This window comes from Cnephaeus nilssonii, assembly GCF_951640355.1.
Source record: "Cnephaeus nilssonii genome assembly, chromosome: 7".
Taxonomy (NCBI): Eukaryota; Metazoa; Chordata; class Mammalia; order Chiroptera; family Vespertilionidae; genus Cnephaeus; species Cnephaeus nilssonii.
In genome coordinates, this window is record NC_137078.1 from 37,154,856 (window position 1) to 37,226,944 (window position 72,089).

The 72,089-nt window shown below is 43.7% G+C and overlaps 1 protein-coding gene across 1 annotated transcript; it reads left to right on the forward strand.

Annotated features, from left to right (window-relative positions):
• The first annotated feature begins 19,634 nt into the window (after positions 1-19,634).
• On the forward strand, positions 19,635-47,869 carry LOC307103649 (guanylate-binding protein 7-like). Its single transcript, XM_079778095.1, has 12 exons — positions 19,635-19,724; positions 26,610-26,805; positions 31,189-31,316; positions 36,917-37,026; positions 37,243-37,439; positions 38,828-39,073; positions 39,252-39,532; positions 41,246-41,458; positions 42,968-43,070; positions 43,462-43,637; positions 44,957-45,132; positions 47,371-47,869. The coding sequence occupies exons 2-11, from the start codon at positions 26,616-26,618 to the stop codon at positions 45,101-45,103; spliced, it is 1,791 nt and encodes a 596-aa protein (XP_079634221.1). The 5' UTR covers positions 19,635-19,724; positions 26,610-26,615; the 3' UTR covers positions 45,104-45,132; positions 47,371-47,869.
• Positions 47,870-72,089: the final 24,220 nt, after the last annotated feature.

Sequence of the window (72,089 nt, forward strand, 5' to 3'; positions counted from 1 at the left end):
ACCTGACCACACACTCCTCTTTTATGCCCTCATTCACTCACTCATGCTCTCTCACTCACTGCCGCATTCTTCCTGTCTCTGTAGTTGGGTCTGGGGTGTTATTGACCCATTCGTGGATGGAGTTTCCTCTCCAGGTGTCTGGTTATGTGGCTTGCTGTAAAGCCCCTTGGCCAGACAGGATAAAATTCACCTCAACAAGATACAACACAAAGGGAACTAAGCACAAATGTACTCATGACACCAATAACTTCAATATAAGTGACCACCTGAGAGAAGAGAATTAAGGGAGAGAAAAGAGAGCACAAATGATATAAAAGAGAGAAAAAAAGATAAAAGATAAAAGAGAATATATATATATATATATATATATATATATATATATATATATATATATGTAAGACACTGCAGAACCAATAGATAAACCAAAAAAAATACCAACACCAAACACCCAGCAAAGAGGGTTGAGGCAGAATCTATAGAGGCTGAGCTTATATACTGAAAATAAGATTAAGAATTGGATGAATATGGGGAGGACCTCAATTTAGTATTGAGGAAGTAGAAAGGGAATAAGTGGATAAGAAGAAAGAGAATGAAAAGAAAATAATAATAATAAATTTACAAAAAAATTGATTTCAAAAATGGTATAAAAATTCCAAATAGCAAATAAAAATAAAATATAGTGATGGAAAAATAATGCAAAAAGAAATAGAAAATAAAGCAACAAACAAAAACAGGAAAACAAAAGAAATAAATAAATAAAGAAGAAAAAAATGGATACCAAAATAATAAAAATAATAAAAGTGAAGTGTTGTTCCTTTGGCTGGTTTATGGTCCCAGTCATCTGTACTGTACTGTTTCTCAGTTTCCCATTGTTGGTGCTGAAGGTTTCTTTTTAGACCAGTTCCTGTGGACTCTCAGGGAGTATTCAGATTCCTTTGTATCATTCAGAGTGTAATCTGGGTGAGGCTATATTGGTTACCTGGAGACTGGAGGGAGGGGTTATCTCTCAGGAGAAAATGGCGGCCCAGGACCCGGGCTCAGGTATAACTCAGCACTAGACTTGCTACCACCTCTCCAGGACCCCCTACACTCCCCAGATTCCACAAGCCCACACCTTCTCCCACACCTCAGCCCCGGGTAAGTTTCTGTATCCGAAAGGTCCTATAAACTAGGTTCAGTGAAGAAAGGCACAGGCCCCAGAGCAGAGAAAGACTGTGTCTCTGCAAACTCCTCTCTTGCCAGCACTGTGCGGTCCAGCCAGTCCTTCAGAGCTACCTCTGAACTCAGATCCAAAATCCAGAATCCAAGGTCCAAAATCCCCTAACTCCCACAGTCCCCTGGACCTCTTTTTCACAGTCAGATGCTTTGCCTGTCCTCAGGGACAAGGCTTGGTGCCCTGTGGTTTCCTCTGACCCTCTGAGCACAGAGGTCCAGCAGACTCTACTGCCTAGATCCTTGATTTCACTTTTATCCAGGGGACCTCTGCCCTTCCCTGCTGCAAACTGTCGCACCAGCTGAGTCTCCTTCACCAATTTGGGCTGAATTCTATTAGTTTCAGCTGCTAACTCTGTTTGCTCCCGGACAAGGCTCAGGACACGTCTGTCTATTCCGTCATCATTTTGTCTCCCATCGTGACTATCTTTTAGAATAAAACAAATATTCTAGAGACTGTTACTCCAAGTTCACTGAGAAGAGAGGAAATATGCCTTCTCACACACAGCATTTAAAAGAAAAAATCCCCAGAAAGTTTTTCAAAAGCCTCACCTGAAACCAAAAAGCAGGGAAACTGCACAGAATTCATATTCTAAACAGAAAGGGCTGTTTTTTGTTTGTTTGTTTGTTTTTACATCTAGTCTATTCCTGAGAAACTAAGAGCTTGTTTCTGCTTCCACTTACAAAGAACATGTGTTCAATACAGATACTTTCCATTTGTCCTTAATCGACACACAAAATTCCTCACTCATGAGAAAAAGAAGAGCCAGAGACTTAATTGATAAAAGGGCTGATCAGACTGTCATAGGCAGTGAGGATAAAGGGAGACTCCCTGCAGTGAGTATTTCAGTATTTCAGTCCACATTTGCAAACACAGAGACATGAATGAACCTAATTTGACCTTCATTTTAACACACTGACTCATCATTTTAGGAAATCCCAAATCAATCATTGTGACTCAATGAACTGCTATTAACAAACCACTAGTCCTGTGAAACAAAAGGTTGCAGGTTCAATTTCAGGTCTGGACACTTGCCCAGCTGTGCGCTTCATCCCTGGTATGGGGCATGTGGGAGGCGGTTTGGCTCTCAGGTCGATGTTCCTTTCTCTCTCCCCCTCCCTTCCTCTCTCTCTAAAAATCAAAAACAAACAAGCAAACAAAAACATTAAATATCTTTAAACTCTATTTATTGGTGTGTGGAATGCTAATAATAGCACCTACATTACATGCAGATGCTGAAAAATAAATTGAATTTAGTTAATGACACCTGTAAAGAGTTTAGAACCACACTGGTGTTTGCATTTAGTATGTTTTTAGTGATTGTGAGACCAGCGACCCAGCACACGTGGGGTTTGGACCCACATGCTGCACAGCAAAAGGAAGTGATAGAACATAGATGCATTTTCCTATTTTTTGTCCCTCTCTTCCTTTTTCATTTTACTAAGCTAAATAAAATGAAATTAAATGCTTTTATGCAAGTATTTAAGAAGAAATTGACTAGACATCAAAACAAGACATGCTGATAACAATCTGTGACTAGAATGCACAAGTAGGAAATAAAGCAGAATCAAATGTCATTGGAAAATTTGGACTGGGGGTTAGACACAAAGCATGAAGTTCTGTGAGACAAACAATTTGTCCATCACAAACATGTGCTTCACACAACCAAACAGACAACTGTCTACACGGACATCAGCAGATGGATAATATTGAAGGAAATGGACTATGTAATTGGAAGCAGAAGATGTATTTTCTTTAAAAAATTACTCTTCCATGTAATTTTTTAAAGAAATATACAGTGGATTATTGAGGCATTCTGTCTATAACTAACTCTCAAGTAGTTCAGACATACAAAGAAAATATGTGGTTAAATAACATTAAGGGAATTTTGTATTTTTGGCCAAGTTTGTGAGGAATGGATATTAATTCTTCTTTTAAGGCAGTGATGGGCAACCTTTTGAGCTTGGTGTGTCAAACTTCGCCAAAAAACTGAGCATAACTCGGGTAGTGTATCACTTTGAGGAAAAAACATTATTTCACGATATTTATAGTTTAAATAACATAAATGTATAATTGTTATATATAACTAGGAGACCGTTGCACGAAGTTTCGTGCAATAGACTTTTCCTTCACCTGGCTGCTGGCACCAGTTTTCCGCCAGCAGCAGTTTTCCTCTGGCCACCCGCCTATCAGAGCACCTCCCGCCAGCACGATCGGCCACCCCGAGAGGAACTCCGATCGGGAGGCGCTCCGATCGGGCAGGTGGCCAGAGGAAAACTGCTGCTGGTGGAAAACTGGTGCCAGCAGCCACGCAATCGGTCACCCCGAGTTCCGCCACCAGCATCTTCTGCAGCGCCAGCCTAAGCAGCGCTGGCCGTTTAAGCCGGCTGGAGGAGCGGGGGTCGGGGACTCGCTCCTACCGCCAGCCAATCGGCCACCCTGAGTCCCGCCCCACGTGCCTCCAGCCGGCCCAATCATGGGTGTAGCACAGTGATGGTAATTTGCATATTACCATTTTATTAGGTATGATTGTATTTAATAAACCCAAAACTAAATATTTAACTTACCTGCTTAGTGACTTCTTTGTTCATCCATCAGTCAGTTTCTTTTGTTGGTCTTGATATTATTTAGCTTGTGTGGGGTGCCGTGAACTAAGATAAGTGAGGGGGAGGGGGAATTCTTTAACTAACCTGCCTATTAGTGACTTTTTGGTTGCTGAATTTCATTGGCTAAATCTTCTATTGAAGGTTGGTATTTTGTACACTTCAGGCCCAAGCAAGCCCTACTAACTTCATCTGTCAATCTGTTTCTTTTGTTGGTTTTGATATTATTTAACGCTGAGAATAAGGCCTCACAAAAGTATGTAGAGGGAAAAATTGTGAGTAAAGCCATTGCTATATTTTTCAGGGTGCTAAAAGTGTCTGGTAGTCGTTTCGAGGCACTCCAAATTTCCTGTTCGTAGTGGCACTCCTCTTGCTTCTCCAAGCGGCACCTTTCCAGATTCTCAAGCTTTGACCTCAAGTCGACAAACACCTGAGCCCGATACTGTCTTGAAATTCTGCAAGTTGCAACTCCAAATCATCAATTTGCATCCATTGGAAACCATTTAATTCCAAACTACTGTAGACTACAACATCAGGATACTTAATTATTTTCATGGTCTATTCTAGACTTCTAAATTGACTTAAATCTATCACTAAACTGGTCAAGTAACAAGTCTAAAACATGCTGGTACTTCATATGCAAGAGTTCCATTTCATTTTGTACAGCTGCTCTGGCCTTCTCAAAATACTTTGTTACTCGAGGAAAATACTTATAAGTTTTAGTTTCTACATATCCCTTGAAAATTTTAACTTTACTTTCAAAAGCTTTCATGTATCCAAACATAACGTCAATACTTTTGCCAAAACCTTGTAACTTTAAGTTCAGTTCATTAATATGAACAGAAAGATCTGTAAAAAACATCAGGGTGTTGACCCACTTATCATCATTAAGCTGAGGAAAGTCTCCCAGAACCTTATCGTCAAGAAATACCTTAATTTCTTCAAAGCACTCCACAAAGCGCTCAAGAACTTTGCCTCGGCTCAGCCATCTTACATTATTGTACATCAGCAGTCCACTGTAGGTGGAATCAACCTCCAGTAAAAGTGCCAAAAATTCTCGCTTGTGAAGGGGGCGAGCAGCTATTAAATTAACTATTTTTGTAACTGACATTAAGTCGTTTAAGTCGGTGAATCCTGCCTTGGCACATAAAGCCTCCTGATGGATAATACAATGAAAAGGCACAATCGGATGTCCAATAGCTTCTGTAAACAATTTGACAAATCCAACTTTTTTCCCCACCATATTTGGTGCCCCATCTGTTGTCACTGACACAACTTTAGAGATATCAATGCTTAGGTCACGAAATGTTTGTATAACAACCTTACATAGTTCGCTTCCTGATTTACTTGTTGACACTCATACTAACTTTATCAACTCTTCTCTCATTGTGAGACCATCAGAATATCGACCAATAATGGCCAACTGAGCATGTGATGTGACATCAGTAGTTTCATCAAGAGAGATCGAAAAATATTTACACTTCCTTATGTCTCCCTTTAATTGATATTGTATGCTTGTGTTCAGTCTCATTATTCGGTCTTTCATGATATTTCTACTGAGTGGTAACTCAGATATTCTCTTAATAATTGGATCTTTATTCTGCATATCGTGAAATAGAACTGGTGCACATCTTAGGAGAGTTTCTTTAATAAATTCTCCCTCACTGAGCGCTTTTCCATGCTGAGCTATAGAGTGAGAAATGCTCAGACTTGCAGATGTTAAATTTGTAGAGCCTTTCATAAATTTAAGGGTGGAATTAGATTGGCTCTTATAAAGGTATAGCTGCCTGGAAATGTATTCCTTCCTTTCATCCTCACTTTTTTCCAAGAGCTGGGAATGAGTAGTTTCAAAATGTCTATTTATATTCCATGTTCTGCTTACTACCATTTCAGTACATAGAACGCAAAATGATCTGCCATTTTTTTCTATAAAGCCATACATCTCGGTCCATCTCTTGAAAGGGTTGGCCACTGCTACTACCACTTCCTTTACTTAACCTTAGTTTTTTATTTTTTGGGTTCTCCATCAGGGGGGCAGTGACAGAAGATAGAATTATAGATAGCTTGTTTAGGCCTGCAGGCAATTAGGGATTAACTAGCCTAACTAACCACAAAATGGTGCATATAACTGTCTTTTAGGAAAGGGTAGGATTAATAAGCAGAAATAGGGGTTAATAAGGATGCACAACAGTAATAGTGGTGAAATGGAGTCTGCACTATGGAGCAAGATGGTGTTCCTTATGTGAATTAAAATGGCTGCCGCTATTTCTAATGGCGGGAAACGGCACCCATAGCATGCCACAAACCCTCGCCTCTCCCAGCCTCCCCCTCACTTATCTCAGTAATGATGGATTAGAAATCCATGACACCCCAGAACAGTAGATAATGGTTGCTGTGGTTAACTGTTATTTGGTTACTGCTAATGGCAGGGCCCCCAGAGATGAGTCCCCCTCTGCGTTACGCTGTTCCCTGCTCTGCCGGCGGAAGTGAGGGCAAAGATACCGGCTTAACCGGAAGTCCCAGAACTAGACGCTCTGTGCCGGACTTCTGTTGTTTTGGCCTACAGACCTCCGGCACAGAGTGTCTAATAGGGGAGGATGAAACATTTGCGACTAGAGTCTTGGAGTTAGAGTCTAAGACTCTAGTCGCAAATGTTTCATCCTCAGCATGTGGCCGCCTCAGCGGCTGCGTGTCATCAGAAATGGCTACGTGTGTCAGTGCTGACACGCGTGTTATAGGTTTGCCATCACTGTTTTAAGGTTTAGTAGAAATCACCATTGAAGCCATTTGGGCCTGAGCTTTTCTTGGTGGTAGTTTTCAACCTCTTTACTTGTTACAAGTCTATTCAGATGAGCTATTTCTTCTTGAGACAGTTTCAGTAGTTTCTGTCTTTCTAGGAACTTGTCCATTTTTAATCTAATTTGTTGGCAGGTGGTTGTTCATACTATTGCCCTATAATCTTTTTTTTTCTGTCAATAGTAATGTCCTCTTTTTCGTTCCTAATTTTAGTCTCCTTTCTTTTCTTCATGGCGAGTTTAGCTTAAAGTGTGTCAAAATTGGTGATCTTTTCAAAGGTCCAGCTTTTGCTTTCACTGATTTTTTTCTATATTTCCCCATTATCTATATCATTAAAATCATTTACATAAATCTTTATTTTTCCTTCTGCTTGCTTTAGGTTTAGTTGGCTATTATCTTATAGTGTCCTAAGGTGAAAGGATATTAATTGAGATCTGTTATTTTCTTAGTGGTGCTCCAGGGCATATATAACTGTATACTAGTATATTTCTCAAAATATACTTCAATCTGTTCTCTGTATCTATGAGTATTTCTATTTTATTTGTTAGTTTATTTTGTTGTTTAGATTCCAGATATAAGTAAAATCATATGGTATTTGTCTTCCTCTGACTGGCTTACTTCATTTACCATAATACTCTCCAGGACTTTAGAAGGAAAGAGGGATTGAGAGATTGGGTGGAAAAGGTGAAAAGATTAAGCCAAAAAACAAACAAACAAAAATGCTCACATATATAGACAACAGTATGGTGATTACTAGAAGCAATTGGGGTGGAAATGTAGAGGAGAGAAAAGGGGGGATAAATGGTGACAGTAAGAGACTTGACTTTGGGTGGTAAACATACAACATACAGATGATATATTATAGAATTGAACACTTGAAACCCATATAACTTTACTAATCAATGTCACTCCAATAAATTTAATAAAATTAATAAAAGAATATACCTCAAATTTATGCCAAATTAATTCCAGTGAAATACAGAACAGTTACTCCTAGGTATAACTGTATTCCCTCTTGCCTCCATTTAGTGCTATTAATTTTCCATATATATTATATATTACTAGAAGCCCGGTGCACGAAATTCGTGCACGGCGGGGGGTTGTCCCTCAACTCAGCCTGTACCCTCTCCAATCTGGGACTCCTGGAGGGATGTCCGACTGCCCGTTTAGGCCCGATCCCACCAGGATCGGGCCTAAACAGGCAGTCGGACATCCCTCTCACAATCCAGGACTGCTGGCTCCCAACTGCTTGCCTGCCTGCCTTCCTGATTGCCCCTAACCGCTTCTGCCTGCCTTCCTGATTGCCCCTAACCGCTTCTGCCTGCCAGCCTGATCACCCCCTAACCACTCCGCTGCCAGCCTGATTGATGCTTAACTGTTCCCCTGCCAGCCTGTTTGCCCCCAACTTCCCTCCTCTGCCAGCCTGGTCACCCCTAACTGCCCTCTCCTGCAGGGTTGATCACCTCCAACTGCCCTCCCTTGCAAGCCTGGTCCCTCTCAATTGCCCTCCCTTGCAGGCAGGGTCCCTCTCAACTGCCCTCCCTTGCAGGCCGGGTGCCTCCCAACTGCCCTCCCCTGCTGGCCATCTTGTAGTGGCCATCTTGTGTCCACATGGGGGCAGGATCTTTGACCACATGGGGGCAGCTATATTGTGTGTTGCAGTGATGATCAATCTGTATATTACTCTTTTATTAGATAAGATAGAGGCCTGGTGCATGGGTGGGGGCCAGCTGGTTTGCCCTGAAGGGTGTCCCGGATCAGGGTGGGGTTCCCTTGGGGTGTGGGGCGGCCTGAGCGAGGGGCCTGTGGTGGTTTGCAGGCCGGCCACACCCCCTGGCAACCCAAGCAGAGGCCCTGGTATCTGGGATTTATTTTCCTTCTACAATTGAAACTTTGTAGCCTGGAGCGGAGTCAAGCCTGCTGTTTCCTCAGGGCGGCAGCCATTTCTGTGGCAGTTAATTCACCTTCTACAATTGAAACTTTGTAGCCTTAAGCGGGTGGGCCCGGCCAGGGTGTGCGGAAAGCTTTGCTTCCCCTGTTGCCGCCGGCAACCCTGGCCTGCTCTCTCAAGCTCCATTCTGCCGCCATTTGTTTGAATTTGTTTACCTTCTATAATTGAAACTTTGTAGCTTGAGTGGAGGCTTAGGCCTGCAACGGCTATGGAAAGCTTGGCTTGCTCTGTTACCTGGGAAACCTTGCTCTCTGTGGCTGTAGCCATCTTGGTTTGGGTTAATTTGCATACTCGCCCTGATTGGTTGGTGGGCGTGGCTTGGCTGGTGGGCGTGGCTTATGTAGCAGAGTGATGGTTAATTTGCATATTACCATTTTATTAGAGAAGATATCTATATATATAACAACCCCAACAATAAATTTTGATAGTTATTGATTTGATAGTTAACATCATGTGTCATATCTTTATTTCAATAATCTGTACAACTATTGACCTCCTTTATTCTGCTTTACTAAATATATTACTTTTAAGTATGAAATACTTAATACTTCAATACAATTATATACATATTTCTGTATACAATGGCTTCTTAAAACCAGTTAATAGGAGAAAGGAGAGGAAATCTGTATTTATATTTTTATAATTATACAATTCCCTTACTGGTTCTCTTTGTATTTCTATATGGATTTGTATTACCATCTGAGGTCACTTGCTTCCTCCCTGAAAACCTCCTTTTGTGTTTTTTGTAAAGTCAATTTGCTACCAATACAATTTCTTCAAGTCCCCACACAGTTTCAAATAAAATCAGTTCTTTGGGGGAGAACTTCAGAGATCTCTGTGATTATGCACTGCCTCTCTCCCTGGACAAATATCTCTGAGCCACTGCTCCTCCCCTGGGCAGGGGTGGTAGCCTCTGGTCTTCACCATTTGCCTCTCCCAGCTTCGAAACTCCTTCCTACAAGTGAGCCAGAGGGAGGGTGAGCAGGCCAGGTAATCTCAGCCTGCTATGCATCAGCTAGAGCCTTCACTCTATGAGTGGGGCTGGGTACAGGTTGGGAGCCCCAGCCTCCAGGAATTTAGTCTCTGCAACTCAGTGTTGGTGGGGATGAGAAATACTGATGGCCTGTCTCTCCTAGTGACATACCTTACCCTGCTTGAAAGAGGGAAAAGAGAGCTACATCTTGTTGACCACACCCACCAAAACTGAGCTTTTGTCAAACTGAACTACCATATTTTTCATGTATAAGAGACCCCCATGTAAAAGACACCCCCCAGTTTTCCAACCCCAAATTAAGAAATCAATATTTTAAACATTTTGCTGGTTTTTCTCTTAAGGCCTTCTTCTTTTTTGCCATTTTAAAGAGTTGTTCTTTCTGTTTTCCCCACTCGCTGATCATATACTCAGTGGGAGGAGGTCCAAACTGTCTCTCTGCAGCTCTATTTCCATGCTCTTTTGCATAGCTGATTACATTCAGTTTGAATTTTGCAGAGTAAGACTATAGCTTACTGGTATTTCTCTTTATATTTTTTGTCATCTTTATGGGCTCAGAGTGCTCTGGTCCCTATTGCATCTGCCCACTCTCCACCTCCACCTCCAAATACTGCATCAGCTATCTTCAGTAACAATAAGGCTGGTGGTTGGAAGAAGCCTGTTTGACAAGGTATGGGCAGCGATGCAACCAACCACTTGGCTCCACCTTGGCTGACTTCCATGTATAAGACACCCCTCTATTTTCAGTCTAACAATTTAAAAAAAAATATTCTTATACATGGAAAAATATGGTAACTTTGGCTTAAAGTAATATTTATGTAGCAAATTTCTTTAAAAAGAAAACTATAGTGAATATAATCTCTACCCATTTTATCTGCATGCAGAGCCTTAATTCCAGATGTGGTAATTGTGGAAAATTTGAAAAATGTTATGTCAATGTATCATTTAGATAATAGAGAGTTTTCTTCTAGGTTATTTAATGGAATTTGGTCCTTTTTATTTAAAACTAGTGGCCCGGTGCACGAAATTCGTGCACATGGGATGGGGGAGGGGAGGTGTCTCTCAGCCTGGCCTGCATCCTCTCCAATCTGAGACCCCTGTGGGGTCGGGCCTAAACTGGCAGTTGGACAACCCCCACATAATCTGCGACTGCTGGCTCTAACCGCTCACCTTCCTGACTGCTTGATCACCCCTAACCACTCTGCCTGCTGGCCTGATTGCTCCCAACTGCACCCCCCTTCCAGCCTGCTCACCCCCAACTGTCCCCCCCCCTGCCAGCCTGATCACCCCCAACTTCCCTCCCCTCCTAGCCTGATCACCCCCAACTGCCTTCCCCTCCTGGCCTGATCACCCCTAACTGTCTCTGCCTCGGCCCCACCACCATGGTTTTGTCTGGAAGGACTTCTGGAAGGTCTCATGATCTAATTAGCATATTCCCCTTTTATTAATATAGATAGGATATGACATACTGCCATAACTATAACATATGTACCAGCATTACTCTATGAGAATACATACTTCATGCTATAGGAAGGCATCTAATACATTACATTGTATATGTTGTAAGTAGTAGGAAATACTGTATTCATAACAATAATATATAACCTGTGACTTCCCTTCCTGATTTGGGAATGGTTCCCCAGTTCTTTGAACGTTCCTGGCCCCTAATGTATTTTTTTTGTCATTCAGTGTAACTTTATTTACTGTTTATCACACATGATTTGAGGTCTTTAATTTCTAACCACCAAAGACTCAAAGGACTATTTTTTCCATGAAGTTTAACATTAACATCAGTGAATTCATGTATTCATGTGTTTTTATTGTAAACATCTGAATTATTCACATTATCATAGATCCTGAACTCATAAGCATGGACCATGCACAGGCTGGCAGCAAGCCAGGAAGCCACTCTGCAAGCAAACATACTCTGCATAAAGAGAAAAGTCATAACACAACATTTAATGTCCAACCTGAGTCACCTCAGAATGTTACATATATTGACTTCTTAATTCATATAGTATCGGGAACTCAACTGCTTGGTTGGTGACAGGGTTGACCAGGTTTCAGGAGGACTATCCATAAAATAATTAAGGAAAGGGGGGCTCAATCTTTTCTTGGTTGCTTGCTCCTCCCAAGCACCTTCATCTTTCTTCTCATCCTCAGCTTCTTGGGCATCTTCTCCTTCTTCTTCCTCCTTTGCATCCTCAAATTCTTCCTTGGCACCTTCTTCCTCTCCTCTCTTTCCTCTTCATCAGCTACTTCCTTCTCCTTTTGCAGCCTCAATGGTCTCCTCCACCTCGATCTGCTCCTCCTGGACATGGCTGGTGTATTAAGAAGGGAAGGAGCGAGCGGACATCAAGTAGGAGCTAATCTGTAAACCACCTTAGGCAGATAGACCAAAGATCTGGGGACCCTGGGAGTAGCCACTGGCTATGCTTCCCATGCTGGTGAAACTGAGCTGGGTCTCCTCATCTTCCAAGAGTTTCCTATAAGCTGCAATGTCAATGGCCAAAGCCACATTGAGGAGGTCCTGTTATTCTTTTAAATATCATGCCATTTCAATCTTTGTATTTATCAACTTATTTTCTAATTTGTTGATTGTGTCCTGCATAACACTAACAGATAAGAGATTCTGCTTATCCTCCAGCTCTCACAGCTGCTTTCCCAGAGCTTAGTTCATGCCCCGCATGCTTTGATCTCCAGGGTCTTGGCCTTGAGCAGGCAGCGGCTTTCAGACACCTCCTCCTTAGTGGCGCGCACCCCGTAGGTGTTCTTGGCAGTGCTCTCGGTCAGCATGGTGAAGCAGCTCTTGTACCATTCTTCTGCATTCTGCATGTTCTTGGCAGCCAGTTTCTCGTACTGGGCACGGATGTCCTTGAGCATGGCAGAGAGGTCGGACTTGAAAAACATGTCCATCTCCACGGAGATCTGAGCATAATGGATCTGCGCCTGCAGCTCAGTGATCTCTTCATGCACCTTCTTCAGAAAGGCGATTTAGTTCATCAGGCTGTTGGTGCGCTTTTCAAGCTCAGCCAGCGAGAACCACCTCATCTGCACCTTTGCGTGCCTCCATCAGCCAGCCCTCTGCATCATCATGGTTCAGCACCTATTCCTGGTAGCATGCCTGCAGGTTGCTCTCAGTCCCTTCCAGCCCTGGTGCCTGATAACTGCCCACTACCCTCTCCTCGCCAGGGACTGGCATGGTGGGCCTGGGCACAGGCATCCCGTTTTCATTAAAATTTTCAACCTCGGTATGCTCCACCGGTGTCCACAGGCGGCCCGGGGACAGACAGTGATCCCAGAGACCCAAGCCACCCCAGCCTACCCAGGGTCCAGATGGCTGCCTGGACACCGTGGGCAGCGTCAGGCGCTGTCCCCTCCCCTCTTGCCCGATTACCTAAGGCCTTGACTCAGCAGGCGACATCAGGCTCTGCCCGCATGGCCTGCCCGGTACTCCATGGTAAACTGGACACCATGGGTGGCGTCAGGTGATGCCCGCTAGGCCTGCCTGGTTCCCGATGGCGGCCTGGACACAGCGGGCAGCATCCGGTGCTTCCCCCGCTCTACTGCCTGGGTACCTATCGTGGCCTCGACCCAGCAGGCAACATCAGGCTCTGCCCGCCTGGCCTGCCTGGTCCCTGATGGCAGCCTGGACACCGCGGGCGGAGTCAGGCACTGCTCACCAGGCCTGCCTGGTCCACGATGGAGGCCTGGACACTGCAGGCAGCATCAGGCGCGCCCCCCACCCCCGTCCACTTACCTATCAGCTCGACCCTGCAGACAAAGTCAGGCGCTGCCCGCTTGGCCTGTCCGACCCCAATGGCTGCCTGGACCCCACGGGTGGCTTCAGGTGCTACTCACCAGGCCTGCCCAGTTACCAATGGCTGCCTGGACCCGCAGGCTGCATCAGGTGCTGCCCGCCCGGCCTGCCTTGTCCCTGATGGCAGCCTGGACACCGGGGGCGGAGTCAGGTGCTCCCCTGCCCCCGCCTGCTTACCTATCAGCTCGACCCTGCAGACAATGTCAGGCGCTGCCCACCTGGCCTGCCCAGTCCCGGATGGTGGACTGGACCCCGCGGAAGGAGTCAGTCACTGCCAGCCCGGCCTGCCTGGTGCCCAATGGCGGCCTGGACACTGCGGGCTGTGTCAGTAGCTACCCACCAGGCCTGCCCGGTTACCAATGGCGACCTGGACTCCACAGGCAGAGTTAGGCGCTGCTCACCAGGCCTGCTTGGTCCCCGATGGCTGCCTGGACACCACAGGAAGAGTCAGGTGCTGCCCGCCTGGCCTTCCTTGTCCCCGATGGTGTCCTGGTCCCAGCTGGTGGTGACAGGCGCAGCCCGCACCTCCCGCATATGCAAATTTACCCTCCATCTTTGTTGGCTTAATTTGCATATCAGTCCTGATTGGCTGTGGGTGTAGCGAAGGTATGGTCAATTGGCATTTTTCTCTTTTATTAGTGTAGATGTGGCAATCCTGCCTGGCCGCTGTGGCTCAGTGCATTAGCGTTATCCCATGTGCTGAGAGATCACTAGTTTGATTTCCTGTCAGGGCATATGCCCAGGTTTCCCACTTAATCACCAGTTGAGGGTGTGCAGGCGGCTGCCAATGGATGATTCTCACCAATGTTTCTATCTCTTCCTCTCTCTATAAAAAGCATATTAAAAAAGCAACACAAATTAAATGTGGCATTCCTGTGACATTTTGAAGCTGAATATTGTATGTGAAATAAGAATGAGTTAAAATCGAAAGATGTTTTTCCATATATGTTTTTCCTTATATGACAGCATAAACTTATGCTTCAATTCATTTTAGTAATCACTAAACATGTTTAAAGTTATCAATTTTCAACCTTTTTCATCTTGGGGCACATATAAACTAATTTCAAAAATTCTGTGGCATACATAAAAACATATTTTTTTTGCTGATCTGACAGAAAAATAGGTATGATTTTGATTAATTCATACCAGACAGCTCTTGTTGTGTTGGCTGTTATCATTTTTTTATTTGACAACCTAAGGGAAAAGATGTGAGTGCCCCTGACTGAATAGTCAGGTATTGCATGTTTTAAAAATTCTTAAAGCACATCACTGCTTTAAGTGATTGACTTATATTTCAGGATGTTTAAGATAATTTAAACAGGCATTTTACTACTTGTTTACAGATGTGATTAGTCCTTTGTTGGTCTGTGAATCCTCCTATATAATAAGAGAGGAATATGCAAATTAGGCCAGGACTCTGTAATGGTCATGACCGCTTGTGGGGAGGGGGAAGCAGGGCCTGCAGCTGGGACGTGAGTCTGTGGTGCCTCCTCTGGAGTTGGGGAGCTAATGACCGATGGGTTCCGGTCCTCCTCCAATAGCCTTTCCAGCAGGCATGGGGTTGCTGAGACCCAGGCTGGGCCTCTGGCCACAGATCCACAGCTTCATGGAGACTGACTCCTTCTTGGCCTTGATCCTTTTCTTTTGGACCTGGAGAGAGGGATGGATGAAGGCAGAATGTGGAAGAAAGGAGGTGACCCAGGTGAGGGTGGAAACTTAGCAGAGGCGCAAAGCCCAACTGTAGGGCCACTTGAGCGGTGGCTCCCAGGTGAGCACTGCGTCTTTGGCAAAGCAGCCAGCCAGGAGGCAGTCTTTCCAAGGGGCATAGAACAGCGCTTCACTGTCCCTCTATGAGGACACCCCACACAGGCACTGCCTTCGCCAGCAGTCTCTGGGCGACATCTGCAAATGCTACTGCAACCTCTAACATTCTGGGCAAAGAACTGACCTTGTGCCCCGCTGGGTACCAGGCTTGCTAGGATGTGCTATCATCATTGCCATAGATCAAAGGCAAAAATCTGGAGAGGTGGGTGCACTGGAGGGGTCTCGGGCCGGGGCAGAGGGCGGAGATCTGCCTCGCCTGCAGAAAGCAAGGTTCTGCAGTGGCCCCAAGACATGGGTTTTCCCTGCCAGGGATCAAGGGGCATGGAAGGACACCTGGGTGGAGTGGCGAGGACCCACAGCTCTGAGGCGGGGGTTGAGGGGCGATGCCACCTCAGTGGAGGGGTGCCGCACTACAGGGTACCTGACTGACTGATGGGATTCAGAGAAGCTCCCCGCACTAACCGGGCTTTGCCCGGGTGGCCTTCGCACTTTAGAGGCAGTTACCCCTGCTCCCGCCTTGGCCCAAAAGCAAGCCCGCACCCACCCTGACCTATGGTGGCGCATGCCTGTACAGTGAGTGCAAAGCCTACCACCTGCTCTGGAGAAGAGGGGGCAGTAAAGAATGGGTGGGGGAGAGGCAAGAATGTGGAGCATCTGCGATGAAGAGGTGCTTAGGAAGAGGCTCAGGAGCCTGACGGGAAGGTTTGTTCTGTTTGCCCCACAGCTGCCCCTTATGAAAGGTGGAGAGCACAGCTGTGAGGGCTCCCTGCACACTGAATCAAGTTCCATAGCCAATTGGAATTGGCCTCAGTTTCCTGTCTGTAAAATGGATTAAGCGTGTCCCAGTGCCTTTGCTGAGCTTTGAGGTCCAATTGAGATATTACATAAGGAAATGAGGGAAGAAGAGAGAAAGAAAAGGAAGGAGGAGCAACACAAAAGAAAGATTGGAAGGACCTGTAAACCTATTGTCACTTAAATAGGGAATATAGTCAATAGTGTTGTAATGATGGTATGATGCCAGGTGGGTACTGGAAATATCAGGGAACACTTTGTAAAGTATATGATTATCTAACCACTATTCTGTAACTAAAATAAAACCTGAAGCTAATACAAAATAACATTGAATGTAAAGAAATGAAAATATGAGTGAAATTTTTATAAATTTCAAAGTTTAAATACAGGCTGTAAAAGAAGGAAGAGGGAGAATAAAAATAGTTTTTCATTTTACCACTTTATTGTCTTTTCAGTACATGAAAAAGACACTTGTCTTTATATGGTGCATTTATACTTTTCTAAGTCATTATGTCATTTGATGTTCAGGGCAACTTAAAGAGAAGATAATTATTCCCTCCACTATTTAAAGAAAGGAAATATTGGTGTCTGGTCCCAATGATTCAATCATCAAGCCCTTATATAAAACAGGGTTAATGAAATTTTCTGTAAAGGGTCATATCTATACTAATAAAAGCTTTGGGGTTTATCAGGACAGCAGGGGGGTAAGTTTGGGGCAATCAGGTTGGCAGGGGAATAGTTAGGCAACAATCAGGCTGACAGGGTAGCAGTTAGGGGGTGACCAGGCTAGCAGGAAGAAGCAGTTAGGGGCAATCAGGCAGTCAGGCAAGCGGTTAGGAGCCAGCGGTCCCGGATTGTGATAGGGATGTCCAACTGCTGGTTTAGGCCTGATCCCACAGTCAGACATCCACTGAGGGATCCCAGATTATAGAGGGTGCAGACTGGGTGGAGGGACACCCCCTCCCCATATACAAATTTCGTGCACTGGGCCACTAATTATTATATAATTGATTATATCATACTTAACGTTCAGTGGAGCAGGAAAGATTTAATGGGAATAGAAGGTTGTACCAGTACTAGGTGTTCATGACATCAGCAATTGCAGCAGAAGAGACCACTAATCAATGAAGGAGAAACAGAAAGAATTTTACATGATTTTAATGAATGTCTGATTTCTGTTTCAAATTAACAATGTTAATCACACAGTAATTTTACTTTTAAAGCAAAAATTTATTTTTCATTATGTGAAATTATTTTGAAATTTATGCCAAAATTATTTTGAAATTTATGTAAGAAATGTGTAAATGTTAATTATAACTGAAATTAAAAATGAACATTAATTTTAATAAGCATGACTCTGCCCTTGCTTTATGCAAAATAAGTAGTTGGAGCTATAAAGGGTCTGGCAATACAACTGCTTTTCAACAGCAATAATGACATTAAAGATTAGAAATAGGCAGAGAAACTGAAGTGATTTCCTATGGAAAAAAGCTCTATATACACACAGTGTTATAAAATGCCAGGCAAGCCCAAAGTCACTGGGATTAGTAATCAGACTTTATTAGAAGGTTCAGTGGCCATTTTAAAATGTACAAAATTACTTAAGCATTATAGCATAAACCTATGCTTCAATCAAAGTGTTTTGCAAACATGGGATATGACAGAAGTTCCTTGAGTTAGAGAGGGTAAGACAACAGAAAGTGGTTGTGAAAGTGGCAGTTGGAGGATGTATGCTCCGTTCCCAGACTAATGGGATCAGTTGCTACTTAGCTCCATTCAACTGTTGCTCTGTGGGAATTCAAGCATGGTGTGGCCAGATCTTTCCATTTTTCAAGATTCAGGTTCTATCTGAAAATTTCTGATTGTTAGACACTACTACTACTATGCTGATTTGGCACACAGGCCTCAAGTTTCCACTCACTGCTTTCTATTATTTGTCTCAAGAACCAGACTCAAGTCCTAAATGGCCACTCATCATTCAGCACAAAACTCTGCATATTCGCTGCTTCCCTGAGTTGGTAGGGTAGCTTTGTGTGCTAGGTTTCCTATATGGCCCGGTGGGTCAGCCTCCCAGTTACCTGAGGGGGGCACTCTTGATGCTCCCCTTTGTGGATTGTGTGTACAGCCTTGTTGTAGTTAAGACTTGATTGTTGTTGGTATCACTGGGAGGAATTGACCTCCAGGCCAATTGGCTGTGAGTATTAGCTGTGTCTACGCTGGCATACCTTCTGTATTGGAGACAGCCTTATAGGACCAGACTTGCAAAATTGCAAAAGCCTCTGTGCTCAGCTTGGATGGGGCGGAGTCTCAGGGCTGAGCAGACAGTCTTGGCTTCCTGTCAGCCCTGCCCTTGTGCACGCGTTTCCAGACCTCTGCCTTCCACGGATCCCCTGAGTTTCCGCCTGACAGTCCAGATTCCCCCTGTAAGAGCGTAGTCCCCCAGGGGCTCACCTGGAACTGGGTTTCAGTGCAGTCGGAACTGGGATTCAGTGCAGTCAGGAGCTTCTGACTCCTTCTGCTATGGGAAGCCTGCGGCATCCTCCACAGTCAGACCTCTCTGTGCGCACTCGCGTGTGCGCGCCTCCAGACTCCTGCACGCTGCAGCTCCCCCGAGTCTCCAAGTCTCTGTGTGCCTTTCTCTACAATCCAGGCTCCACCCGTATGAGCCTAGGTCCACATGGTTTCAGCCGGAGCTGGGGTTCAGTGCAGTCAGAACTGAGGTTCAGTGCAGTTGGGGGCTCCCTTTCCCCTCCCACCAGCCAGTCATTCGGCCACCCTTCCTCTCTGCTTGTGCAACTCCGTACTACAGCACTCTGTGGCTCCTCTGATCTGTGATCTTTTCTCTTTCCTTCTAGTTGTAGAATTTCCACTCAGCCAGCTTTCCTGTGGTTTTGGATGATGTCCGTTCTGTCTTTTAGTTGTTGTTTTGAAATTGTTGTGCAAGGCAGCAGTTTAGGTGCTTACCTAGGCCGCCATCTTGGTTTCTCCTCCAAGATATCAATATTTTAAACACTTTGCTGGTTTCCCTCTTAAGGCCTTTTTCTTTATTTGCCATTTTAAGGTGTTGTTCTTCCCATTTTCCCCACTAGCTGATCATATACTCAGTGGAATGAGGTCCAAATTGTCCCTCTGTAGCTCTATTTCCATTCTCTTTTGCATAACTGGTTACATTCAGTTTGAATTTTGCAGAGTAAGATTATTGGTATTTATCTTTTTATTTTTTTGTCATCTTTATGGGCTTAGAAAGCTCTGGTCCCTTTTGCATCTGCCGCACTCTCCATCTCCACCTCCAATTACAGCATCAGCTGACATTGATAACAATAAGGCTCCTGATTGGTGGAAGCCTATATGACAAGGTACGGGCAGTTATGCACCTGCTTGGCTCCCTCCTTGGCTGACTTCCATGTATAACACACGCCTTGATTTTCAGTCTAACAATTTTAGAAAAAAATAGCATCTTATACACGGAAAAATATGGTAGTAAAGAATCCTGTGTAATCCAAGAACTCTCCTTGGATAGCTTTCAGAAATTCCTATTTTGGATGTTGTGTCATTGCTTTGTACTCAGTGCTTTCAGTTTCACATTACTCTAAATCCTTCACTTCTAATTAATGGGTCTTTAGGAATTCCGGAAAGTCACATGACATCGGACAAGTGAATAAAAGCCCAACCATCCAGTGAAAGACAGAGAAGTGACAGAAATCACTCCAACCTACACTGAGGAGAAAATACAGGTAAGAACTTTATTTCAGAAATACCATACTTTTTAGTCACACATATGAGCTTTGTTTCACAGTGGATTTCTTGGTTTAGAAGTAACCCAGGTTCTGGTTGCCAGGTGGAGGAAGGATGGGGCTGGATGAAAATGGGAAGGGATTAAAGAGTTGAAATGGGCAGTTAGAAAACTGTCACAGGGATGTAAAGTACAGCCTATGGAATATAGGGAATTATATTGTGATAATTATGCAGACTGACAGGTGGGTACTAGACCTATAGGGGGTTTCACTTCCTAAATTATAGAAATGTCCAACCACTATGTAGTATGCTGAAACTCATACAATACTGAACTGTAATTGAAATTAAACACTTTAAAATGTAAAATAAAACATAGCCCAGGTTCATTAGATCCAATTTTTTATGCGAACTTCTTTCTTACACCTTACAAGTAGAATTTGGCCCCACTAATTCACTAAAAATTTTCTCTTTAAAGAACCTACTGTGGTGCATCAATAAAGCCAACATTTTGTTTATCTGACCTCTCTGTGCTCTGAAGCAGTTTTGTTCTTGCTTTCTGGAAACTCTGCCTCTGAATTCCTTGGCTTTGGCTTGGTATGAACTTCACTCCTCATCTACTTCTCTAACAACAAAAAATTGCATGTCCTTTTTATCTTGATTTGGGTTCTAATAAACTGGACCCTTAACTGATTGGCTGTACTAAATATCTGGCATGATTTTCAACTTCTAAAGTGGTCACTATCTGGAGTAGCCAGACAAGCAGGAGTGACGGAGGGAAGAGCCAGGACAGCTGAGAATGTGTCCGCTGTCTGCAGCACGAAAGACATTTAAGTTCCATCCTAGACTTGCTTTTTCAGGCCCATGTTCCTTAACAGCAACAACAACAGGTGCCTAAATGCACACCCCACACTGGAAGCACAGACTTGTCACTGGAGGGCAGGGGGGCAGTAGGAGGCTAGTACTGCGCCTGGCTACCAGCAGCTCAGGCCTCCCCTTTGGATCAGAGGCAACCAGCACTCATCCAACTTCTCACCAGTACAAGCTGCCTCTCTGGCCCTCCCCAGGGCTACACAAACAGCCCTGCTTTGGGGGAGAAGGAATGACTCCTCCCTCGAATGCCAAAAGGGGCTAAACCCTTCCTGGGATGGATGGAGTAAACCCCATCCACTTGCAGAGGCTCCTGGTGGAGTCTCTTCCCCTCCATCTCTCTGTCCCTCGTCAGGGACAGGGAGAGTTAGGACAGCTGAGATCCTGTCCCCTGTCTTCAGCACCCATGCACCACAACCACCACCTCCAACTCCACACCTCCAGGTCCCGGGAGCCAATTCTAGCATGTCATAATTACAAGAGTTTTATCAAAAGATTGATGAAACTTGGGGGCTCAACAAGGGCTAAGTCAAATATATACTTACCTGTTGGAGTGGCTAGAGGGCACTTCCCCCAAACCTGAAAAGGATTATTGTTTGCTGCCATACAGCTCAGGGCTTCTTTAAAATATATATATATACACACACACACACACACACACACACACACATATATATTTACATGATTTTTTTACAGAGAGGAAGGGAGGAGGATAGAGAGTTAGAAACATTGATGAGAGAGAAACATCAATCAGCTGCCTCCTGCACACCTCCTACTGGAGATGTGCCTGCAACCAAGGTACATGCCCTTGACTGGAATTGAATCTGGGACCTTTCACTCCACAGGCCAACACTCTATCCACTGAGCCAAACTGGATAGGGCAACTCAGGGCTTCTTAATCTACATGTTATTGCCTCCTGTTGGCAAAACACCTGAACAGGTGTAGGCTCTTCCACAATCTGACAATGCTTCTGTAAACCCTACCCTTTGATGTATATCATCTCCACTTGTCTTAGGACAAATTGTGTTAATATAAAGCATGGGGTTCTGAGACAAGGTAGAAGAACTAAGAACTTGGAGTCTTTGCTCCTTTAGCTGAAACTCCTCTGACCCCCACTGCCTTTCAAAATTATCTTTCGTCTTTGGACTCCTACTTAATTAATGCACAGCCTTTCCCCAGATTGCTGAATGAACCCTTTCTAATGTTAGGACAAGAACCCTGGCATCTAGGCATTGGAAAAACTGAGAGAAAAAGTTATTCCTTAATGTACAGACAATTTAATTCCTTATAGATTGACTCTGATTATTTTTGTATTTAACAGTAATTAATATTCCAAAGATATTACAAGCTGTGTGATGTAGAATAATTTAGTTCATCACCAACTGTTAGAAATAACTATAAAATCTAATGGTGTTGGTTTACCAGGCATTGTTTCTCATGTGTGGCCCATACAAGAATGATCTCAGAATATCCTGTCATACTGGCTGAGAAGTGAAGGCTTGAGGTAGTTTTCACAATCACTTAAGGTGACTGACTCTCCTGAGGAGTAACTGGAAACTGACTAACTCCATACAGGACAACTACTTTATTTTACTTGTTTATTTGAACTTAGCAGCTTTTGGATTGGGTATTCCAGTTTACATTCACTCTTCAAAATAATGTTTGTGAACTCATCTATTCCTACCAAAATTTTAAATATTCTGTCCAAGAAAAAAAACTCTGCAATTTCTCCTGCTTATAAAGTAGCAGTAGAAGACTAATGTTTATTCCCCACCTCTGCTCCCAATAAACTTTAGAAAAGAAAACAACAACAGATAAATGGTACAGAGAATCTGTGTTTAAAATTTTTTTAAAATTTCTTTATTGATTAAGGTGTCACATATTTGTCCTCATCCCTTCATTCCCATCCCACCCCCCTCCCCACAGATGCCCCCAACCCCCTGTTGTCCTTAACCATTGTTTAGGCTCATATGCATGCACACAAGTCCTTTGGTTGATCTCTCCCCGCTACACCTACCCTCCCCTACCCTCCCTCTGAGGCCCGACAGTCCGATCGATGCCTCCTTGTTTCTGGGTGTGTTCTTGTTCATCAGTCTATGTTGTTCATCATTTCCCCTAGATGAGTGAGATCATGTGTCACTAGAAATATACTTATAAGAACCGAATGTGAGAAGAGCAATAATAGTAATGCTGACAGGCAAATGAATCAGTCTGTAGTGAGTTTCTTTTTGGACCAACAGTTCTTTTGAGACCCAATTTCAATATCCACCAGTTCCTTATGTGTACATGTCGGCACTGACTTTTTAGCTCTGGATGGTGGACAAATGGTGGTAATGCAGGTCCGACTCCCTCTGGTTTGGTCTCGCCCAGACCCAGGGGCACGGCTTCACCTGGAATCAGGGGCGCGTGGCCTCACCCAGACCCAGGGGTGCATGGCCTCACCCGGACCCAGGGGCGCGTGGCCTCACCCGGACCCAGGACCCAGCCTCACCCGGATCCAGGGGCACACGGCCTCAACCGGACCCAGGGGCGTGTGGCCTCACCCGGGCCCGGGCCCCAGCCTCGCCCAGACCCAGGGGCGTGTGGCCTCTTCCGGACCCAGGGGCACGGCCTCACCCAGACCTGGGACTCAGCCTCACCCAGATCCAGGGGCACACGGCTTCACCCGGACCCGGGATCCCGCTTCACCCGGACCCAAGGGGGCGGCCTTACCCGGACTCAGGACCCAGCCTCACCCTGATCCAGGGGCGCACGGTCTCACCCGGACCCGGGATCCAGCTACACCCGGACCCAGGGGTGCATGGCCTCACCCGGATCCAGGGGCGTGTGGCCTCTCCCGGATCCAGGGGCGCGGCCTCACCCGGACCCAGGATCTAGCTTCACCCGGACCCAGGGGCGCACGGCCTTGCCCAGACCCAGGGGCGCACGGCCTCACCCGGACCCAGGACCCAGCCTCACCCGGATCCAGGGGCACACGGCCTCACCCAGACCCGGGATCCAGCTACACCCGGACCCAGGGGCGCGGCCTCACCTGGACCCGGGATCCAGCCTCACCCAGATCCAGGGGCGCACGGCCTCACCCAGACCTGGGATCCAGCTTCAGCCGGACTCCGGGGTGCGCGGCCTTGCCCGGACCCGGGGGCGCACGGCCTCACCCCAACTTGGGACCCAGCCTCACCCAGATCCAGGGGCACACGGCCTTACCCGGACCTGGGATCCAATCTCGCCCAGACCCAGGGGTGCGTGGCCTCACCCGGACCCAGGGGCGCGTGGCTTCTCCCAGACCCAGGGGCGCACGGCCTCACCCGGGCCCGGGACTCAGCCTCACCTGGACCCAGGACCCAGCCTCACCCGGACCCAGGGGCGTGCGGCTTCACCCGGATCCAGGGGCACGTGGCCTCGCCCGGACCCAGGGGCGCGCCGCTTCACCCAGACCCGGGACTCAGTCTCACCCTGACCCATGTCCCAGCCTCGCCCAGACCCAGGGCCCAGCGGGGCCTCGTCTTCTCGATCCCAATTCCTGTCGGTCAGTTCCCTCCCAGCAATTCCTTCGGCCATTTTCTCAAAGCTCCAGTGCGGCTGCCGCGGAGCTCGTTGGGCGGCGGGCTCGGCGAAGCTCCGGTGCGCCCGGTGCGTGGTGGCACTCGGGTCTGCAGCGGCAACCAGTCGCCAGGTGAGTGCTCCTGGATCCAGGACCCAGCGGGGCCTCGTCTTCCCGATCCCAACTCTCATCTGTCAATTCCTTCTTAGCAATTCCTCCGGCCATTTTCTCAAAGCTCCGGGGCTGCTGCCGCGGAACTTGCTGGGCAGTGGGTTCGGCGAAGCTCCGGTGCACCCGGTGCATGGTGGCGGGCTGGTCCGGGGTCGCTGCTTCGGCGCTCAGGTCTGCAGCGGCTGCCAGTCGCCGGGCATGCACCCCTGGCCACTTCCGGGGCGCTGAGATTCTCGAAGGACTCGGAGGTCAGCAAGCGCGGGGTCTCCCACCCCATGTCTCCCAGGGGCTCGTCTGTTCCTGCTCGGCAGCGAGTGGAGCCATCCCCTCAGCCGGGGGAACTGCAGCGAGCACGTTCCAGGCCGCCATTGTGTCGCCAGAGCCATAGTTCTTAAAGTGTGATCTTTGGCTCATCGGCATCAGCATATTCCCGCGTGCCCCTCTCTTTTATTCTAGTTGTAGAGCATCTGCTCAGCCAGCCCTCTGGTGGTTCTGGATGGTGTCTGCTCTGTTTTCTGTGTTTAAAATTTTTATGTTATTTTCTGAGGAAAAGATTTTAGACACCTTATTTCTTTGCAATTTGCAGCTTACTGAACAGATTAACACATTTTAACACATTGCTTAACTTGCTCATTGTTAAACACTACATTGATCCTGGAAAAGACTTAATTATGGAGACCCTGTGTGTTACCAGTCTGTACAGTGATGAGTCAGGCAGGAATTCTTGCTTTATCTATCACACTAAGAAAATGCAGGCTCTCAGAGGTAAGTTCCTTTTTCAAGGTCTAATTAACAGGAAGTGATTTGAACCCTGGTAGCCACTCCTGAATCTGTGCTCAGACATCCCAGGACTGCTCTGTGTTCCTCCAGCAGGACTCTTCTCGCCCCCCAGCTGGTACTGCTGCTCCTGTCCTTCCTGAGTCCTACTCATGGGATGTGTTCTCCACATGCTCAAAACTGGATAAAGAGATGTCAATGTTCAGTTCAAAGCCAAATACACACCTTCATTTAAACTTTTATCTCCCTACCCTCTTAAACACTCACTTTTTAATCAATACTAATAAAGGATTCAGTACGCAACACATGATTTTAAGAGCATTATAAAATTCATCATATATTTCATCTTTCTAAAGATCATAATGACCGAGATTACCATTTTTATGGAAGAACAAACTGAGACACAGAGAAATTACTCTTTCCAGTGCACACAGTTAGGAGAGCAAGGAGCACCTGTAGGATTGTCTTTGAGAAAGTGAAGGGACAGTCAAAGCACTTTGACTGCTTTCTGTCCCTTGATTGCATGAAACACCCACTGTGATGAAACAGTAAAGTAGGACCTCTCCCAGCTGTGTGACTCTGCCAGCTCTGGGCACACCCGAAATCACCCAGGCTACAGACTCTCCTCCCTGCCAGCCCAGAAACAAAACAAAAAAATACCATTTCATTCTAGTTTAAATAAATGAATTCCTGCATTCATAACTGTATCTGGGTCCTATAAAGATCTGGCCTATGGTATTTTGAGAGGGAGTCTCATTCTTAGCCTTCTTCCTCTCAAAGTCTCCCCTCCTTCAACTGCTACAGCTCCCAGGATTCACTACATTTGTTCTCAAGGTCACAGAGCACATTTATTTCTCTTTTGCTGAGAGGCCTTTCCTGACCATCCTCTATTTAAATTCAGCCCCCGTGCTCCCTATCTCAGTTCCTGCTTGTTTTCTCCTGAGCACTTTCCATCATCTAAAATACATATACAATGCATGCTGCTTATTTGCTTTCTGTATTGTCTGTCTCCTCCTACTAGAATAGAGATCCATGAGGCAGGAATTGGTATCCATTTTGTTCGCCTTGATACCAAGCACATAGACCAGTGCCCAGCACATGGTAGGTACTCAGAGAATATATGCAGTTATCAAGGAAAAAATCACTCTGGAACTCTTGGTATCTACTCTGGTCACTCCTAATCTCTTGAATGTCCCATTCTGCCTCTATTTGCCCTCAATATGTTAATGTTCTCATGGCCCCATCATCAGAGTTTTGTTTTGCTTATTCTATTCCTTTTAAGCATCACATGAGCAAGGTTGTATTAGGGTTTATTTAAAGACCAATATGATCATGTACATAAGGAATCTGTGCCAGGCCTTGACACACTAGGCTAAATAAGTATCTTTTAGAAACATACAAAATGTAGGAATCTGACTTATAAGTTGTACACATACTGGTAGAGAACTGACATACCTATCACTTGTGTAAGCATTAGATATGACTTCTGGACCTTGTGCTATACTGAGTTGTTCCTCTGGGTTACAGCTCACCATGGCCTCTGGATACACCATGATGCACCCCATCTGTCTGGTGGAAAATCAGAATAATCAGCTGACAGTAAACCCAACAGCACTGGAGATTCTAGACCAGATCTCTCAGCCTGTGGTGGTGGTGGCCATCACAGGTCTGTATCGGACAGGAAAATCCTACCTGATGAATCGCCTGGCAGGACAGAACCATGGTGAGTGTTGTTCTGGGGCGGGGGCCATTTGCTTGGAGATAGTGGTAACACAGCCTGATCACATCTCCTTCAGGTTCAAAAAGAGACTAACTCCTGCCACTGAAGAAAAGTTCTAGCTGAAATGATGAAATAAATATATTAAACCCCATTGTTCCACAAAATCTCACTCTTTGTGCCAGTAATAAGGGGTTCCCCAACTTAATCCAAAGATCCACCCATTATTCTTAATCCCATCCACTCTTTCTGCTGAGGAGCTCAGCTCCAGCAATTATTCCCTTTCTTCTTCTCCCATCACTTTTGCCTAAACTTTAGGGCCTTTTCAACTAGGACACAAATAATGTTGAACATGTCCTGCTTTCAAAAAGGGATGAAAGGAACAACAGACAACAGTATATTCTATATATCCCACATCTCCATGGGACCACCATCCAATTTTTTCCTTCACTTCTGAGTAAAACTTTGCTAAATTATACCATCTTTTCTTTATTGAGTCTTTTCCTATATGTGAAATATACCGCAGAAGAGTGCACAAAACATACATATATACAAAGTTAATATACATAAAGTGATCCTCTGTGTAGACACTGTCCATATTCAAAAATAAAACATCACCAGCACCCATAATCCCTAGACATACCCTCTGACATGTCACTAGAGCTCACCAATGTTTTGATTTTCATGGTGCATGCTTTCACTCTTCCTTTGTAAAAGTGGTTTTACAAGGTGTTCATGCATTTGTAAGAATAGCTTAAATATTATATAAAGAGAAATCCATTTTGATATACTTTGGAATCTTGCTTTTTTTGCTCAAAAAATATTTGTTTTACCTACTTTGTCATATGTATCTGTAATTTACTTTTACTATCTTACATTATTGCTATTGTGAGAAGATACCAGCATTTATTTATCCATTTGTTGTCGATGAACATTGCTTTTGTTTTCAGGTTTTTACTTTTATGAATAATGCTGACATGAATCTTATTTGTGTATTCTAGTGCACATGTACACAAACTACCATGTGTGACAGACCCAGAAATAAAATTGCCGGGTCATGGAGTATATATGTTGTCAACCTTTCCAGACACTCTCAAACAGCTTTTCAAACTTTATATGCAATATATGTTTACTAGCAGTAATTGAGAATTCTCCACATCCTCGTAAAAATGTTTTAAAAGACTTAAAATTTGGTGATCTGATGACTGTATAGCTACATATTATTTGCCTCATTACAAATAAGTTTGAAAATCTTTTCACATATTTATTTACTCTTTGCATTTTCTATTTCCTGAGGTAATTTTTCTTTTCTATTAGGTTGCCCTTTTTTGTTCTTTCTGATTTTTAGAGCAATCTGCCCATGTCCTATAACTCCTCTCTCTCTATGAAGACCACACACCATTTTTATTTTCCAGTGTCTTCCTTTGTGTCTCATTAGCTCTGCACCATACGGATTCAAACTCAATACGCTGAATGCCAATTCCTAGAAATATCTCTAATTTTTCTCTCACTGTGTCTCTTGCCTTCTGTCTCACTCCTTCTCTCCCTTTTCTTCCTTTCTCCCTCTCTCCTTTTTGCTTCACAATCTTTCCCTTTGCTTCCAATAAAATACATTTTGTCTTGGTCTTTTTTGTATAGAACTTCTGGGCCACAATGTTCCTTGCCTGTCTTAAATTAATTCATAGGCTTTTTTTAAAAACTAGAAGCCTGATACACGAAGATTCATGCAAGAATGGCTCTTCCTTCCCCTGGCTGCCGGCACCACCTTCGCTCCAGCCCGGAGCCACCTTCCCGCCTTCCCATGCTGCCTAGAGGCCCGGAACAGCTGGGATGGTGTGGAATGCCTGCATCATCACCATGGCGATGACGCAAGTGTCCAGCCCTGCCCCCGGCTGCTCAGTGCCTGTGTATACAAATTAACCCACCATCTTTGTTGGGTTAATTTGCATACTCACTCCTGACTGGCTGGTGGGCGTCATGAAGGTATGGTCAATTAGCATGTTACTCTTTTATTAGTGTAGATTCTTTATTGTTTAAAGTATTACATAAGTTTCCTCATTCACTCACTGACCTCTCCCCGGCCACCCCCACACCCCAGCACATGCCCTCATCCCTACCCTTGTCTGTTTCATTTGTTATGCTCATATGCATGCAGACAAGTCCTTTGATTGATCTCTTACCCTCTCCTCCCCCCCACCCCCCCACCTTTCCTCATAGGTTGGGCAATCTGTTTGATTCTTCTATGACTCTGGTTCTATTTTCGTTCATCAGTTTATGTTGTTCATTATATTCCACATATGAGTGATATTTATCTTTCTCTGACTGGCTTATTTTGCTTAGAATAATGCTATCCAGCTCCATTTATGCTGTTGCCAATGGTAATAATCCCTTCTTTTTTTATGGCATAGTATTCCATTGTGTAGATGTACCACAATTTTCTAATCCACTCATCTGCTGAGGGGCATTTAGGCTGTTTTCAAATCTTAGCTATTGTACAGTAAATCATGCTGCTATGAACATAGGGGTGCATATATTCTTTCTGATTGGTGTTTCTGTTTTCTTGGGATATATTCCTAGAAGTGGGATTAATGGATCAAATGAAAGTTCCATTTTTAGTTTATTGAGCAAAATCCATACTGTTCTCCACAGTGGCTGCACTAGTCTACCTTCCCACCCCCAGTGCAAGAGGGTTCCTTTTTCTCCACTTCCTCTTCAGCGCTTGTTGTTTGTTGATTTTTTGATGACAGCCATCGTATATAATATCTTATATAATAAAAAGGGAATATGCAAATTGACCATCATGCCATAACAAGATGGCTGCCCCCACAGCAGTGGTGGGGATCCCATAACATAAGATGGCTGTGCCCACAGTGGTGGCTGAGTTCCCAAAGGATCCTTAACGAACAATCAGCAGGGACCTGAAGTTGCGCCCCCTGCCCAGAGAGGCTTGATTGGGAATCTCAGGCTGTGACCCCCAACCAGCGGGGCTTGACAGAGGACCTCAAGGCGCACCCCCCGTCGTCCCAGTGTCAGGCCAGAGGACCTTGAGCCGTTCCCTTTGCCCCAGGCTGAGGGACCTGAGGATGCACCCCCCGCCCAGCAGGGCTTGATGGGGGTGGGGCCATCCAGGTCTGGGTCTTGCGTGATTTCGAGGCATGTGTGGGAGGGCGGGGACTTGGCTCTCAGTCCCGCAGTGACCCCCAGACTCTGACAGGAGGAAGATTTCTATATACATTTTCTCACTGGAGAAGTGAGGGTTCAGATAACTCTGTATTACTAAACAAACAATCAACTACTATCACATTGTGTAGGAATGCAGGCATCTCAGGCTTTATAACCTCTCCATGGAGAACTCACTGGATGTGGAAATAGAATAGCCTGAGCCAAGCTGATTCAACCACCCCTACGCATTCCATCATGTCCATCTCTAGTCCCCATTGAAGGCAACTTTGGCCTATGCCAGATGTTAAAAATGTTGATCTGTTGGGCAAGATATATCATACACAGGTTCTTGGGCATATCCCTCACATGGATCCCACCTGTAGGTATGAGTCTTTTGAAAGAGGAGCAAGCACATTTCACAGTTTTTTTCTGTTTTCACTTCCATTATATGCCCACCTGAGGCAGTGAAAAACCCCTCCTCATTTCCTTAAAGAGGAGAAAAGAAATGAATGAAAAATGCAGGAGTGAAAGGGAAAATAGCTCAATAAAGCTAATTATCAGTCCAGTATCTGGCAGGACACACAGGAACCTCTCAAGGGATAACTAAAGAATGTTTAACAGATGGACACATTTAAGGTCATAAGCAGGTCACAGAGAATTAATTAGAGATGAGGAAGCACCGAAAGGGTGGCAGTAGGGATGGCCTGGTAATTGTAGTCACTCCTATAGCCTGAACAGACAAGCAAAAAGTAAAACCAGAATGTGGCAAAGACAAGCACTTTGGATGGAGCTAAATGAAAGGGCTGTGACCCACTGGGAGGACCTGAGGCACTGGGACACCAAAGCTCACTAAGGGGAAGTGAGAGGACCACATTCCTGACCTCTAGTCTCATGCTGGCGCCTCATTCTGCTGGAACTCCACCAGAACCTGAAGAAGAAGGGACCTCTTCAGTGTCAGAAAAGACTGTAAACGTCAATAGAGATTATAGTAATTCTGTAATGTGACATAGCTTGAGCCATTGATAGTATGGAGTGAATAGGAAACCCAAAGTGTTTCTAGAGAATGTCCTAAACATGTGTAAAGTTTGGATAGGCTGTTCTTGCTGAAATGAAAGCAAGCTTAGTCCAAGCCTGGCACACACATTCCCATAGTTTTAACCAATGTAGCCTATGGGCAGCCTGGACTATCTGCTGTTACTCTATATGCTTTCTCCTCTTCCTTTGCAGGTTTCTGTCTGGGCTCTACAGTGCGGTCTGAAACCAAGGGCATCTGGATGTGGTGTGTACCCCACCCCTCGAAGCCCAACCACACTCTGGTACTTTTGGACACTGAGGGCCTGGGCGATGTGGAAAAGGTAAAGCAGAGAGTCTTCTTTGTTCTTGATAATCCACTTACATTTTAATTTGCCACCATAATTCAACTTCTATGATGTATTTCTATAAACTATAAATCCAATTAAGAATAATGAGGTCTAATTATCTTTTTTGAACACTCAGTATTTTCTTTATTAGGTATATAACTTCTAATTTTACACTTGGTTGAAAGTTACAAGATGACAAACACTCACTGGCATCTAAATTCTAGAATTTTGTGTTAAATCCTGCAGATATTCATGATTGAGGAGAAGGCCCAGATCCTAGTTGGGAGATAAGAAACACGCAGTGTTATCAGTACCAGGTACCATGGATACAAGGAGTGACACATTTAACCAGTATTCTGGATAAGAAAAACATCCTGAAGGAAGCTATAATTATAGGATCAATTCATCTAGTAGTTAAAGTGACTAAGGTTGATGGTTTTGAATGTAGGAAATATAAAAATGGGGTTTCATTAAATAAAGTGAGGCCCAGTGCATAAAATTTGTGCATGGGGTGCATGTGTGTGTTCCTCAGCCCAGCCTGCACCCTGTCCAATCTGGGACTCCTCAAAGGATGTCCAACTGCCCTTTTAGGCCCAATCCTACAGGGAGCCGGCCTAAACAGGCAGTCAGACATTCCTCTCACAATCCAGGACTGCTGGCTCCCAATTGCTCACCTGCCTGCCTTCCTGATTGCCCTGAACCACTTCCCTGCCAGCCTGATCGATGCCTAACTGCTGCCCTGCCAGCCCGATTGGCCCTAATTGCCCTCCCTACCAGCCTGTTTGCCCCTAACTGCCCTCCCCTGCAGGCCTGGTCACCCCTAACTGCCCTCCCCTGAAGGCCTGGTCCCCCCAACTGCCCTTCCCTGCAGGCCCAGTCACCCCCAACTTCCCTCCTCTGCTGGCCTGGTCACCTCTAACTGCCCTCCCCAGCAGGCTTGATTGCCCACAACTGCCCTCCCCTGCTGGCCTGATCACCCACAACTGCCCTCCCTTGTAGGCCTGGTCTCTCCCAACTGCCCTTCTCTGCTGGCAATCTTGTGGTGGCCATCTTGTGTCCACATGGGTGCAGCCATTTGTGTGTTGGAGTGACGGTCAATTTGCAAATTACTCTTTTATTAGATAGGATAGAGGCCTGGTGCACAGGTGGGGACCAGCTGGTTTGCCCTGAAGGGTGTCCTGGATCAGGGTGGGGGTTCCCTTGGGGTGTGGGGCGGCATGGGTGAGGGGTTGTGGTGGTTTGAAGGCTGGCCACACCCCCTGGTGACCCAAGCAGAGGCCCTGGTATCTGGGATTTTTTTATCTTCTATAATTGAAACTTTGTTGGCTTGAGCGGAACCAAGCCTCCTGCTTGTTCCGTGTCCGTAGCCATTTTTGTTGGGATTTATTTATCTTTTATAATTGAAACTTTGTAGCCTTGAGTGGAGACCAAGGCAGGCCAGGGTGTTGAAAGCTTGGCTTCCTCCATTGCACGGGGCAACTCAAGCCTCATGCTCTCTCCAGCTCTGTGACTGCTGCCATTTTTGTTGGGATCTATTTATCTTCTATAATTGAAACTTTGTAGCCTTGAGTGGAGGCCTGGGCCTGCCAGGGTGTGCAGAAAGCTTGGCTTCCTCTATTGCCAGGGAAACCGAAGCCTCCTGCTCTCTCCATGGCCGCAGCCATCTTGGCTGGGTTAATTTGCATAACCACTCCTGATTGGCTGGTGGGCGTGGCTTGTGGGTGTAGCAGAGTGGTGGTTAATTTGCATATTACTCTTTTATTAGATAGGCTATTGAAATATGCTAATTAACCTGGACAGGAAGAGGTTGCATGTGCAACGTCAGGGTCAGGGCAGCCGGGGCCTCCATGCAATTGCGCTGGGAGAGCACCTGATCAGCAGCAGCTGCAGCTGCTTCAAGGGCCTGAGAGGGAGTCAGGGCCAGACTGGCGACTTGAGGGCGGGCACCACCATGTGGTTTCAAATCGAGCACTGGTCTACTAGTCCAATCTAATAAAAGAGGAACATGCAAATTGACAGTACCTCTGCTATGTCCACAAGCCATGCCCAACAGCCAATCAGGAATGAGTATGCAAATTAACCCAATAAAGATGGTGGTTAATTTACATACTCAGGCACCAAGTGGCCTGGGTCCCAGGAACATACTTGGGACCCAGGCCACTCCTAGCCTGTAGGCCTGCACTTAGGCCCTGAGTGGCAGGGGTCCCAGAACACCCCTGGCCACTCCAGGACTATGGGTGCAGCAGCTGCTTGTGCGTGCTCTGGCGCCAAGAGGCAGTTTGGGTCCACGCCCCAAGACCGGCGTCCACAACGGGACTGGCTGCTGAACTCCAGGGCATTCAGAGACAGGGATGTCCCTAACCCGCCCCCAGCTGCTTGTCTGTGCTCCGGCGCTAAGTGGCACTTTGGGTCCATGCCCCCAGCCCGGTGCCCATGACAGGGAGCTGGCTGCTGACCTCTGGAGTATGTGGAGAGCCTGGTGGCCACCGTGGTGTGTGACCCAGGGGTCCCAGCATGCCCCCCAACCCGGCTACCACAATGGGGCTGGCTGCTGGCCTCCGAGGCATTCAGAGATGGGGATGTTCCCGCCCATCACCAAGCAGCAATTCGGGTCCACGCCCCAGCCCAGCGCTCAAGATTGGGGGGCTGGCTGCTGGCCTCTGGGTGTGCAGAGACCCCAGTGGCCACCGCTGCACACAGCCTGGAGGTCCCCACAGGCCCCCCAGCCCAGTGCCCACGATCAGGGCTGGCTGCCAGTCTCTGGGGTGTGCGGAGACCCTGGTGGCCATCAATGAGTGGCAGGGACATCCCCCTAGCCCAGTGGATACAACGCAGGGACCGAATGAGCTGCAAAGGAAACACCATTTTAAAAAAATATATTTTATTGATTTTTTTACAGAGAAGAGAGGAGAGGGATAGGCAGTTGGAAACATCAATGAGAGAGAAACATCGATTAGCTGCCTCCAGCACACTCCCCATTGGGGATGTGCCTCCAACCAAGATACATGCCCTTAACAGGAATCAAACCTGGGACCCTTCAGTCTGCAGGCCCACGGTCTATCCACTGAGCCAAACCAGTTTCAGAGTAAACACCTTTTCTGACCGCTCATTGACTAAGCACCTGTATGCCACCACTTGCAGTGTTCTTGGTAACTTAGGTTATAAGAATCCAAGAAGGTGATCTAGGGTTTTTCCACCTCTCTACTGGAGGAAAAACGAAGGTCCACTGCTAGAGGGGCTAAGAAATGTCATATCCTGCCCTAGCCGGTTTGACTCAGTGGACAGAGCCTCAGCCTGCTGACTGCAGTGTCCGGGTTCCATTCTGATCAAGGGCATGTACCTAGGTTACAGGCTCCTCCCTGGCTGGGGCCCAGGTCAAGGCTCACGCAGGAGGCAACCAATCAAAGTGTCCCTCTCACATTGATGTTTCTCTCTGTCTCTCCCTCTCTCTTTCACACTCTCTAAAAATCAATGGAAACATATCCTCAGGTGAGGGGAAAAAAAGAAGAAAGAAATGTCATATCCTATGAAAGACACATCTTGAAAATGCTTAAAGAAAGTTGTAATTTTTCACAAGAGTCCTTGTTGATGAAAGGGACTAGAGTCCTTGTTGATGAAAACACCTTGGTGGCTGCAGTGGCTGGCAGTGGCTGCAGCAGCAGGGTAATGGGGCTGGTGCCTTCCCTTGATCAGCCCGATCACCTCCCACAGAGGGTGGCCAGACTGTGGCTGAGACATCTACTGAGGGCTCCCAGTCTGTGAGAGGGGACAGGCTGTGCTGAGGGAATCCCCCTACCATGCACGAATTTCATGCACTGGGTCACTAGTATTTAAATAATCTCCAGAAACACTTCAGCTACATAATACACATTAATTAAGGTTTTAGTACAAGTCTCAGGGCTTTACAGATGAATTCCTCCCGGAATTCCTCCCTCCCTAAATTCATGAGCTAGACCCACAAAAAGCATTATAAATGAGATAATTTAGGTATTTTGTCTTCACTGTGTTAGTTGCAGTCAATCTTGTGTCCTTATTTATATTAGCCAGAGTCTAATTTAAAAGTAGGAGGGGTGGATCTTTGGCTTCCATTACCCAAAAAGGAGTAGGGGCAGGAATTAGGTATTCTAAATTTTAATATTAATTTCTCATTGAATTTATTGGGGTGACACTGGTTAACAAATTTATACAGGTTTCAGGTGCACAATTCTACAGCACAATATATGTACACTAAATTGTATTTACCGCCCAAAGTAAAGTCTCTATCCATCACCATTTATCCCCGCTATTCCCTCCCCCAACTTCTTCTGCCTCTCCCTAGCAGTCACCACACTGTTGCCCTGTCCATGAACTCTTACTTTTTTTCCTTTTTCTCAATACTTGCACCTCCACCCCCCATCCCCTCACCCACTTCCAACAGTTGTCAGCCTGCTCTCTATCTATGAGTCTGCCTCTATGTTGCTTGTTGGTTCATTATGTTCATTAGATTTCACATATGAGTGAAATCATATGATACTTTTCTTTCTCTGACTGGCTTATTTCACTGAGCATAATTCAGGTTTAAAGTACTCAATAATCACCTCAATATAAGCCCAGGATGGTAACTGACTGCTAACAGATTGTAGTTTACTAAACCTACTTCTTTTTAGCTGATTACATTTGAAAAGGAGCCAAAACATAACTGTCAACTGATAGCAGCAGAAGTACTTGCTGTCCTTACAACTCTAAGGTTTTTAGCAGTATTCAATTCTATTGCATAGTCACTCATGATTTACCCTGAGTGTGTTTGTTATGTTTGGCCTCATTATCTATTTCTACCACAAACATAACCACTACTTTAATAAAATAAAATAAACTTGCAGTATCTTTGTGTGAAGACACCTTCTGACAATTCTGATTGGCTTCTACATGGTCTCCTTCTCTCCACAATTCCACATTCTGTCTGTTCTTTAAAGAAAAGCCCTGCTACTTTCAAGTAATGGGATTGTATCTCATTCAGACATAATCCCTTCTTGCCCTGAAATCACAGAATAAATGTTCTGGATTTTTCATTCCCCCTTTGTCTTTTATGTTATAACATTGGGTTGCACGCCTGGCAGAGTTGGTCACCTTGGATGCATTTACATGTTGCCATGTATATTTGCACCTCCAGCATGTCATCTCTGGAGGTCAGAGATTTCCCTATGAAACTTTATGTCCACAAAACTAAATGTGGTATCTGGCATTTTTTAGATGCACAATGAGAAGTTGGTGAATTAATTCAGTAGCATTTGTGTCACCAATAAGCTCAGGGTCAAGAGAAAGTGTCAAATAAATCATTAATCATGTATCATTGCATACTTCCATGTTCTTGGGACTGTTTTAAACATTTGACACACATTTACATTCTAATTTACTCCTTTTAATTGCTAAAGAACTCAGACCTTGAAGGGGGTCAATGTGAATACTCAAAAATGAGGTTTAACTTTAGCACTGTCATCACAGTGTATGCTATTTGCCCTACTGTTCAGTTATAGCAGAGATGACCTAGTGCATGAACAACTGAATGGAGGATTGAAGAGTAAATACCCAATACCCTGCTGTAATGCACTTTCTAGGGCGACTCAAGAAATGACTCCTGGATCTTTGCTCTGGCCGTGCTTCTGAGCAGCATGCTTATCTACAACAGCATGAGCAGCATCAACCACCAGGCCCTGGAGCAGCTGCAGTATCCTTCCAGGAACCAAACCACCATGTGTCATGGGGTCTATGGGAATGAAATTAAGACAATTTTGTTACTGTTTTTGTTATTTGTTCCTCATGTCATAATGATGTTTGAGGAGAAAGGGACACAGGTGAATAGGAATGTTCATAATAATTGTTTCTGGGTGAGATCTGGAAATTTTGGTGGGGAGCACTTCTCAATCCTTAACTGAGATCCCAGCTATGTGAGTGAACTAACAAAGCTAATCAGGACAAAGTCCTCTCCCAGCTCTGCTGAAGTAGATGACTCAGCCGAGTTTGTGAGTTTTTTCCCAGACTTTGTTTGGGTTGTTCGGGATTTCATGCTGGAGCTGAAGTTAGATGGACGCACCATCAGTGAAGATGAGTACCTGGAGAATGCCTTGGAGTTGGTTCCAGGTATCAGAAGATGGTCTGGGTGGTAGAGGGTTCATTAGGAGGTGGGATCAATTGAGCTATTTCATTCAGCACTTCTAAGTCAATCGTTTTTTTGTTTTGTTTTGTTTTGTTTTAATTGCATTGTGGCCCGTGCTAAAGGTGATATGGCTATTACAGGTGGGTGCGGTTTCAGTTTTTATTAATACTAAAATACGCCAGTGGCCAACAGTTAAACTGATTGAGAAAATGGAGAATCCAGTGTTGGACCACAGATTTTAGGAAACTTGGCATCATGAACAGAAAACTGAAGATAACAACCAGTAGCTAAGTCTTCCTAATGTTCAAATACTTGTGTAATAATTAAGTTTAGTGCTCCTCTGCTTCTATTAGGAGAAAAATGTCCATCACTATGAATGACAGTTAACACAGAATCACAAATATGTCAAATGACTCATTTGTAAAATATATTTAATGTAGTGTATTTTAATAGTCTACATAGTTGCATCCTTTATATATATAATATGGTTTCCCCTAAAATTCTTTAAATAACATTCTAGTAAGTCTGTCAAATTTTTCATGATCTCATTCTTATAACATCACTCTCTTCATTCTATAGCTTGTAATCATGTTAATGTAATAAATCCATTACTCAAAGTACATTTAGCAGAGAGGAAAATGGGTGGTACCTGGAAGAATGTCCATTTTTTGCGTATTTCATCATTCATTTATTCATTCTAAAATCATTTATTGAACAGCTGATATATGCTCAGCATTATTCTTTGTGACTTTGTCACTTCCAATATAATCCAATATAGAGAACAAGTGAGGTCTTCAAGTGGTATTAGGTTAATCTTACTCTTTGATCATAACTTCTAAAAAGTCTTGGAATATATTTATATTGTATGTATTTTTCACTTTGATTTTCAGAAATTCTTCTTTTTCATTCTCAGGATTGTCTGTCCTCCACATGGTATTTTTCCTAACAATATCATAAATTTTCATTAATCTACCAAGAAATATTTGTCTTTACTTTAGAGCCATATTATATTTCTGACAATAGGACTATAATATCAAATGTATTTCTGACAACATTGGGGAATAATCTATCATTCAAAAATATCTAATAAATATTCAAGCATTGGACACTCTGGAAGAATCGTAAGTTTCTTCATGTGGAATTAATACTTCCCCTACTTCCTCAGAAGTACTACTTTTATTCTTGTCTCTGGACAAAAAAAAAAATCTATGCTTTAGTGAGATTAGCATTAGATTGATTTACATTAGGAAATAAAAGGACATATGCAACCACCCAGAGTTACAGTGATGCAAAGACCCTTTGAAATGAAAGTCATCAATGTCCTTGCCTAAAGACTGTGTCACCAATCACTGCTCTTTTTTCTTTTCTACAGGCAAGAATCCCCAAATCCAGAAGTCCAACATGCCTAGAGAGAATATCAGGATGTTCTTTCCAAGGCGAAAATGCTTTGTCTTTGACCGGCCTACAACTGACAAAAAATTATTACTTCATATGGAGGAAGTGTCAGAAAATCAAATAGAATGCAGTTTCCAGGAGCAATCCAAAAATTTCTGTCAGTATATCTTTGCACATGCAAAAACCAAGACCCTCAGAGAGAGAATCATTGTCACTGGAAATCGTGAGTTTCCTTTGTTACAGCATGTTTCTCTGCAATTCAATGTGTGTGATATTCTCAGGTTTTTTCAGAAATCTTCATTTCAATAAAAATTTTGTAATTTTTAGAATGATGATCTAAAGCTTGTGAAACAGTGGGTAAGAAAGTCCTTTCCATTTTCTGAATATCTTGTGTCATTCAGGGCTGGGGACTCTGGCAAAGGCCTATGTGGATGCCATCAACAGTGGAGCAGTGCCTTGTTTAGAAACTGCTGTGATAACTCTGGTTGAGCATGAAAATTCAGTGGCTGTGCAGAAGGCAGCCGACCACTACAGCGAGCAGATGGCCCAGAGAGTGAGCTTCCCCACAGACACCCTGCAGGAGCTGCTGGACCTGCACACAGCCTGTGAGAAGGAAGCCATTGCAATCTTCATGGAGAACTCCTTCAAGGATGACAACCAGGTGTTCCAGAAGAAGCTTATGGTAATATGTCTTAGCATATATCCTTCCTAATTCCTGTTCTTCTAGATTGATGCGTAGACATCCCATTTTTGAGCCATAATTTATGTGTCCCATTGTAAAAGACATTTGGACTCATGTGAGTGCTTGGACTCCGTAGTCTACTATTTTTATCCTTTTTCTGAAAGATTAACTCTTTATTTCTATTAGGGCCAAACAAATTAACATGTGCCTATTGGCAGTTTATAAAATCACAATTTATTATTTCAAAATTCTTCAGATGATTTCCTAGCACAAGATGTATGGTGCTCTGCTCTGTGTACCAAAAGCTGTAAACAAGATTCAGATATTATACACCTGAAACTAATATAATATCATAAGGAGGGTCATGGGAACTCCTCCCCATCTTCAAGGCAGCAATGGTGCATTGTATCCTTGTCTTATTTCTAATATCTTTCACTACCTCTCTGCTACCATCCGGAGAAAACTACCCTTAAAAAGGTCATGTATTTCTCAGCTGGTGTAATTCAGTATTTGAGCATGGACCTGTGAACCTAAAAGTCACAGTTCAATTCCTGATCAGGGCACATGCCCTCGTTGTGGACTCGATCCCCAGTGTGGGGTATGCAAGAAGCAGCTAACCAATGATTCAGTCTCATCATTGATGTTTCTATCTCTCTCTCTCTCTCTCCCTCTCTTTTCCTCTCTGAAATCAATAAGATATGTTTTTTTTAAAAAAAGCTATGTGTTTAGGTATGCACACTTAAGCAATCTCCCTCTCTTAAAGTCAGCCAGTGCCATATAAAAATCCAATCACAAGATTAATATTTATCATATTCACAGGCCTAGAGACTGCAGTGTGTGGAAACCAAGGGAAAGAATTCTTCAGGACAATGTAATTCTGCCTAACTTAAGCAACTTCACCTTGTCTTTGAATCTATTATTGACAATCCTACTAGTTACAAAACTCTCACTTCATACAGAAGAAAACAAACAGGATTGTAATTTTTCAAGTATAGCAAAATGATTTCTGTTCCTATATTTTTGCACAATTAAACACTCATTGAAATAATTTTTGAGGAATTCAAAACTCTGTTCAGTAACCACTTACCTCATTAGTGGACAGTTGATTTACTGTGTATATATGTTTACCCATAGCAATCCAAGTTTGCAAAGGAAAGTTTACTTCCATTCATATTGCACTTCCCATTGTCCATTGTCGATGGATGGACCATGGTTAATCTTATGACTGATAAAGGAACCTTGATAATACTGGATTTCATATTTGAAATTTGCCAGCAGTCTAACTTAAAAATTCTCATCAAAGAATAAACAATTCTTGTGACTGTGTAAGGTTACCGATGTTTACTAGACATTGTGGTGATCATTTGGCAATCTATACAAATAGTATAGAATTATAATGTTGTACACCTGAAACAAATATAATGTCATATCCCAAATTTTAAAAATACAGGGATCTTGGAGTTCTTCTCTGCCAATCCTATCATTTCACAAGTGTTGAGGCTGAACCCATGGGAATTAAGGAACTTTTTCCAGGTCAAACCAAGAATTGGTCTAACCTGGGACTAAAATGAGTTTCCTGATCCTGGTCTATTTTTCCATGCCCCAGACTACTCTGATGTCATCAGACAGCTTCTTCCAAGAGGATCACAGTTGGACCTTCCCTTCTTTTCTAATAGCCTCTTTCCTTTGGATTTCTCCACATTTCTGTGGCAGGGCATCATAGAGAAAAAGAAGGAAGATTTCTTGCTGCAGAATGAAAAGGCATCTGCCAAATATTGCCAGGCTCAACTTAAACAGCTTTCAGAGCCACTGTTGGAGAACACTTTGAGAGGAACTTTCTCTGTGCCAGGAGGATACAATCTCTACGTAAAAGAAATGGACAAGTTTAAACATTCCTATAACCTGCTACCCAAGAAAGGAGTGAAGGTGAGGAATAAAAAGAGGGGATGAGAACAGCAGATGGGTGTCAAAGGGTCTTTGTTGATTCTTTTGAGAAATCTAAGGGCAAAGGACCATTTATGAATAAACAGCAAAGTGTGACGATATCTGTACATTAGTCAAATACTTTTAAATAAACCAAAAATATCAGATTTACTGTCATGAATTTAGATGGAAAAGAATATGCCTTTTATTTAGGAAACAACGTAATTATTTTGTGCTATGTACAATAGATACACAATTAAAGAAACAATATTCTCAAGAAGTTTATGACCTTACCTAAAAAAAGAAATATAAACAGTCCATTGAATGTGGTGGGATAATGATTATCAAATAGGTATACACAAATAGTGATATTGACAATGATGAAAATGATGATGGTGATGATAATGATGAGGATGATGGCTGATATATATATTGAGAACACAGTTACTAAATCAAGTATATTATTAAGTACTAGAGGCCTGATGCATGAATATTCATGCAAGAATTGGCCTTCCTTCCCCTGGCTTCTGGCACCAGCTTCCCTCTGGAACCTGGTCCCGGGCCTTTGCTCTGGCCATAGCTGCCTTCTGCCTTCACTCAAGTCCTGCCGCCCTCCTGTAGCTCCCTCCAACCCCCACCATGGCGATGACGCAAGTGTCCTGGCCCAGCAACTGCCATCTGTGCCGCATCAATTTACATATTAGCTCCTTATTGGCTATGGGCGCTTCCATCTTTATCATAGATGGATGGGCAATTTGCATATTCCTTCTTTATTAGATAGGATATTCTTAAGTATGGATTATCAACTTAATCTTCAGGATAAAATGGTAGGGCAGGTCTGTGTAATTGGCAGCCATTCAAATCTGAGAAAGAAGTTCTTCAAAGCTTCCTGGAAGAGCAGGTAGAAACTATAAATTTTGGTATCAATGAATTATATCTTAGTGAAGAAAGGGTAAATGAACATCCAGTCAGAAGAAACAGAATGTGCAGATATTACAAACAATGGAGGAAGAGTGTTTGTAGGATTGCACATTAACCTGGTTTTCTATAATGGGGGGTGGGGGGGGGAGAGGATGGATGCCTGGCATCATTAGGACAGAAAACTGGAGAGCTAGTAAAGATGTTTCCAAACAGGGTTTTATTCTAACTACAAATGTTAGATTTTTTTGTTGTGGCTCTGAAAGGAAAGAAACCACTGTGGGATCCTAAGAAGGATAAAGAATTTACAGTCAAATTTGCAGTTTTATTGAACAACCAGAGGTCCGATGCATGAAATCCATGCAAAATTAGGCCTTCCTTCACCTGGTTGCTGGCACCGGCTTCCCTCTGGCACCTGGGACCTGGGCTTTCCTCCAGCTGCTGGCAGACACCTGGACCCAGGCTTCCCTCACAACCCTGGCTTTGTCTGGAATGCTGTCCTGAAGGGCATTGGGTCTAATTAGCATATTATACTTTTATTATTATAGATGACTTCCCAGCAAGAAGAATCTTTGTTCTTTCTTGTTTCCTTAGGCAAAGGAGGTCCTCCAGAGCTTCCTGCAGTCACAAGCTTCAACAGAGAAATCCATTTTCCAGGCTGACAAAACCATCAGTGTTTGTCAGCAGGCTCTAGCAGGTACAGGGGAGGGCTCTCTACACAGAGGAGAGGGGAGGTTCCTGCAGAGCCCTATAATGCACCTCTCTCTCTCTTTCTCTGTCTCTTTCTGTCTGTCTTTCTCCCATTCTCTCCATTTCCCTTCCTCTCTCTCTATAAAATAAATGGAAGCATGTCCTCAGGTGAGCATGAAAAAAATAAAAAAATAAAATAAATAAATAAAATAACGATGCTCACTGAGACAATAAGTGCTTTTTCACCAAATTCTGAAATATGTTTTGCTGGTATTTTTAGTAAGAATATATGGAGATTCCTCCCTACCTTTTTAAAGTCACTTCAGTTTCTTACCTTTGACGTGTACAGCTAGATATATCTGTGATTTTCTTCTCTCTTGGAAAACATTGTGAAACAGCTGAGCAGGCCAAGAAGCAGGCCATGGAAAAGGAACAGCAGCTGGTAACACAGACACAAAAAATGGAGGATCAAGAAAAAATCTCTCAGGAAATCTTAGTCCAGCTGAAGAAGATAATGACAGAAATAGAAAGCCAACTGAGAGATCAGAAAAGAATGCTGAAGCAAAATGTGGAGGTAAGTCTGGGTGGGGGGTGGGCAAAACCTAAAGGACACCAACCTGACTCCTCATGAAGGGAAGGGCAAAACTTTAACTGAAGTCATAAACACGCAAGGAAATGCAAAGGCAAATGATTCAGTGAAATCTCAAGTTAATGGGATCATTCTAATGCCTTACATCTTTGAGACTGGGCACCTTGTGTGGTATTAGAGCTTGGAGGGTACAATTATCATGCCCCAGGCTACTGGACTGGGTTTGTAGCGATTATAGGGCCTCAATATGCCTTCAAATGAATGGGACTTTAGTTCATAGGATGTTTGATGCACCCACCAAAAAGACCTGATATAGATCCAACTGTCCTGAAAGTATCAGATTGTACATGATACGAAATATGGAATAATGAAAGCCCTAAAATTTGCTGCATTAGTTTCCAGATCAGCCTGCTTCATTCTATAAAAACTAGAGTACAATGCATTCTTTGTCCCAACCTGGAGTTTGATAACCAGTGTTCTCTAGAGTCAGCAGTTCCCATTAGTTGTTACATGTGTTGTCATCCTACTTAAGCGGAACTAAGAAATAATATATATATATATATATATATATATATATATATATATATATATATATATATAAAAGCCTAAGCAACCATTAAGACTGAACGATCGAACAACCAGTCACTATGACACGCACTGAACCACAGCCAACCTCCTATGGTCCCTCCCACCAGCTGGCTGGCCCTGATTGGCCCCGATCACCAGCCAGGCTGAAGGACCTGACCCGTGAACAAATTCATACATTGGGCCTCTAGTTATAAATCAACCCCATCTAGTTATAAATAGCATCCTTAGGGCTAGAGCAAATTCCTGGGATAGTTGTCAGTCCTAACCGAGCCCCAACCCATCCCCATCACAGTGAGATGGTAAGGAATGTGTAAATCATAGATATTCTCACTTCCCTTGTCCAAACATTTGGAAATATTTGACAAACTCATCAAAGAGAATGTAAGCTAGTAGAAAAATAAAACATGTGCTTAGTTCCTGGCATTGTTAAATACAAAGTGCTGATACTTGAGGATTTTCCAAAGGGAACACTCTCCTTTTTACAGACACAAGAAGAACTACCCACTAAAGAATTTAAAGGGATGTTGTGAGGACTTGGTTGGGTTGCTCAGTTGGTTAGAGTGCCATCCTGAAAGGCCAAGGTTGCAGGTTTGATCCCCAGTCAGGGCACATACAAGAATCAACCAATTAATGCATAAATAAGTAGAACCACAAATGATGTTTCTCTGTCTCTCTCTCTCCCTCTCTCTCACTTTAAAAATAAACAAAATATAAAGATGTTGGAAAAAATAAATGAACAAGTAAATAAACTAACAAAAGATCCTGAAAAACATGAAAACAACTCTTCAATGTTCTCAAATTTATCAACCCTGGCAAGCCCTGAAGTAATTACAGAACTACTTGAGCTCATCAAAAATGATTAAGCTCCTTACGAAATCTGTGAGACTTTTTCGTAAGTATTCTATAAAAGGCTTCTTATGTTTTAATAGCTTAAGACTGGAGCACTTTGAAAACATTTGTAAAATTATAGTTTCATTTAAGAAAAGTTTAATAATACTGATTTAAATGAATATCACAGTCTGATATTCAAAACACCCACTTCATTTGATTGAATTAAATCATTTACAGAATGCAAAAAGCCCTAGCAGGTTTGGCTCAGTGGATACAGTGTCAGCCTGCCAACTGAAGGGTTCCAGGTTCAATTTCAGCTAAGGGCACATACCTAGGTTGCAGGTTCCTCCCCAGCCTGGGCCCTGGTCAATGTGTTTCTCCCACATCGGTGATTCTCTCTGTATTTCCCTGTCTCTTCCACTTTCTCTGAAACTCAATGAAAAAAATATTCTTAGGTGAGGAAAAATAAAATAAATAAAATAAAATAAAATAAAATAAAATATGGAAAACAAGTTAGAAGATAATGATTTATTCATAGAAAAGGGTTTCAGTAAAGCAAAAGGACAAGTGGTTAGATGAAGACATTGGCAATCTGTATTAGTCAGTCATTATAGTCTTAAACTATAATGAGCTCTTATGAATCTGGCAAGCAAAGAGCAATGACCACATTCCTAAATAGACAAACATGTAAGAAAAGAATAAACATATATAGCTTTAGATTAAAAAATAGGCAAAGTAAAACTAGGAGGTAACTGTGTCACCTTTTAGATGGTCCAGAAAGTAGAGTTTTGATAGGACAAAAGGTTGTTGAGAATTTTAGGAAACTGGAAATTTCTCATATTTTCCAGTGAGAGGGCAAATTGGTGCAAATATACATCAAAATTTTAAATTTTGCAAATAATATTGATAAAGCAAGTTTACATTTAAGAATTTATCTTAGACATTTTTACCCAAGTTGAAAATATCATATGTAGTTGTATAATTGTTGGAGGACAATTACAATTCAAAAAGTCTGGAAACAACTTTTAATGCCTTCTGTCAGATATTGGTCAGGTAAATTTTGATATATACTCACAGAGGAATAATCTACATTCCCTAAAATCAGAATGGATGCTCTCTTTGTCCTAATATTGGAAATCTCCAAGATTTATCATAAGTAAAAATAAAGTTGCAGAAAGTGTGTATAATTGCTATGACTCAATTTAGAACATAATGAATATGTGAATATATTATTATCTATCTCTGGGAAAATATGAAATAAATTTCTATATTGTACCCAGCAGGAATGGGTATTCAGAGTCGAGGTAAGATGGGAGAAGATAACGAACCTTACACTGTATATTCTGTGTCTGTTACATCTTGTATAAATTATTATTGATTCAAACATAAATAAATGCAATTATTAGATGAAACTGAAATAAAAATACCTGGAATGACAAAGTTCCCATGACAGGATCAAAGTATTTATTGAAATACCGTAAGTCAGTGAAACAGGAAGACTCTATAACAACAGAAAACAAAAGTTATAAGTGTTCATCTTAACCTTGTTTTTCTTTTTTTTTTTTAACTCTCAATAAGGCCTTGGAATTCTAGTCACTAATTTATTTTCAGATATAAAGTCTACTGGGATGTCGACTGGAATGGTCTCCAAATTCTTACTTCAAATTTATAAAGATGAGCAATTAGAAGAAAATAAATTTTTAAGATCAACACAGACTTTCAGGAATTCTTTTATCTGTGTAGGGCTTAAGACTCTTGTGCTCAGAATGAACAAACTGGTCGTAATTTCACACGCTGTATGTATTTTCATAACACTGGGCATTTGAACGCAAGACACAGTCTTCCTTAAACACCCAGGCTTCCTTGCCCCATACCCTATGTTTACAAGCCTCTTTACCTCCTACCATTTCTTATTTCCTGACTTTCTGAGAATGGATAAGGTGTCTCCCTTGCGCTAACATTGTGCTATGACGTCCCTTCTACTATAGCACTTTTATATAATTGTAAAATTGAAATGACCCATTTATAGCTCTCTCCTTTGCTGCCTCATCATATCATCTACTTGATGTTTATCATCATGTATTTGCCCCCACCACAAAGTGAACCCTGTAAACACTAGGTGTTCGAAAAATAAGGGTGAATATATGAGATGCCATCTGTTACCTTTTCCTTACTATATTAACTGCTTTCCAGGTTTTCAAAATAAAAGGCACAGTGTTAGGATCTAGTGTAGAAGACACTGACTGAGGCAGAAAGAACATAAGGACACCATCTGAACCACTTCCTTCTTCTCTTCTAGGACCTGGACAGTCTATGTGCTCTGGATTTCTCAAACTTCTCTCCCATGACAATTAGCCAGCAATGAAGCCACCACCTTTGTCTCACAGTGAAATTATGATGTTTAAAATTATTAAGCAAAGAATACACATATTTGCCAATGATACGTCTGAAAATGGGTTAATATCCAAAATCTATAAAGAATTATACAACTCAATACCAAAAAACAAACAATGGACTAAGGACCCAAATAGACTTTTTCCAAAGAGGACAAACAGATGGGTAATAGACATATGAAAAAATTCTCAACATCACTAATCATCAGAGAAATTCTAATTAAAATCACAGTGAGATATCACCTCATACCTTTTAGAAAATCTGTCATTAACAAATAAACAGGGGGGAAAAGGAAGACCTATTTAATACTTTCAATAATAAAGATTTTTCAAAAAGTTAATAACATTGAAATAAACAAACAAAAAAACAAACAGGCAAAATTAGATTCATAAGATGGTGCTCTTGGGGTGGAGGATGAAAAAGGGTTATGATTGGGAGGGGGGACGAAAAAGTTTCTGGGGGTGGGTGGCAAGGTTTGGCTTTCAGATGCGGGTGTTTGCTTTATTGTCCTATATAATAAAAGCCTAATATGCAAATTATCCCCTTGGGTGGTCATTCGACCTGGAGACCAGGAGTTCGACCTGCTCACTATAACATGTGCTGCCCACCAGGGGGTGGCATGGAACATGACAGGCATCGGCGATTCAGCCCTGGCAGCGGGTGGCAGTGGAGGTGCTGCTGACCCAAATGGGCCCAGACAAGAGCAGGATCACGGTGGGATGGTGGAGCAGGTGAGCAGGCAGTGCCAGGCCAAGGCAGGTGCGAGTGGGCCCAATCACCCCACCAATGACCCCACAGACGGTGACCAGCAGTGGCAGCTGGGGGTGGGGCTGCTGCCCAGCTCCTAGGCCCTGAGGGAGATGGGAGGGGGGCCTGGCCCCGACTGATCACCTGGGCCCTGATCACTGGATTGGGGCTGGGACCTGGGCTGGGACAGGGAACTGGGGGAGGGTGGCAGTGACCTACCCCCTGTGGTGCCCAGGTGGGGGGCTGCAACCTTTTGCTGGCTACCTGGGGGCAGAGGAGACAGGGACAGAAGTGTGGTGAGAATGCGGGGTGTCTGCCAAGCTCACTTTCATTCCTCCTGCTACCTTCCCCTGGGACGCCAGGGCTCGTGCGCTGGGGAAGACCCCTGTGCTAAGGTGCCAGGAACCCATGAGGAGTCTGCCCCGCACCCACATGGCCTCTTCTGGGTAAGCTGGGCCGCAGCCACTGGGATCACAGGGGCCAGTCGAGCTCCCCTTGGGTTCATGCAGGGACCGGCCTATGAGGCTGGCCAGGAGAGAGTGCACTGCCTGCCTGGCTTCTGTGGGGTGCCACTGGGTGGCCTAGAGGCCTATGCTGAGCCCTGGCCTGTGGCGTCTGGACATTCTCACCACATCTCCACATGGGGACTAAGGCACCTTGACTCAGGTGGAGGGGGGCACACGGGGCTTGGGGGGCCCAGGTGCTGCCTAGGGCCCAGAGGTGAGCTGGGACCTACACTTCCATGCCAGACACTTGTGCTTCAATCACTGGCCAGGCCTAGGGACCGCAGCTGTGCACAATTTTGTGCACTGAGCCTTTAGTGGTTCAATAATTTGAGCATTTGTTTTATGTAGCTTTCTGTATTTGTGTTGTTTTAACCATAAAAATGTTTTTTAAATAAAAATAAATAGCCGAAACCGGCTTGGCTCAGTGGATAGAGCGTTGGCCTGCGGACTGAAGGGTCCCAGGTTCGATTCCGGTCAAGGGCATGTAACTTGGTTGAGGGCACATCCCCTGTGGGGGGTGTGCAGGAGGCGGCTGATCGATGTTTCTCTCTCATCGATGTTTCTAGCTCTCTATCCCTCTCCCTTCCTCTCTGTAAAAAATTAATAAAATATATATTTAAAAATAAATAAATAAATAAATAAATAAATAAATAAATAAGCAAACAAATAATAAGTATTTCTGAGGATGTGGAGAAAAGAAAACCCTGTGCATTGTTGTTGGGGAAGCAGGTTGGTACAGCCACTGTGGAAAATTGCCTTTCAGAGTTTTCTTGTATTTCGTTGAGTTTTGTCGGAAAAGCAATTTTGAATTCTCTGTCATTTAAATCTCAGTCTTCCATGTTTTTAACTTTATATTCTAGAGATTTTTGTTTTCTTTCTGTACTGCCTGGTTACCTTTTTATTATTATTATTATTATTATTATTATTATTATTATTATTATTGTATTTCATGGATGGTTCCTCTAATGGGCTCAGAAGTAAAATCACAAAGGGATGAGGACTCTGCTTAAAGTATATAGATATGTCCGACACAACGTTTTTATAAATGAAGACTGCCTGTTAAAATGTACCTGAACTTGAGAACCAAAATGGCAGCAGATAAAACCCAGTGAAGGTGAAAGTGTGAGAGAATGTGAGAGAGAGTATGCGAGGGTGTGAGTGTTGGGTGCACATCTGTCAGTGCAGGACCTCCGGGCAGGTGTGGTTTGGGTGCTCTGGTGCAGGAGGTGCAGGCCAGAGCCCAGCACTGTCCCAATGGTGCTTCTCTCCTCTTGAGATAAGAGGAGGCAGCGGGAAGCAGATGTGCCCCAACATCCCTAGGCCACAGACAGGCACGCAGGGCCCCACCACTGGGACCCAAAGCTCACAGACACACTGGGCCATGGTAGTGACCCAGCACACCTGAAGCATGGCCTCAAGACAGTCAGCCCCATTGCCTTGATAGGTGGTTGGCGGGTCCTGCCCAGCCATGTGGGTGAGCAGGGCCTATGCCCTCCCTCCACCCCAACCCCTTCACCAACAAGCACTCAGCCCACCTCCCTCCTTCACAAGCGGAATGCCCAACCCACCCTGCCCCCTTGAGGAGTGGTGTGCCAGGCCTGCCAGATGCACGCACCTACCTCCCCGTCTAGGCACACCCAACAGGAACCCCAGGAAGACTGACTGACCTCACCTTCTTAATATAGGGCCACTGTGACCCAAAATCCCCAGAAACACAGACCTACCATTGCTACCCATTGAGCCTGACCTGGTGCCCCTGAACAACCAGCCCCACCACTTTGCGAATAGCCTGTAGACATGATCTGACAGCTTTTAAATTTTAATTAGAGGAAAGTTTTTTTTTAAATTTTTAAAAAGCTACTATTCATTTTCCTTGAGTTACTAATGAACAAGTATCACGAGAAGATAATCCCATATGTGAGTTAATGAATAAATAAAGTTGCTTTCTGCTTAGACAGACACAAAATATTAACTAGAGTAAAAATTAAGGAAAATGCCAAATGTGGAGAATAAAACTAAGGTGAATGTTAAATGCAGAGCAAATAATATGTTATATGCAGATGGGAATATATTTGTATGAATGTTAAAAGTTGAATAACCTATGGAATGTTAATAATGTGTGCTACTAAAATAAGTAAGTGAACAAATTAAAATATTGAGATGCCATTACAAAGAGAAAATGTAAACTGGAGTGCTGTATATGATGCGCCTGGAAATACTAATAAGAATCTTATGCTATTCCAAATATAGAATGGAGATCCTGACCCGATGCTCGACCTGGCTAGATTGAATGACATTACTGTGGATGGAAATTTCCCCCATTATCAGTCATTATTTCCCAAAGTTGGAGACAGACAACTCTCATTCCTAGCCTCTCCCAGGGGAGGCATCTGATTTGGATTTTACCAATCAGACCCACCATCATGAGACTCAGAGGCAGAGGTGAGCCACCCAGAGGGGTTATTTTTTAAGGGGCAGTTGTTTTCCTGCAAACGTGAAGGTGGAAGAGTCCAGTTCCTCAGAGCTGAAATTGGTGGAGCTTCTGGTGTTTGACCTTGAGATCACGGTGCCAAGTGGCAGGTCCTTAGAATTTTCTCTTGAGATGCCTTTGATGTATGGGTTGTATTGTTTCTTATTGAATAACTATACAGTCTGGCTTCTCTCATCCTCAAAAATAAACCCTCACATGTATGATCAAATGATCTCAAAAAGTCCCCCAAATGGGGAGAGAACAGTGTTTGCAAAAATGGTACTGGGGAAATGGATTAGCCACACACAAAATCATTTAGTTAGACCCTTAAGCCACATATAAAAAGTAATTCAAAATATGTTAAAGATCTAAACATAAGACTGAAAACTATAAAACTCCTGGAAGAAAACATGGGGGAAAGCTTCATGACTTTGGATTTGGCAATGATATTACATATTAGGCCAATAGCACAGGAAACAAGGCAAAAATAGCAAATAAGAATACATCAAATTAAAAAAAATAGAATAAAAGGGTAACTCATGGACTGAGAGAAAACATTTAAAAATTATATATCTGGTATTCAGAATATATAAAGAACTTGTACAATTCAAAACAAGAAAAACAGTAACCCAGTTTTAAAATAGTCAAAGGAGTCCTGGCTGGTGTCGTTCAGTAGGCTGAGCATTGTCCCATGCACCAAGAGGTTGCTGGTTCGGTTCCAAGTCTGGGCACATGCTTAGTTTGCAGGCTCAATCCCCAGTAGGGGGCATGCAGGAGGCAGCAATGTTTTTCTATCATGAATGTTTTTCTCTCTCTCCCTCTCCCTGCCTCTCTAAAATTAATAAAAATAGTCAAAGGAATTGAATACACATTTCTCCAAATGAAATATAAAAGCGGTCATTAAGCATATGACAAGATGTTCAATATCACTAATTATTAGGGAAATGAAAATTAAATACCACTTCACACCTATTAGGATGACCACTATCCAAAAAGTAGATTATAACAAACACCAGAGGCCCGGTGCACAAATTTGTACATGAAGGGGTCTCCAGGGGGGTCATATTACTAAACAGAGAGGGCTGTTTTCTTGACATCTAGTCTATTTCTGAGAAACTATGAGCTTGTTCCTGCTTCCACTTACAAAGGACATGTGTTCAATACAAATAATTTCCATTTGTCCTTAACAACACAAGATAATCCTTACTTGTGAGAAAAACAAGAGCCAGAGAATTTTAGTTTCTAAAAGGACTGATCAACTGTCCTAGGCAGTGAGGATAAAGGGAGACACACAGCACCAGTATATCAGTCCACATTTGCAAACACAGAGCCATGGATGAACCTCATTTGACCTTCCTCTTAACACACTGACTCATCACTTGAAGAAACCCCAAATCAATCACCAGGGCCTTGTGAACCAATGAACTGCTATTAAAAAAAAAAAAATTAAACAGCCTGGTGGGTACGACTCAGTGATTGAACTTCAGCCTTTGAACTGGGAGGTAATAGTTTGATTCTGGTCAGGGCACATGCCTGGTTGGGGGCTTGAAGCCAAGTAAGTGTCTTCGGGGAGGTAGCCAATCCATGATTCTCTCTCATTATTTATGTTTCTCTCTCTCCCTCTCCCCTCCTCTCTGAAATAAATAAAAAATATTTATTTTTTAAAAATACATGAAATATCTTGAATTGTCTTTAGTGCTGTGTAAATGCAAATAATAGGAAGGTGAGAGTCTCCTCCAGCTGGCACAACTGAACCTGACCGACCGAGCGGCTCCAGGCTCCTGGTGGCAGTGCCAGCAGAGTCCGGCTTCTCTCTGTGACGCCTTCTTCAGTGTTTGCTGAGGTTCCCAGGCCTCGCTGGTCCTTGTCTGTAAGCTCACTGCAGACTTCCTGGGGGATGCGGATCCCTGCAAAGTCAACCTGGGAGTGGGAGGTTATGGCACAGATGAGTACTTGCCTGTTTATTGCCTGTAGTGAGGAAGGTGGAGCAGAAGATTGCTAAGGACAGTAACCTAAATCACCAGATTTAATTTACCTAAATCTCTTCCAGGTAAATTTGTAAGGAAATACCCAGTGGATTACTGTGTATTCTGCAGATCCTGAGCCTCTCAGAGTTCCGGACCCATGCTTCCTGCCTTGCCCTGGGGGAGGACAGCACAGCAATCCAGTAGAAGCTTAGAAGCAGGTAGGAGGTGTGCAGTGTTTGGGGGGAACAGGTGCACTTTGAATCGGAGCCGAGTTCTTAGCGCGATGCTGCAATGCAACAAACAAGGACACACCTGTCTAGGAATATTCACCAACCTGGGAGAATCACAATGCTGTGTTTACTGCCACTGGATTTAGAGGCATCCGGTCCTATCTCTATTGGGATGCAGCAAAGAGAGGACTCGACCTCCGTGGTTTCCTGAAGGATCTGGAGATGCTCCAGAGTGTTCCATCGTTGTCCTCCATGCCTGTGCACACAGCCCACTGGAACCGTCACTTGTGCACTTCTATGTGCTGCTTGGCTCTGTACAAAGTTGTCCCAAAGATCAACTTATCTGAAGAGCCACGTGTAATTGTGAGTGTCGGCTGTGTCATTAAAACATCACCTCTATCAAAAAAAAAAAGGCAAATAATAATACCTACATAACACACGTGATGAGGAATAAATTAAATTTAATTATTAACACCTGTAAAGAATTTAGAACCACAGTGGTGCTCACATTTGATAGGCAGTTGGTGATCATGACACCAGGGACCCAGTACACGTAGGGTTTGGACCCGCCAAAGGAAGTGCTAAACCATTGCTGCATTTTACTATTATTTTTGTCCCTCTCTTCCTTATTCATTTTACTGAGCTGAATAAAATGAAATTGAATACTTTCATGCAAGTATTCAAAAAGAAATTGATGACGCATCAAAAGAAGACAAGCTGATAATAATCGGTGACTAGAATGCACAAATAGAAAATAAAGCAGAATCAAATGTCATTGGAAAATTTGGACTGGGGGTCAGACACAAAGCAGGAAAACAGCTCAGGAAGGTCTGTGAGACAAACAACTTGTCCATCACAAACACATGCTTCACACATCCAGTCAACTGTCTGCATGGACATCAGCAGGTGGCCAATATGGACTATGAAATTAGCAGCAGAAGATGCAGAAGCTGTCGTCTCTCTTCCAGGTAAATTTGTAAGGAAATACCCAGTGGGTTACTGTGTATTCTGTAACGGACTCTCAAACAGTTCAGACACAGAAAGAAAGTATGTGGTAAAATAACATTAAGGGGATTTTGTATTTTTGGACAAGTTTGTGAGGAATGGGTATTCATTCTTCTTTGAAAGTTTGGTAGGAATCACCAGTGAAGCCATTTGGGCCTGAGCTTTTCTTGGTGGCAGTTTTCAACCTCGTTTCTTGGTACAAGTCTATTCAGATGAGCTATTTCTTCTTGAGAGACTTTCAGTATTTTGTCTCTTTCTAGGAATTTGTTCATTTTTTAATCTAATTTGTTGCCATACAGTTGTTCATAGTATTGCCTTATAATCCTCTTATTTCAGTAATGTTCCCTCTCTCATTCCTGATTTTAGTAATTTGAATCTCCTTTCTTTTTTTCTTGGCCAGTTTAGTTAAAAGTTTGTCAAAATTGCTGATCTTTTCAAAGATCCAGCTTTTGTTTTCACTGATTTTTTCCCCATTATCTAGTTCACTAATATCATAACCTTCACATACATAAATCTCTATTTTTTTTTTCTGCCCACTTTGGATTTAATTTGCTTTTATGTTACAGTGTCCTAAAATGAAAGGATTTTAATTTAAGATTTGTTGTTTGCTTAGTGGTACCACAGAGTTAATATAAATATATATAAAATTTATCAGAACATACTTCAGTCTGTTCTCTGTATCTATGATTCCATTTCTATTTTGTTTGTTAGTTTATTTTGTTCATTTATTTCCACATATAAGTTTAATTATATGGTATTTGTCTTCCTCTGAGAGACTTACTTCACTTAGCATAATACTCTCCAGGACCTCAGAGGAAAGGAGGATTGAGAGATTTGGTGCAAATGGTGAAGAGATTAAGCCAAAAACCACAAAAATTCATATATACAGACAACAGTATGGTGATTACCAGAGGCAAAGTGGGGTAGAAAGGTAGAAGAGAGAAAAGGATAAATGATGACGGGAGACTTGACTTTGGGTGGTGAACATACAATACAATATTCAAATGATCTATTATATAATTGTACACTTGAAACCAATATAATTTTATTAATCAATGTCACCCAAATAAATTTAATAAATTAAAAAGAAAAATAATTGACCTGAAATGTATGCTAAGTTTATTCCAGTGAAATACAGAATGGTTACTTCTATAACTCTATTCCTTCTTACCTCCATTTAGTGCTATTAATTTTACAAATATGTTACACATTATATCTATACTAGGGGCCCGGTGCATGAAATTCGTGCACTGGGGAGGGGTCCCTCAGCCCAGCCTGCCCCCTGTCACATACTGGGAGCCATCAGGGGATGTTCTATAGATGGCTTAAGCCCACTCCCCATTGGGAGCGGACTAAGCCGCAGTCTGGCCTCCCTTTGCTTGAGGGGACCGGGCTGATCAGGGGAAGGCATCCGCCCCACCACCCCTCTGCTGCAGCAACTGCCAGTCACCACAGCTGCCCAGGTATTTTCATCAACACAGACTCCAGTCCCTTCACCATGAAAAAATGACAACTTTCTTTAAGCGTTTTCAAGATGTGTCTTTCATAGAATATGACATTTCTTTATTTTTCATTTTATCCTCACCTGAAGATATGTTTCCATTGATTTTTTTCCCCTTCCCTCTGATTCCAAGCTCAGCCCCTTCCCAAGCCAAAAGCCTCTGCCCCAGGTTTAGGCATGGGAAGGGGTTCCCCCCAGCACCTCCCCAAGCTTAAAGCCTTCACCCCAGGCTTTAGGCTTGGGAAGGGGTCCCCCCACCCCAGAACCTCCAATCACAGGCTCAGCCCCTTCCCAAGCCAAAAGCCTCCTCCCCAGGTTTAGGCTTGGGAAGGGCCCCCCCAGTCCCCCGCCACCTCCGATCTCAGGCTCTGCCCCTTCTGAAGCCTAAAGCCTCCACCCCAGGCTTTAGGCTTGGGAAGGGGACCCCCCCCCTCCAAGAACCTCCGATCAGGCTCAGCCCCTACCCAAGCCTAAAGCCTTTGCCCCAGGTTTAGGCTTGGGAAGGGGCTCCCCCCAGCACTTCCCCAAGCCTAAAGCCTCCACCCCAGGGTTTATGCTTGGGAAGGGGTCCCTCCCCACCCCCTGCACCTCCGATAATAGGCTTGGCCCCTTCCTAAGCCTAAAGTCTCCACCCCAGGCTTTAGGCTTGGGAAGGGGTTCCCTCCCAGCACCTCCCCAAGCCTAAAGCCTCCACTCCAGGCTTTAGGCTTGGGAAGAGGTTCCCCCCCCCTCCTCTGGTACCTCTGATCATAGGCTTGGCCCCTTCCTAAGACTAAAGCCTCTGCCCCAGGCTTTATGCTTGGGAAGGGGTCCCCCCCACCGGCACCTCCGATCACAGGCTCGGCCCCTTCCCAAGCCTAAAGCCTCTGCCCCAGGTTTAGGCTTGAGGAGTGGTTCCCTCCACACACACCCCCCCCCCACTCCCATTGCAGACTCGGCCCCTTCCCATGCTTAAAGTCTCCGCCCCGGCTTTAGGCTTGGGAAGGGAACCCTGGTCCCTCCAATTGCAGGCTCGGCCCCTTCCCACGCTTAAAGCCTCCGCATGGCAGGCTTGGACCCTTCCCAAGCCTAAAGCCTCTGCCTGATGACCGGCTGGGAGTGACCTGGGTGCTGAGGAGGTTCCCCGGACCCTGGTATGTATGCAAATTAACTGCCATCTTGGTTGGGTTAATTTGCATACTCACTCTGATTGGTTGCTGGGCATGGCTGGTGGGCATGGCTTGTGCATGTAGCGGAGTGATGGTTAATTTGCATATTACTCTTTTATTAGGTAGGACTAGAGGCCTGGTGCAGGAAATTCATGCATGGGTGCAGTCCCTAGGCCTGGCTGACGATCAAAGAGTGAGCATCTGGCATGGAAGGGCAGGCCCCAGGTGACCTCTGGTCCCTGGGCAGCACCTGGGCAGCACCTGGGCCCCTGGGGCCCCCACATGCACCCCCTTCACCTGAGTCACAGTGCCCAAGTCCCCACACAGAGATGTGGTGAGCACAGCTGGACACCGTGGGCCATAGTACAGCATGGGCCTCTGTGCTCTCTCCAAGCTGGCCTTACAGACCAGCTCTTGTGCAAACCCAAGGGGTTCCCAATCAGCCCTTGCAGTCCTGGTGTTCGCAGCCTGTCATCAGAAGAGACCCTGTGGGTGCGGCGCCAGCTCCTAGCAGGTGCCCAGCACCTGAGGACAGGTGCTTCCCTGGCACGTGAACACTGGCTCCCCAGGGGAGGGTAGCAGGGGGAGAGAGAGCGAGCTTAGCAGACACTGCACATTCTCACCGCACCTCCATCCCCATCACCCCACACCCAGGTAGCCTGCAAGAGGTCACAGACCCCCACCCAGGCGCCATGGGAGAGTGATCACCGCCACCCAACCCCAGTTTCACATCTCAACCCAGAGCCTGGCCCCAACTGGGCGATCAGGGCCTGCCGGACACTGGTCACCTTCTGCGACACGATGGGTTGGGTCTGGGCCCTGTGCCCAGCTCCCTCAGCGACTGCGTGCCAGGCAGTGGCCTCGAATTCCACCACCTCCACTGGTTGCCATCTGCAGGGCAAATGGCAGGGTGATCGGGCCCCCACTCCCACCCACCTTGGCCTGGTGCCACCCACTCACCTGCTCCACCATCCTTCCACAGTCCCACTCTCTTGGGGGCCCATCTGGGCTGGCAGCGCCTCCACTGCTGCCTGCTGCCAGCGCTGCATTGCCGACACCCACCATGTTCCACACCCTGGTGGTCAGTGCATGTCATAGGGAGCAGTTGAACTCCCAGTTGAGGAGACAATTTACATATTAAGTTTTTATTATATAGGGCTAGTGGCCTGGTGCACAGATTCATGCACATTGAAAGGAAATGAATTAGAAGGTGGCTGGCTGGGCGGGACTGGGTGATATGGCCTGGACATGCCCTGGAGCCAACCTCCTGAGGTCCCTCCCTGGCCGCCACACCTGGGGCGGTGCCAGGGCTCGAAGGGTGTCTGTAGAGTGAGCGGGATACCTCAGGCAGGTGTGTTCCCTCGGCCTGGCCTATGGGGATTGGGCCAAAACCTGCTCTCTGACATCCTCCAAGGGGCCCCAGAGGGGAAGTAGGCACACTGCAAAGTTGCTATTGCTCGGCAGCTCCTGTGTTGAGCATCTGCTCCCTGGTGGTCAGTACACATCATACCTACTGGCCGGTTGGCCTATTGGCTGTTTGCTTAGCCTTTTATATATATAGATATGTAACAACCCCAAAAATACATTTTGATAGTTATCAATTTGTATGATTTTCTGTTTTTAAAAAGGCTGAAAGAGAAAGAATAAATGTATAGGGCTTCTTATAGTAACTTTCTTTCTTACATCTCTGTTTCTCTATATTCCTATGAGTTCTCATTAACATCATGTGCCACCTCCGTATTTCAATAGGCTGTGCCACCACTTATGTCCTTTATTCTGCTTTGCTAAATATATTACCTTTAAGTATGAAATAGGCCCTGCAATACAATTATACACATATTGTTGTATATAATTGCTTCTTAAACCCGTTAAGAGGAGAAAGGAGAGGAAATCGGTATTTATACTGTCTTTTATAATTACACAATTCCCTTACTGGTGTTCTTTGTTTTTCTATATGGACTTGTATTATGATCTGGGGTCACTTACTTCCTGCTGAAAATCTTCTTTTGTGTTTTTTCTAAAGTAGATTTGCTATAAAGTTTCTTCAAGTCCCCACACTGTTTCAAATAAAATCAGTTCTTTGGGGGAGAACTTCAGAGATCTCTGTGATTATGCACTGCCTCTCTCCCTGGACAAATATCTCTGAGCCACTGCTCCTCCCCTGGGCAGGGGTGGTAGCCTCTGGTCTTCCCCACTTGCCTCTCCCAGCTTGGGAACTCCTTCCTGCAAGTGAGCCAGAGGGAGGGTGATCAGGCCAGGCAATCTCAGCCTGCTATGCATCAGCTAGAGCCTTCACTCTGTGAGTGGGGATGGGTGTATGTGGGGAGCCCCAGCCTCCAGGAATTTAGTCTTGCAACTCAGTGTTGGAGGGGATGAGAAATACGGGTGGCCTGCCTCTCCCAGAGCCATACCTTACCCTGCTTGAAAGAGGGAGGAGGGAGCCACATCTTCTTGACCATACCAACCAGGGGCAGAGCTTTTGTCAAACTGAACTAGTTAAGAAATTCTGTGAAATCCAAGAACCCTTCCATTTTTAACAGCTTTCAGAAATTCCTTTGATGTTTGTTGAATCACTGCTTTGTACTCAGTGTTTTCAGTTTCATATTACTCTAAGTCCTTCACTTCTAGTTAATGGGTCTTTAGGAATTCTAGACAGTCACATGACATCAGGCAGGTGAATAAAAACCCAACCATCAGGTGAAAGGGAGAGAAATGATAGAAACCAGTCCAACCCACACTGAGGAGAAAAAACAGGTAAGAACTTCATACCATACATTTTAGTCACACATATAAGCTTTGTTTCAGAGAGGATGACTTTGTTTAGAAGTAACCCAGGTTCTGGTTGCCAGGTGAAGGAAGGATGAGGCTCGATGAAAATGGGGAAGGAATTAAGGAGTACAACTTGATAGTTATAAAACTGTCACAGGGATGTAAAATCCAGCCTAGGGAATATACTCAATAATATTGTGATAATTGTGTATGCTGCCAGGTGGGTACTAGACCAATTGGGGGTTTCACTTCTTAAGTTATAGAAATCTCCTCCACTATGCTACTAAAAATTTCTCTTTAAAGAACCCACTGTGGTGCATCACTGAACCCAACATTTTGTTTACCTAACCTCTCTGTGCTCTCAAGAACTTTTGTCCCTACTTTCTAGAAACTGCCTCTGAACTCCTTGGCTTGGCATGAATTTCATTCCTCACTTACTTCTCTAACAGCAAAAAAGCAATGTCCTTTCCATTTTAATGGGTTCTAATCAACCCGACCCTTAACTACTTGGCTGTAATATCGTCATTATTTTTAGCCTCCAGTGAGAATAGTCAGTATGGGGTGGAGCCAGATGCAGGAGGAGTGAGGGAGGGGAGACCTAGGACAGCTGAGAACTTGTCCCCTGTCTGCAACACCCAAGACATGTAGGTTCCCACTAAACTAGCTCTTCCAGGCCCACTTTCATTAACAACAACACACGTCCAAGCACAAACCTCACACTGGAAGCCCAGGCTTGGCACTGGAGAGCAGAGGGGCGGCAGGAGGCTAGTACTGGGCCTGGCTACCAGCAGCTCAGAGTCTCTGTTTGGATCAGAGGCCTCTCTGTGAAGCGACCAGCACTCATCCACCTGGTCTCCAGGGTGAGCTGCCCCTCTGGAACCCTCCCAGGGCTACACAAACAGCCCTCCATGGGGAGAGGAGGAACCCATAGTCCCTCGAATGCCAAAAGGGGCTAAACCCTTCCTGGGATGGATGGAGTAAACCCCATCCACTTGCAGAGGCTCCTGGTGGAGTCTCTCCCCCTGTCCCCCCTGGTCCTTCCTCAGACTGTCCCTGCACCATAACCACCATCTCAGCCCCACCTCCAGGCACTGGAGAAACTGAGAGAAAAGGTGGTCCTTGATTTACAGACAATTTAAATCCTGAAAGGTTGACTCTGATTATTTTTGTATTTAAGAATACATAATATTCTCAAGAGAGTACAAAGCTGTGTGATATAGAATACTTCAATTCATCACCAACTGCTAGAAATAACTATAAGATCTAAGAGTGTTTGTTCATCAGGCATTATAAGAACCATCTCAGAATGTCCTGTCATCCTTGCTGAAAAGTCAAGGCTTGGGGTACTTTTTACCATCACTTCAGATGACTGACTCTCCTGAGGAGGAACTTTGGAAACCAACTAACTACACACAGGAAAACTATTTCATTTTACTTATTCATTTGAACTTACCAGCTTTTGGATTGGGTATTTCAGTTTACTTACATTTTTTAAAAATTGTGTTAACTTATCTATTCCTACCCAAAATTTTAAATATTCAGTTCAAGAAATAAACTCTGTAATTCCTCCTGCTTATATCACAGCTCTAGAAGATTGATGTTTTACTCCCCAATTCTGCTCCCAATCACCTTGAGACAAAAAAGAGAAATGGTACAGAGAAAGTATGTTAAAAATTTTTGTTATTTCCTGAGAAAAAGATTTTAGACACCTTATTATTTGTTGGCAATTTGCAGTTTACTGAACATATAAACACATTTCAACACAATGCCTAACACTACATTAATCATTAATTTTTGAGACCCTATGTGTTACCAGACTCTACAGGAATGAGTCAGAAAGGAATTTTTGCTTTGTCTATCACACTAAGAAAATGCAGGCTCACAGAGGTAAGTTCCTTTTCCAAGGTCTCATTGACAGGAAGTGATTTGAAGCCTAGTAGCCTCTCCAGAATCTGTGCTTCAACATCCCAAGACTGCTCTGGATAAAGAAATGTTACTGTTCAGTCCAAATCCACACCTGCATTTAGAACTTTACCTCCCTGCCTTCTTAGACACTCACTTTTTAATCAATACTAACATAGGATTCAGTATGCAACACATGATTTCAAGAGCATTAAAATTTCATAATATATTTTATCTTCTTAATGATGGTAATGACCAAGAGATTATAATTTTTAGTGTTGCCATTTTATGGAAGAACAAACTGAGACACAGAGAAATTACTCTTTCCAGTGCACACAGCTAGGAAAGCATGGAACACATGAATGTTGTGTAGGATTGTCTTTGAGAAAGTGAAGGACAGTCAAAGCACTTTGACTACTTCCTGTCCCTTGATTGTATGAAACACCCACTGTGATGGAAACAGTAAAGTAGGATCTCTCCCAGCTGTGTGACTCTGGCAGCTCTGGGCACACCCAAATTCACCCTGGCTACAGACTCTCCTCCCTGCCAGCCTAGAAACAAAAATGTCCCTTATTCAAGTTTAAATAAATTAATTCCTTCATTCATAACTGTCCCTGCGTCTTATAAAGGTCTGTATCGTGGTATTTTGAGAGGGAGTCTCATTCTTTGTCTTCTTCTCCCTCTCAAAGTCTCCCCTCCTCCAACTGCTACAGCTCCCAGGATTCACTACATTTGTCCTCCTCAAGGTCACAGAGCACATTTATTTCTTTTTTGCTGAGAGGCCTTTCCTGACCATCCTCTATTTAAATTCAGCCCCCGTGCTCCCTATCTCAGTTCCTACTTGTTTCTCCTGAGAACTTTCCATCATCTAAAATACATATACAATTCATATTGCTTATTTGCTTTCTGTATTGTCTGTCTCCTCCCACTAGAATAGAGTTCCACGAGGCAGGAATTGGTATCCATTTTGTTCGCCGCTTGATACTGAGGACTTACAAGAGTGCCCGGCACATGGTAGGTGCTCAGAAAGCATATGCAGTTAACAAGAAATCAAATCACTCTGGAACTCAGGGTATTTTCTCTGGTTACTCCTCATCTCCTGCATGTCCCATTCTGCCTCTACTTACCCCCATATGTTAATGTTCTCAAAGCTCCATCATCAGTGTTTTGTTTTGCTCGTTCTATTCTTTTTATGCATCACATGGGCAAGGTTGTATTAGGGTTTATTTAAAGACCAATATGATAATGTACATAAGGAATCTGTGCCAGGCTTTCACACACTAGGCTAAATACTTATCTTTTAGAAATATACAAAATGTAGGAATCTGACTTATAAGTTGTACACATACTCATAGAGAGCTGACAAGCATGTGACTTGTGTAACCATTAGATATGACTTCTGGACCTTTTGTTGTACTGAGTTGTTCCTCTGTGTTACAGCTCACCATGGCCTCTGGATACACCATGATGGACCCCATCTGCCTGGTGGAAAATCAGAATAATCAGCTGACAGTAAACCCAACAGCACTGGAGATTCTAGACAAGATCTCTCAGCCTGTGGTGGCCATCGCAGGTGTGTATCGGACAGGAAAATCCTACCTGATGAACCGCCTGGCAGGACAGAACCATGTTGAGTGTTGTTCTGGGGCGGGGGGCATTAGCATGGAGATAGTAATAACACAGGCTGATCACATCTCCTTCAGGGTCATCTTAAAAAAGCCTAACTTCTTCCACTAAAAAAAAGTTCTAACAGCCACCACCAAATAAATATCCTAAACCCCATTGTTCCACAAAATCTCACTCTTTGAGCCGGTAACAAGGGGTTCCCCACTCTATCCAAAGATCTACCCATTGTTCTTGATCCCATCCACTCTTTCTGCTGAGGAGCTCAGCTCCAGCAATTATTCCCTTCATCTCTCATCACTTTTGCCCTAAACTTCAGGACCTTTTCAACCAGGACACAAATATTGTTCAACATATCCTGTTTTCAAAAAGGGATGGAAGGAACAGACAGCACTATATTCTATATATGCCATCTCTCACTTGTTCTACCGTCCAATTTTTTGTTTATTGCTAAGCAAAACTTTGCTAAATTATACCTTTTTTTCTGTATCTAGTCTTTTCCAATATGTGAACGCAGAAGAGTGCACAAAACATACACATATACAAAGTTAATAAACATAAAGTGATCCTCTGTGTAATAACTGTCCATATCAAGAAAAAAAACATCACCAGCACCCAAAAGCCCTAGATGTACCCTCTGACACCTCACTAGAGCTGATCAATGTTTTGATTCTCATGGTGCATGCGTTCACTCTTCCTTTGTATGCATTTTTAAGAATAGCTTAAATATTATATAAAGAGAAGTCCGTTCAGGTATTCTTTAGAATCTTGCTTCTTTTGCTCAACAAAAAATTTAAGTTTTATCAAGTTTGTTATATGTATCTGTAATTTATTTATTTTCACTATTTTATAGTATGCTATTGTGAGAAGATAACCATTATTTATCCATTTTTTGTTTATGAACATTGGTTTTGTTTCTAGTTTTTTACTTTTATGGATGATGCTGATATGAACCTCCTCAATTGTATATTCTGGTGCACAAATACACAAACTTACCTTGTGTGACAGACCCAGAAATAAAATTGCTCAGTCATGGAGTATAAATGTTGTCAGCCTTTCTAGATACTTTCAAACTACTTTTCAAACTTTATATGCAATGTATATGTTTATAAGCAGTAATTGAGAATTCTCCACAATCTTATAAAAATTTGGTAAAAGACATTTAAAATTTGATGATCTGGTGACTTATATAGGTGCATAATATTTTTCTTATTATAAAAAAGTTTGAGCATCTTTTCACATATTAATTTACTCTTTGCAGTTCCTATTTCTTGAAGTAATTTTTCTTTCCTATTAAGTTGCCCCTTTTGATTCATACTGATTTTTAGAGTAATCTGCCTATAACTCATTTCTGTACTTCATTTCTCTCTATGAAGACCTCACACCATTTTTAATATATATTTTTATTGATTTCAGAAAGGAAGTGAGAGAGGGGAGAGACATAGAGACATCAATGATGAGAGAGATTCATTGATTGGCTGCCTCCTGCATGCCCCCTACTAGGGATCGAGCCCACAATGCAGGCATTGCCCTTGACTGGAATCAAACCCAGGACTCTTCAGTCCCCAGGTGGATGCTCTATCCACTAAGTCAAACCAGCTAGGGCCACACACCATTTTAATTTTCAAATGTCTTCCTCTGTGTCTCATAAGCTCAGCACCATTATGGGTTAAACCTCAATACACTGAACTCCAACAATTCCTAGAAATATCTCTCACTGTGTCTCTTTCTTTTTGTCTCAATCCTCTCCCTTTCCTTTTTTTCTCCCTCTCTCCTTTTTGCTTTACAGTCTTTCCCATTTGTTTCTCTTTTATTTTCCCTATTTGTTTCTAACAAAACATTTTGTCTCAGTCTTTCCTGTAGAGAAATTCTAGACCAGTCATCAGGGGAGAACACTTTTTTTTTGTCTCTCTTAAAATAATTAATACATCTTTTTTGATGATTAAAGTTTTGAGAACCCTAAGGGAGAGAGGTCAGTTAAGGAGTTTCAACACCATCCTTTTAATTCTACTCAGGATAACATCAGGTAATAACAAGGTGCTGTTTCATTGCTGAGGAGGTCCCAACCCTCAAAATATTTTAACACACCTAGGCATAGTCAATAATATTGTAATAATTATGTATAATGCCAAATGGCTCCTTGTAATATCCATGGGAACACCATGCTGCACAATTGAATCTAATATAATACAATGTTGAAAGTAAACTGTAAATGGAAAAACAACAACATCTAAATTGTGACTCTACCACCCACTCATAGAACAGAAAAAAAAAAAGATTTGTGCCCAGTTAAGGTCCAGGAACAAGACTAGGTCACTACTCTCTCCCCTTGTTGATAACTTTCTTTATGAGTTTTTACCTCTCATAACCGAGAGTGATGATCTTCAATTATACCTATCTTTTCTCATTGGGAGAACTGGGAGTTCAGATTAAAACTATTACTAAGCAAACAGTCAAATACTATCCCAATGTAGGAGAATGCAGACCATCTCAGGCTTTACACCCTCTCTATGGAGAACTCACTGGATGTGGACATAGAATGGCCTGAGCCAAGCTGAAGCAACTGCCCTTACACATTCCATCATGTCCGTTTCTAATCCTCATTGAAAGAAACATATGGCAGATGTTAAAAATGTTGAACTGTTGAACACGATATGTCACACACAGGTTCTTGGATATACCAATCGCATGCTCTCCACCTGTTGGTTTAAGCCTTTTGAAAGAGGAGCTAGCACCTTTCACAGGTATTTTCTGCCTTCACTTCCTTTATATCCCTACCTGAGGCAGGGAGGAAAACAAAACAAGACTCATCATTTCCTTGAAAAGAAGAAAAGAAATAAGAAAAACACAGGAATAAAAGGGAAGGAAAATTCAACAAAGCTAATTATCAATCTAGGTCCTGGCAGGAAACACAAGAACCTCTCAAGGGGTAACTAAAGAATGTTCAATAGAGGGACTCATACAAGGTCATAAGCAGGTCACAGAGAACTAATTAGAGATGAGGAAGCACCGAGAGGGTGGCAAAAGCAATGGCCAGGGAACTATAGTCACTCCTATAACCTGAACAGACAAGCAAAAAGTAAAACCGGAATGTGGCAAAGACCAGCACTTTTGGTGGAGCTAAATGAAAGGGCTGTGACCAACTAAGAGGAACTGAGGCACTGGGACACCAAAGCTCACCATGGGGAAGTGAGAGGACCATATTCCTGACCTCTAGTCTCATGCTGGTGCCTCCCACTGGTAGAACTCCACCAGAACATGAAGAACAAGGGAACTCATCAATGTCAGAAAAAAATATAAAGGTCAATAGAGGTTATAGTAATTCTGAAATGTGACATAGCTTGAACCATTGATAGTTTGAAGTGAATAGGGAGCACAGAATGTTTATTGAGAAGTGTTCCTTAACAAGTATAAAGGTTGGATAGGCTGTCCTTGCTGAAATGAAAGCAACCTTCCTCCCAGCCTGGCACTCACTTTCTGATAACTTTAACCAATGTAACCTATGGGCATCCTGGACTATCTGCTGTTATTTTATACACTTTCTCCTCTAACTTTGCAGGATTCTGTCTGGGCTCCACAGTGCGGTCTGAAACCAAGGGCATCTGGATGTGGTGTGTAACCCACCCCTCAAAGCCAGACCACACTCTGGTACTTCTGGACACTGAGGGTCTAGGCGATGTGGAAAAGGTAAGGCAAAAAGTCTTATTTGTTCTTGATAATTCATACATATTTTAATTTGCTACCTCAATTAAACTTTTATGAAATATTTCTGTAAACTACAGATCCAATTAAGAATAATGAGGTTAAATTTTGTTTTCTTGAATTTACTTTCTTGGAAACTCAATACTTTCCTTATTAGGTATAGATGTTCTGATTTTTATAGTTGGTTAAAAGGTACAACATAACAAAGAATTTTGGGGCATCTAAATTCTAGGGTTTTCTGTTAACAACTGTAGATATGCATGACTGAGGAAAAGACCCAGAGCCTCACTGGGAGATAAGAAATATGCAGTATTATCAGTATGAGGTACCAAAAATACAAGGAGTGACATATTTAACCAGCCTTCAGGATACAAAAAATATCCAGGAGGAAGCTATAATTATGGGATCAATGTACTCTACCAGTTAAGGTGTGTGTGATTGATGAACTTGAAAGTAGGAAACATGAAAATGGCATTTCAGTAGAATAACATCTGTATATATATATATATATATATATATATATATATATATATATATATATATAAAGTGGTAATATGCAAATTAGCCGGGCATCACAACCAGCTCAGGAGGAGGCTGCATCACAATTGCTCAGGAGGTACTGCGTGTGCAGATGGGCTGGAGGGGACTGCATGCTGCCCCAGCCCCATAGGACACACACCAGGGGTGGGGGCTTGCTCCGAGCGTCTGAGGCGCAGCTCAGAGCACACCCCCGGTGAGTGGCGGCAACAGCCAGAGCAAAGCAGCCTCGGTCCCAGATAGCTGGCAGCAGCTGGAGCAAAGCAACCTGGGTCCCGGGTGCCTGGCAGTGGCAAGAGCAAAGTAGCCCGGGTCCTGGTGGGTGGCAGGAGCATCTGGAGTGAAGCAGCCCGGGTCCTGGGTGCCAGAGGGAAGCGAGTGCCGGAAGCCAGGGGAAAGAAGGCCTATTCTTACACGAATCTTCATGCATTGGGCCTCTAGTCCTACCTAATAAAAAGAGTAATATGCAAATTGAACCTAACTCCGCTACACCCACGAGCCACGCCCACAAGCCACACTCACCAGCCAATCAGGAGCAGATATGCAAATAAACCCAACCAAGATGGCTACAGCCACAGAGAGCAAGGTTTCCCAGGCAACAGAGGAAGCAAGCTTTCCGCATGCCCTTGCAGGCGTAAGTCTCCACTCAAGCTACAAAGTTTCAATTATAGAAGGTAAACAATTCCAAACAGAAATGGCGGCAGCCACGGAGCTGGAGAGAGCAGTTCAGGGTTGCCCCCAGCAACGGAGGAAGCCAAACTTTCCACCTGCCCTGGCTGGCCCAGGCCTCCACTCCAGGCTACAAAGTTTCAATTATAGAAGGTGAATTAACCCCAACAGAAATGGCTGCCGGCCTCAGAGTGAGCAGGAGGCTTGGCTCCGCTCCAGGCTACAAAGTTTCAATTGTAGAAGATAAATAAATTCCAGATACCAGGGCCTCCACATGGGTCGCCAGGGCATGTGGCTGGCCTGCAAACCACCATAGGCCTCTTTCTCAGGCCGCCCCATGCCCCAAGGGAACCCCCATCCTGATCTGAGACACCCTTCAGGGCAAACCAGCTGGCCCCCACTACTGCACCAGGCCTCTATCCTATCTAATAAAAGAGTAATATGCAGATTGATCATCTCTCCAACACACAATATGGTTGCCCCAATGTGGCCAAAGATCCTGCCCCCATGTGGACACAAGATGACCACCACAAGATGGCCAGCAAGAGAGGGCAGTTGGGAGGCACCAGGCCTGCAAGGGAGGGTAGTTGAGAGGGACCAGGCCTGCAAGGGAGGGCAGTTGGAGGTGATCAACCCTGCAGGGGAGGGCAGTTAGGGGTGACCAGGCCAGCAGAGGAGGGAAGTTGGGAGCAAACAGGCTGGCAGGGGAGCAGTTAGGCATCAATCAGGCTGGCAGTGGAGTTGTTAGGGGGTGATCAGGCTGGCAGGCAGAAGCGGTTAGGGGCAATCAGGAAGGCAGGCAGGCGAGCAGTTGAGAGCCCGCAGTCCTGGATTGTGAGAGGGATGTCCCAGATTGGAGAGGGTACAGGCCGGGCTGAGGGACACCCCACTCCGTGTATGAATTTCGTGCACTGGGCCTCTAGTATTTAAATAATATTCAAAAATACTTCAGCTACCCCAGACACATTAAGGTTTTAGTCCAAGTGTCTGGGCTTTAGAGATGAATTCCTTCCTGACTTCTATAAATTCATGAGCTAGACCCACCAAAAATATACATAAATGGGATATTTTAATGTATTTTGTCTTTGCTGTGTTATTTGCAGTCAATCTTGTGTCCTTATTTGTATTAGCCAGAGTCTCAAATGGTAGTAGCACAGTGGTCTTTGGCTTCCATTACTGCAAAAAGAATAGGGGGAGGAATTAAATTATGAATTTTAATATTAATTTTTAATTGAATTTATTGGGGTGACACTGTATAATCAAAATTATACAGGTCTCAGGTGCACAATTCTACAGCACATTATCTGTATACTATATTGTGAGTTTACCACTTTGAAATCAAGTGTCTGTCCATCACCATTTATTCTCCCTATACCCTCTTCCAACTTCTTCACCCCACTCCACTGGCACTCACAACACTGTTGCCATGTCCATGAGTTATTTCTCTTTTTTTTTTTGTACAATACACACACACGGAGGGGGGTGTCCCTCAGCCCAGCCTGCACCCTCTCCAATCTGGGACCCCTCAAGGGATGTCCGACTGCCCCCCCCACACACACACACCTGTCAGCCTGCAGTCTATCTATGTGTCTGTCTCTATTTTTATATGTCTTTTATTGGTTTTGAGAGAGAGAGAGAGAGAGAGAGAGAGAGAGAGAGAGAGAGAGAGGAAAGGAGAGGGATAGAGAGAAAGAAACATGGATGAGAGAGAAACTTCATAGACTGGCTGCCTCCTGCATGAACCCTACTGGGGGATTGAGCTCACAACCTGGGCATGTGTCCTGACTGGGAATCAAACCAGTGACCTCTTGGTTCCTAGGTCAATGCTCAACCACTGAGCAACACCAACCAAGCATTCTGTTTCTATTTTGATTGTTAGTTCATGTTGTTCATTAGATTTCACATAGGAATGAAATCATGTGGTACTTGTCTTTCTCTGACTGACTTATTAGCATAATTCAAGTTTAAAGTAATAGTAGTCACCTCAGTGTAAACCCAAGATGATATACTGATTACTGACAGATTATAGTTTACATAAACCTTCTTCTTTTTAGCTAGTTGCATTTGTAAAGGAGCCAAAGCATAACTAATTGTCATCTTATAGAAGCCCAAGTATTTACTGTCCTTGGAACTCTAGTGTTTTTAGAAGTATCCAATTCTATTGAGACATCATTCATGATTTACCCTGAATGTTATGCTCAGCCTCGTCATCTATTCCTACCACATATATAGCCAATACTTCAATCAAATAAAATAACATGCTATACCTTTGTATGAACACGCTTTCTGACTATTCTGATTGGCTTCTCTAGATCCTTCCATCTACATGGTCTCTTTCTTTGCACAGTTCCACATTCTGCACATTCTTTAAAGCCCAGCTATTTTCAACCTAATAGGATTGTATATCCTTTAGATATAATCCCTTATTTCCCTGAAATCACAGAGTAAGTTTTCTGGGTTTTGCATACCCCCTTTTCCTTTATGTTATAACATTAGGTTGCATTCCTGGCAGAGTTGATCACCTTGAATGCATTTACATGTTGCCAGGTATATTTGCACCTCCAGCACATCATCTCTGGAGGTCAGAGATTGCCCTATGAAACTTTATATCCATAAAACTAAATGTGGTATCAGGCATTTTTTAGATGCACAATGAGAAGTTAGTGAATTTAATTGACTAGTATTTGTGTCACCAATAAGCTCAGGGTCAAGAAAAAGTGTCAAATAAATCATTAATCACGTATCATTGCACACGTCTATGTTCTTGGAACTGTTTTAAACATTTGACACACATGTATAGTGTCATTCACTACTTTTAATTGCTAAAGAATTCATAACTTGAGAGGAGTCAATGTAAAAATCCAAAAATGAGGTTTAAATTTAGCACTGTCACCACAGTGTATGTTATTTACCCTACTGTTCAGTTATAGTATTACTGACAGAGTGCATGAACAACTGAATGGGTGATTGAAGAGTAAATACCCAATACCCTGCTGTAATGCACTTTCTAGGGCGACTCAAAAAATGACTCCTGGATCTTTGCCCTGGCCGTGCTTCTGAGCAGCATGTTTGTCTACAACAGCATGAGCAGCATCAACCACCAGGCCCTGGAGCAGCTGCAGTATCCTTCCAGGAACCAAACCACCATGTGTCGTGGAGGCTATGGAAAAATAACTGGGACTCTTTTGTTGTTGTTTTTCCTCGTGTCAATATTCATGATTGAGGAAAAAGGGACACAGGGTAAGTGGGAATGTTAATAAAACTGATTTCTGGGTGAGATCTGGATATTTTGGCATGGTGCACTTTTCATGCCTTAGCTAAGATCCCAGCTATGTGACTGAATTAACAAAGCTAATCAGGACGAAGTCCTCTCCCATCTCTGGTGAAGGAGATGACTCAGCTGAGTTTGCAAGTTTCTTTCCAGACTTTGTTTGGGTTGTACGGGATTTCACGCTGGAGCTGGAGTTAGATGGACGCACCATCAGTGACGATCAGTACCTGGAGAATGCCTTGAAGTTGGCTCCAGGTACCAAAGAATGGTCTGGGTGGTAGAGGGTTCAGTAGGACGTGGGATTAACTGAGCCCTGTCATTCAGCACTTAAGGTCAATATAATCTTTATTTTTTATTGCACTGAGGCCCGTGCTAATGGTGTTATGTGTATGACAGATGGGTATGGTTTCAATTGTTATTATTGCTAAAAATAGTCCAGTGACCAGGATTTAAGCTGACTGAGGAAAAGGAGAACCCAATATTAGACCAAAGTCTTTAGGAAATTTGATACCATGAAACATTTTGAGGATAACAACCAGTGCTAAGACTTCCTCAGGCTCAAATACTTGTGCTTCCG

What these genes read in the sequence shown, in the direction of transcription:
- LOC307103649 (XM_079778095.1), top strand. Translation starts at nt 26,616, where the DNA reads ATGGCCTCTGGATACACCATGATGCACCCCATCTGTCTGGTGGAAAAT. An exon ending in GCCTGGGCGATGTGGAAAAG is followed by an intron (nt 31,317 to 36,916) that starts GTAAAGCAGAGA and finishes TGCACTTTCTAG; the next exon opens with GGCGACTCAAGAAATGACTC. An exon ending in TGCCTTGGAGTTGGTTCCAG is followed by an intron (nt 37,440 to 38,827) that starts GTATCAGAAGAT and finishes TCTTTTCTACAG; the next exon opens with GCAAGAATCCCCAAATCCAG.